Source organism: Miscanthus floridulus, chromosome 4, assembly GCF_019320115.1.
Source record: "Miscanthus floridulus cultivar M001 chromosome 4, ASM1932011v1, whole genome shotgun sequence".
Classification (NCBI taxonomy): Eukaryota; Viridiplantae; Streptophyta; class Magnoliopsida; order Poales; family Poaceae; genus Miscanthus; species Miscanthus floridulus.
Window position 1 is genome coordinate 117,797,605 of NC_089583.1, and position 66,789 is coordinate 117,864,393.

The following is a 66,789-nucleotide window of genomic DNA, read 5'->3' on the forward strand; positions in this document are numbered from 1 at the left end:
CACCTGGTCTCGTCACTTGTGTGCACGAGCTCACTCTGCCACCATCGACTGGAGCCTGCTCTAACATGCCCTACCGCTCGAGCTCATCTGCACGCTTTTCTCCACGACATGACCACAGTGGGTGCATCGTGCACTCTACCTCTCAATTCGCTTAGCTCAGAGCCTCACAGTTCAATTCCTAGCACTAGCAAGTGGACTAGGGAGTCGACTAGCTAGGCGACCCCTATCGAGGCTTTGTCGCGCCTCGGCATGGACAAAATTGGTGTTTTTGTGGCCATCGGTCATCATGCCTTTGAAATAGAGCATGACTTGGGGGTACGGCCCTACCCCTCGGCAAGGGTTCAACTAGTTGTTCCTATGAGCTCACCTTGGTCCCCTCATGCTGTTGCTCATCTTCGTTTGACTAGGAACGATGCGAGTGAGGACCTGACGTGTCGATGTCAACCTTGGAGCATCGCTGATATCACTACGCGCACATGGCTAGGCCACCTTGGGCACCCCTCCGCCTCAACCTCCACTGCAGCGTGAATTCCAGTGAGCTACTGGTGCTTATCCGCTATCTCTACCACCCTGATAGAATCTTAGGCCGTCGAAACAGTTGTGTCACCACCGTGGATAGCCGCTCGCTGATGTAGCCTAGTAGTCGTATTGATCTCCCCGTGGTAAAGGTGAAAATATCCGAGGGTTTGGTTGCAAAGTTACTGGCGGTAGGAATAGTGCGCATAGTAGTCGTATTGATCCATGAAAGCTCGGGTGCCTTTCTGCAAAACATCCACACGCACGTGTGCCCCCGGCCTTGGGCCGTACTAGGCCGCCGCGACACACACGCAGTCGTGCCGCGCTGGGCTATCGGGCTAGAAGGAGTTGCAGTTGGCCCTTTCCTTTTTCTAATGTATTTTCTAGTTTAGTTTCTAAGGTAAACTTGTAAATCCAATATAAAATTGTGTAGTTAACCAAAAATTGTGAAACCAATTTTGTTAAGTTTCTAAAATCATGATCTATCTGCTAGTATATTTTGTTCACATAGTTTTATAATATTTTCAGGAGTTATCTAATTAATTTAAGATGCTTAATATTGTAAGATATAAACTTGTAGGAATTGTTGCGATAAATTGGTGATAGTATCGGCTCTGAAACTTTCATAGTAAATTCCTAACATTAGTAGGTGCTCACTGTAATTTTTGTAGCTCTATTATAATTAGTTTGCTAAATGAGCCCTAGTTCGAAAATATATATTTAATCAATAAAATGCCGAAACACCTTGGGATTGTAGAACTAAAACACTTGTTGGGAAACAATGCCTTATTCGACAACATGGATGCGTAGCCTAGCACGTTAGAGCTATCTCGTTAGCTTACAAGGTGTCGGGTTCATAAACCTGGGGTCTCTAATGGGCCTGTTTCCTAGCAAAAGCTTGGCCCTGTAGACGACGTTGCAAAACGACACGCAACTCCTGGGATGGCCCAGATACCTAAACAACAGGCTGAAAGAGCGAGGGCCAAGGAGGAGATGACGCTCGCTTCTAACTCCAACCCGCCTCTCTGACCGGAAGGCCTGGCCATAGAGGAGACGACGCTTGCTTCCGACTCCGACCCGTCTCTCCGATTGGAAGGCCTGGCCAAGGAGGAGACGACGCTCGCTTCTGACTTCAACCTGCCTCTTCGACTAGAAGGCCTGGCCAAGGAGGAGATGACGCTCGCTTCTGACCCCGACCCGCCTCTCCGACCGAGAACACACTGAACCTCTGCTTACGGCTCTTCTCCGACCGGCGCGGTCGGAGGCAACTGGAACAACCGAATGGGGACACCCGCTCGGTGAGGACCCAAGAAATCAGGAGGAGCAGATAAGGTAAGGCGCACAAGTCAACCATAATACTGAGGGCCGTACCCTATACACCTATAGGACAATACTATCAGGCCATGTCAGAAGGGTACTTTGCAACCTTCTAGACATGTCAGAACACAAACAGTGTTGTGGGCGCCGACATTTGTCATACAGTATGGTAGGCGCCGACATTTGCCATACCATAAGAACATGATGGAGCCAACCACATACATCTGGGCATCAACAATATTGTGGGCACCGACAAACCATCTTGTACCCGATGGCGTGGACAACAAGACTAGGTAGCACACACACACTCTCTCTCTCTCACTTGTAAGGCTGTCCCCTTCATCTATAAAAGGGGATGCACCCTCTCCCAACAAAGGGGGATGACAGATCACAAGAAACAACAGACAAATCATTTTGGCTCACTCTCTGCTAGCCTTAGACATTCTAAAGCTACATAGAGCATATGTTCTAATACTTAGCGCACGTAGGAGGTACCGTCACTCTTGGCTCTTCAGTCCAGTGTCCGGCTGGGCCTTTGACACCCCCCATCTTAGTCCCCCTCATTTGTAACCCCACAGCAAACTTTGAGCACCTGGGCTCAGGAATAAAGTCACCGACTGACTCAAACTGGACGTAGGGCATGTTGCCTGAACCAGTATAAATCCTATGTCATTGAGTGCTAGGCCACCTCCAATCACAACATATGGCAAAACTACAAATATTTATGTGTTGGTCACTTTTCGCACCGACAGTTGGCGCCGTCCATGGGCAGGACACCGTACGTTCACGCTTTTGGTCATCGGATGGCCCACCTTTTCGCCATCTTTGGCATGGTGGGCTCAAGCGATATGACTCGCTTTGGCTCGCTAGAGTTTCCCATGCTTCCACCTGTTGGGATGTGGGTTCCTCCTATCTTCGAGCCATCCCAGGCCTTCCTCTTCAAAAGCCTAGACTTTATCGGTGACCGGCTCGGCATGCTTCACCTCCGCGAGGAGGCACTTGTTTCGGTGCCCATCGGAGGAGGAGCGCCCTCTGTCAGCTCCGAGCCACCCGGTGACCTCAATGATGAGACGCCTGCGCTTCGCTCTAAGCCCACGCTAGGCTCAAACCCCACTGTGAGTAACATATATATTGTTCTTTACTCGCAATTTAATATCTTTCGCCAACTCTCTGGAGGGACCCCATTGTCCCCACCACGATCGCCATGCGACCGGTTCCCCTACGGCCTCGCGCCCCCCACGGACACGTATGCATGGGGGCTCCGAAGGATGCTGATGCCACCCCCTCTCACATCCAAATTCGTGGGAATGGCGGGCTATGCTCCCACCTCTTTCCACGACCTCATGGATAACGAGGTTGAAAGCGACGGCTCTAGCATCGGCGATGTCATGGCACCTAGCCACCCTCTGTCCCTAGAGTGTGCTATGGCGGACACTCCAGGACAGCCGCCGGTGGTAGTAAAGTCTCTACAGACTCATACCCCTCTAGACCCTCATGCGGAGGCCCTCATACGTGCGTAGGAGCACAGTGAGGAGTTATGACAAAGGCGGCAGAGCTAGCCGCCACCTGTGCTAGCGCGCTCGGCGCAGCATGCTGCACCATGCGTGCGTAACCCAGCGAGCGGTGCCTGGGGTCGCGCTTGCCTGGTCCAGCGCAACATCATGGACGGGGGGAATGATCCCCCATAGTTCGCTTAGGCTGGCCAGAACATCGCTGTTGCGGCGATGCTTCTGCGTGGCCTTCCAGAGCCTGTCGACCCCTAGGAGCAGGTGGTCCACCGGAACCTCCGGGCACTGGTGGAAACCACCACCGTATAATAGGCGGAGAGCTTCATGTCATGACACCGACTCGCAGCCTCTCTCCCCACCAGGGGAATGGGGGTGGACCAGTCAAACCGCTCCATCCGCTCACCACTATAGTCGTTGGGCATGGAATAGGAGGACGCAGCTGCACCATGGCCTGACCCAGCACCTGCTCCACACCGACTGCCTATGCACGAACGGCTTGGGCTGAACCAAGATGCTCACAGCATCATCAACAATCGACATCAAGCCCGACGTGATGATAACGCCCATCGAGGGGCGGTGAGAGCAGGTGGCATGGGTCCTAGCCGGACCATTGAGGGGAGCGGGGGAAACACACCCCAGGCATGGTCGCCAACCAGATGGCCCGGGACCCTAGGCCTTTGGTCATCGCATCTAGAGAGTGTTGTTCCCACAGCGCTTCCGACCGCCTACCAACATCGCCAAATATACCAAGGAGATGAATCCCGGTATATGGCTCGAAGACTTCTAGCTCGCCTACCGAGCTGGAGGGTGTGGGGTATTAACCCCTATACCCTTATGGCTAGGCTTGGGCCGGCCCAGACCAGGGGGTCTGGCCCACTAGAAGACTACGCGTGGCCCGGCCAATCTGTTCCCGCGTAAGGAATCAAGGCAGATTTAGAGATCAAGCAAGATCCTAGTCGGTTAGAATAGGAATCCTTATCCGGCCACCTATGGCAATTGTAACTGGTTAGGATTAGTTTCCAGATCTGTAACCCTGCCCCCAGACTATATAAGGCAGGCAGGGGACCCCTCTCAAAAACATCTCTCATTGACATACAATAATACAATCAGACGCAGGACGTAGGTATTACGCCTTCACGGCGGCCAAACCTGGATAAAACCTCATGTCTGTCTTGCGTCACCATCTTGTTTATAGCTTGCGCATCTATCTGCTGATAATCTACTGCCTTGGGTATACCCCTAGGTAGACTGCCAACCATATTTCGTCGACAGTGGCGCGCCAGGTAGGGGGTATGCGTACTGCTCTCCAGACGAACAAGATGGTCATCATCCCCGGTTCCTTGGCTATGCCGAACGGCCTCACGTTCACCATCGGCCATAGATCACCTAGACCACTGGCTCCGACGACTACATCGCCATGACCATGGAGGAGGCATGGATTCAATCTACGTCGACCACTACTTCATCTGCATCAGCTACGGCTCTAACCACGGTGGATCTGGCTCTAGCCACGCCAACATCGTCTTCAGCCACGCCGACAACCCATCATCTGCTTCCTCGCTACAAAGGGAGGTAGATCGACAACACTGACCTGCTCGACTCCATCGATCGGGTCGGCACTAAACTTGCTGAAACCCTAGCTCTGGTAAGTTTGATTCAAAGTCAACCTAATGAGCAGGTAACCACTATCCATAACAGATCTACCCGACCAGCTTGGCCTAGTCGTCCTGCATGACTCGGTACGGATCTCGTGGTCACATCTACTCCTGAAGGGCTCTCCATTAGTCGTCGGCCAGCCCTCGCGATGGGTCTCTAGCTCTCTGAGTATGAAGCCTCGATGGAGAACTACCAGGCCTAGCCCTATGGCCTACACAACTTCATCAACATGGTCCAGATTGAGGAGTATCAAGAAGGATCGGTCCACACAGTTCAAGAGGGTGGCTCAAGCTCCCCGTCCGGCATCGCATCTAATGGCTCCATCCACACCGAGCTCTAGCATCATGACAATGAAGGCGTTGAATATGATCTGGATATCCCAGACCATGCCCTAGGGTTCCCATGATTCCCATCCTTCCCACCAAGGTGAGGAGACTTGATCAATGTTGTCAGTAATGACGAACCACCAGCAGTTGGTGAAACAGAACAAGAAAGGCTAGCACGCGAAGCACGCAATATTGATTGGTTTAATCGCTGATAAGTCGAAGCCGAGGTAGAAGAGGAGGCACAACACATAAGGGTCTAGCCACGCGACCTTAACAATGCCTTTGACAGGGTGGGGGACAAGCAGATCTTCAGGACTCCAAGTGCCAACATAGCTGTTGCTATGGCGACAATGCAACGACTACCCAATACCCCAAAAATCCAGGTAGTTCGTGATGATATACAAGCTTACCTGACGGCTGCTATGGCCCAGACCACAGAGATTGTAAATCAAGCCTGGGCTCCATCCATCTCAGTCGAATCAAGCCACAGCCGCCAGTACTCAAGTCGCTCACAGCCACCCAACCAACGTGGCTCGCGCAACAATGACCCGTCAGACAACCGTTAAGGCAAAAACGGTGGTCATGATGGTGGTCGGGATGACAACCACCACGACTACCAGGATGACAACCGCCGAGACAACCGTGACAATCGACATGATAACCATGGTCGCAAGGTTAACTAGGGTGGCAATTGGGGTTGCCGTGATGGCAATAACGATCTCTGCCATTCCCTCAGAGAACGTGATCTACGCGATCGCATTAACCAAAGAGCCAACGATCGTGCATCCCACGAAAGCTATCGCCGTATGGAATATGATACTACCCATGGCCCTCTGGGTTTGAAGCAGTTTACTCCACACCTTCACCAAGTCATATGGCCCAAGAACTTCAAGCTCGAAAAAGTTTAGAAGTACGACGGCAAGGAGAACCCTGAATTATGGGTCATGCTCTACGAAACTGCATGCAGATCAGCCATGGCTGACGAGCATGTCATGTCTAATTACTTCCCAGTCGCCATCGACCATGTAGGCCACCAATGGCTGGTCAGCTTGCCGACGAACTACTTTGATTCTTGGCAAGAGCTCAAGCAAGCATTCATCGACAACTTCATTGCTACTTGCGAGCAACCCGACAACAAGTATGATCTGCAGCGGATTTGAGATCGCAAAGATGAGCCACTGTGCAAGTACGTCCAACGCTTCTCGAAGATGCGCATCAAGGTCCCATCAATCTCTGACAATGAGGCAATCAAGGCTTTCATCACTGGTCTCCGCTTCCATGATGCCCTAAGGGACAAGCTCCTCCGCAAGAGACCTGAATCAGTCACAGCGCTCCTAGCCACTGCTAAAAAATATGCGGATGCCAATGATGCTAAAAAGATAATCATCGAAGAAGCAGCAAGGGTTCCATGCTCCGACCACCCCCATACCGCGACAACTACCATGGCAACCGTGGTCGAAACAACAATTTTGATCGCCGCAACCAGCGCAATGATTCCCGCGACCACCGTGACCAGCTTAATCAGCGGCGTAATCGCTGTGATGATTACAGGGGCAAGCGTGCTCGGGAAGATGACGGCAAGGTCAACACCATTAAAAAAGGTGGTGGACGTCGCAACTATGAAGAAGACTACATCAAAGCATTGAAAGGACCCTGCCAGCTCCATCCCAAGTCAAACCATACCATGGAGAATTGTCGTGTTCTCAAATCTATCTACACGCGCCAATAGGCTCTGGATACATCCGACAAGCCTAACGACGTAGGGGAGCAGCGTAACGAGGACAACAATGATGAAGACATAGATCCTCGTCACAAGTACGTCAAGCCAACCGATCACGTCCACACCATCATTGGGGCAAAGTGTCCATCGAGATCAAACGAGAACGCAAGCTGCTCGCCTGCGCTTGCTTGAATGTGGCCAACGCCGACAACCTCATCGCCGATCCATGGCTCCCTCCTTGGTCTCACCATGAGATCTCCTTTAGCAGAAAGGACCAATGGGCTGCAATACCTGAGCTAGGATGTTTTCCTCTGGTTCTCGATCCTTGTATCAACAAGGTTCAGTTCGACAGAGTGCTAATTGACGGCGGCAGTTCCATCGATATACTGTTCAAGAACAGTTTGCCAGCCTTGAAGATAACCCATGCTGATCTCAAGCCATATGAGGCACAATTCTGGGGTGTTCTCCCCGGACAGAGCTCCACACCTCTCGGGTAGATCACGCTACCTGTGCAATTTGGTACCCCAGACCACTTCCGCACCGACTACGTCAACTTCGTGGTCGCTGACTTTGAAGGCACCTACCATGCTATCCTTGGTAGACCAGCACTCACCAAGTTCATGGCCATACCTCATTACAGGTATTTGGTGCTCAAGATGCCTACTGAGAAGGGGGTTCTAACTCTCAGGGGCAACGTATACGCAGCTTACACCTTCGAGGATGACAGCTTCAAAATAGCAAAGGCTCATGACCTCTCTATTCGCATGGCCAAGACCACGCTCGATGCTAAGAAGACCCCAACCGACCACCTGGAGATCCTAGAGCTCGAGGCCCCACGCAAGAACATCAAGTCCAAAGAGCACAAAGCGATGTAGCTGGTCGACGGTGATCCTAGCAAAATGGCCCTTATCGGGGCCAACCTATATCCTAAATAGGAAGATGCACTCGTTAGGTTCTTGAGGAGCAACATGAGTGTGTTCGCATGGAAACCCGCTGACATGCCCGGTGTACCTTGGAACTTGATCGAGCACTCCTTAAATGTCGATGGCAAGGCCAAACCTATCAAGCAGAAGCTACGACGGTTCGCTCGTGACAAAAAGGAGGCTATTAGGGTAGAAGTTACACAGCTTTTGGCAGCCGGATTTATCAAAGAAGTATATCATCCGGAGTGGTTAGTCAACCTGGTTCTTGTACGCAAAAAGAATAATGAATGGAGAATGTGCATTGATTACACTGATCTCAACAAACACTGCCCTAAAGACCCCTTCGACTTACCTCGCATAGACGAGGTCATAGATTCAACTACCGGTTGCGAGTTGCTTTCCTTTCTCGATTGCTACTCTGGTTATCACCAGATCGCTCTCAAAAAGGATGACTAGATCAAGACATCCTTCATCACGCCCTTCGGCACCTACTGCTACACAACCATGTCGTTCGGGCTCAAGAACGCCGGGGCTACCTATCAACGCGCCATATAGGCCTGTCTCAAAGATGAGATAAAAGACAACCTCATCGAGGCTTATGTTGACGATGTAGTTGTTAAAACCAAGGAAGCATACACCCTTGTTGACAACCTTGAACGTACCTTTGCAGCTCTTAACACATTCCAATGGAAATTAAACCCAAAGAAGTGTATCTTTGGTGTTCCATCTAGTATATTGCTCGGCAATGTCGTCAGACACGATGGCATACGCCCTAACCCAGAGAAGGTAAAAGCTATCTTAGACATGAAGCCGCCCAAAAAGGTGAAGGATGTTCAGAAGCTTATCGGATGCATGGCTGCCCTCAGTCGTTTCATATCAAGATTAGGTGAAAAAGGACTACCATTTTTCAAGCTGCTCAAAGCATCTGAGAAGTTTGAGTGGTCGGAGGAAGTAGACGCTGCCTTTAAATAGCTAAAACAATTCCTTACATCACCTCCGGTCCTCACTGCTCCTAGAGAAGACAAAACCCTCCTGCTTTACATTGCGGCAACTAATCGAGTGGTCTCCACTGCCATGGTGGTCGAGCGCGATGAGCCCAACCATGCCTACAAGGTACAACGACCAATTTATTTCGTCAGTGAGGTGCTCAATGAATCCAAGACCAGGTACCCATAGATTTAGAAACTGATCTACGCCATACTGATTACATCCCGAAAGTTGAAACATTACTTCGATGGATATCATGTGGTGGTCATGACCGAGTACCCTCTGGGAGACATCATTCACAATAAGGATGCGAATGGGCGCATCGTCAAATGGGCAGTGGAGCTATGCCCTTTCTCCTTGGAATTTGCAAGCCGTACTACAATCAAGTCTCAGGCACTTGTCGATTTCATCGTCGAGTGGATAGATTTAAGCACACCTACCTCTTAGGGGCCCACCGAGTATTGGAAGATGTACTTCGACGGCTCTCTCAACATCGACGGCGCAGGAGCAGGAGTCCTTTTCATATCGCCATCCAAGGAGCGACTCCGATACGTCCTCAGGATTTATTTCTCGGCGTCTAATAACGCCGCCAAGTACGAAGCATGCCTACATGGTCTGTGCATTGCGGTCGAGCTCGGTGTCAAACATCTCTATGTCTATGAAGACTCGGCTCTGGTCATCAACCAACTCAACAAGGACTGGGATACGACCAGCAAAAAGATTGACGCATACTACAAATCAATCAGAAAGTTGGAAGGCAAGTTCTATGGCATCGAGTACACACATGTGGTCTGGGATAAAAATCAAGCAGCAGATGCACTATCAAAGTTAGGATCATCTCGAGCCAAAGTCCCACATGGTGTATTTGTTCAAGACCTGCTCATGCCTTTCATCAAAGAAGAAGATCCCGCGGTCGACAAGCCTCCAGACTAGCTATTGGTGGCTACGGTTCTGGCGTCAAACACCACCGAACCACCTCTGACCACTAAGGAGGCTGACTGGAGAGTACCTTTCATCAAGTACCTGACATATGGTAGCGGTTACACCGATCGGATAGAAAACAAACGCCTAACGCGTCACAGCAAGCAGTATCTGCTCGTCGATGGCAAATTGTGGCGCAAGAACGCAAAGGAGGAAATCTTGATGAAGTGTATAACCCAGGAGGATGGTGAACATCTCCTGGACCAAATCCACTCTAGCTCCTGCAGTAACCATGCGGCCTTGAGAACATTGGTTGGCAAGGCTTTCTGAGCAGGGTTCTATTGGCCGTCAGCCGTAGCCGATGCAGAGAAGTTAGTCCGCCATTGTGAAGGTTGTCAGTTCTTCGCCAAGAGAATCCACGTACCAGCACATGAGATTCAGACAATACCAGCCTCTTGGCCCTTCACATGCTGGGGACTGGATATGATCAGGCCTTTCAAACCGGCCCCTAGGAAATTTACATGCGTCTTTGTGCTGATCGACAAATTTTCCAAGTGGATAGAGTACATGCCCCTGGTCAAGGCATCTTCAGAAAAGGCTATTGCGTTCATCGACTAGGTCATCCACCGCTTCGGCATACCCAATAGCATCATCACTGATCTAGGTACTCAGTTCACCGGGAACACCTTTTGGGACTTCTGCGATGAAAGGAGCATAGTAGTAAAATACATCTCGGTGGCGCACCCTAGAGCTAATGGACAAGTCGAGCGGGCAAATGGTATGATCTTGGATGCACTTAAGAAGAGGATGTATAGAGAAAATGATAAAGCTCCCGGAAGATGGCTCAAAGAGTTACCAGCCGTGGTCTGGGGCCTCAAAACCCAGCCCAGTCGCAATACCGGCGTATCACCATACTTTATGGTTTATGGCGCTGAGGCAGTGCTCCCAGCAGATATAGCCTTCAGATCAGCACGGGTAGAGAACTTCGATGAAGACAAGGCCAATGAAGTACGGGAGCTAGAAGTGAATAGTGCAGAAGAGAAGCGGCTCGATTCTTATGTACGTACAGCCAAATACCTTGCTGTTTTGCGCAGGTACTACAACAAGAACGTCAAGGAGCGTTTCTTCGTGGTTGGGGACCTGGTCTTGAAGTGGAAGATGAATCAGGCTGGCGTCCACAAACTCGCAACCCCATGGGAAGGGCCCTTCATGATCAAGGAAGTTACATGACCAACATCTTACAGGTTAGCTCACCTGGACAGTATAGACGTACCCAATTCATGGCACATCGACAAGCTTAGGCGTTTCTATGCTTAACTTCTAAGATATGTACCCCTCTTGTACTTTCAATTTAATTCAATAAAGCTATTATGATTTCTTCGACCACTCTAATGTGTCACTTCGAAGTCTATTATTATTCTAACTCAACCTGTTAAAATCGACCACCATTCCTTCTCGGGTTTTCAGAGTAGGCCCTGTCTCCGGTTCCTCCCATCGCATGTATGGGATCCGCTCTCTATGCTATGGGTGATCGGCAGGTCCTTTCTGGTTTGACTTGTGTGTGTCTACATGTGCACAAGCTATGCACCTCACACTCCAACCGCAAGATAAACCAGGGCCATACAAACCTTTCAGGATGACGTGTCGACTAAACTGGTACAACTAAACAGAACGCTAACATGTTCTCACTTAGTTACACCAATATGATATCCGAGCTTAAATATGTTTTCTACAAAACAAACAAGCTTATGCTGATATATAGTTACGTTATTACAAGCTTGCCTGAAAAGGTCCAAGTTTACAATAACATAACTACATCTTCTTCCACAGCTATAGCCTATACTATTGGCTGGTCGGGGCACGCGGCACCTGCTGCTCGCTGGGCCTGACATCGTGCAAGGGTCTCGAGGACTCTGGCATTGATCGAGCTGAAGAAGATGGCCCCGCTGATGCCTGGCTGGTCGAGATCACAAGCTTTGCCGGTTGGCTTAAAAATGACGGCGCTTCCAGCTGACTTGTTGATGGCGTTCCCTGTATAGGTGGTGTCGCGCCTCCACACAGGTTAATGTCGCTAATTATTTTCACCGACAAGTCCAGCTGGGTCATCCATAGCTCCTCATCCTTGTCTGGATCTACCTCCTTCGGGTATCCAGCCTCCAGGCGCTTGAGGTCAATCAAGGGGTAGTGAGCACGTACCATGCTTAGCACATGTGTGCCTGTGTACTCACCCACCTCCTTCATAAACTCCTGGAACCATCCCCATGCCTTTCGGCATCTCTCGATCAATCCCAGCTACGGCGTCCTTGGCACGTCCTCTGCTAGCGACGGATCGATGAGGTTAAGGACCGGCAAAATGCCCGTTGCCACCTCCTGGCACTGGTTTTTCTAGGTGTCACGATCCTTGGTGATCTCTTGGCACTGCGCCTTCCAGCCATCACGGTCTTTTATCATGACCTCCAGATGCTTCTTCGCATTGATTTTTATAACTGCAAACCGTACATGCTGTTAAGACGCTATATTACGCCAAACTACGGTAGGCAACAAAAATGAGCAAAGGGGTTTGGAAAACTTACCTTTCAGCTCCTCTATCATCTTGGTCATGTGGTCTCGGAGCTATGACTGGTCTTGCACCAGTTTTCTGTTGTCCTCTTTCAGGCGATCACACTCCACAACCGCACGACTGTTCTCCTCTCAGAGATAGATCACTTTGGTTTCTAAGCTTGCACTATAGTTGTTACTACGAACAACTCAACAACACTTGTCAATAGTCGTTGTGATAAAGTGGCTACTTGTTCTTTCCTGCTCTTTATTACTGAGCTAGATGACTAGGTTCTGGTTCTGGGACTCTTGCACCGTCTTTTCATGGTTGGCGGCTTCAAGTCACTGGCGCAAGTGTTCCACCTCCGCCGTTAGCTCCTTGTTGCTTACAGCGATCCCCTCGATCTGGTCGAAGCATTTCTTACGGTATCTTGCGATCTTTATTAAGTCCTATGTGTAGATAGCAAAGTAAGACAGCTGTGACTAGATAGCGAGATCAGGGGGTGAAGCGAAGCTTACCTGCACTTCCGTCACCAGCCGTTTCGCCGCCCGTTCAACTTTCTTGGTTTCTTCGACCTCTGGGATTTCCTTATGGATAACCCATTGGTCGTTTCGCTAATGCGACACATACACATGTTGTCGCTTGTCCTGCGGACGGCCTAGGACCTCCTCCACTTTGTCCTCTTTGGGCTCTTCTTCGGGTCTCGGTGCTGGTCTGGTGTTAGCAGCTTCTGTGATCACCATGGCCTTCCCATGGGCTACAGCATCGACAAACGTGGTCTGTGCTCTCACCTCTGGCCACTACTCCTTGGTCTGTTCTATTACCCTTGGCGCTAAGGTGTTGCCCTCAGTAGGTTTAGTGCTCGGAGCACTCGTGCTCGGCTCGGCTCTTCCCTCGACCCCCTGCTCGGGGACTGTTGTCTGACTATTTGTTTGCTGAGGCCCCGACGGATCTTCTGCTATGGGTTCCTCGATGGTTGGCCACTGGGCAGTCTGCTCTGCACTTATTGGTGGCACCACGCCGCTTCTGGCTAGCTAGTCTGGACTTTCGGTGGATGCCGAGCTAGTACATCCGAGAAAAGTTTAGAAGGCAATCATATTCAATGCAAATTGCTAGCTTACATCAAGGTTACAAATACTTACATGTTGGAAGCGCAGAATGATGTGGCGAAGGCGCGTCTCTTCGACCGTACTTGCCCCATGTGCTGTGTGGGTGACTCCTGGTCTCCCTCTACATCCTACACTGTCGCTGGGCCTTGATGCTCGACCCCTCTACCACTTGTCCTTTGCGCTGTAGTGGCCGATGGCGTGCTCGGTCGAGTTGTCGCTCCCGTCGCCGGTCGTGTTCCTTGCCTAGGTACTCCTGAGGTTGACCCGGTTGCATCCTTCACCGCCGTCGGTAATGTGGGTCCCATAGGCGCGGAGGAGACACCTTGCTCCATCGACTCTAGTTGTTTCCTCCTCTTTCAAGGGACAAGTCGAAAGGTGTCTGCATCCTCTCCCTCCTCTGCGTCATCGTCCGACCAGGCAAAAATCATCTATCGACGCTTGCTGGCCGATTTCTCCTTCGGGCCCCCTCAGGCTCATTGATACTTAGCGCCCCCCTCAGTGAGCAGGGTGGTTATTGATCTCTTCTTTGGCTGTTTGGGGGAAGCCGACTGCTTACTAGTGGCTAGGGCCGCTGCCTCCTCTCCAGCTCCGAGCACCGCCCAGTCGACGTCCTCGTTTACGATCTCGACGCTGGTCTGGATGGTGGGACCAGCTCCTTGTGGCCACTCCACTCCAGGGGGTGGCGGCACAAACACTGTCGCTCTATCCCGACCATTAACTTGGGTAACAAAAATGGGTGAACACAGTAAGTTTCCACTTATCCTACCACAATATAAAACTACGGGTATAGGGCAAGACAAGTTACCTTTGGGGGAGGTCGGGCAAGCTTGAAAGCGTGCTCGATTTCGTTCAATCTGGCATAATTTGGATTAGCTAAGTTAAATAGCTCTCCAATTCTGGCTTTGACTTCGATTTTGTCAAGCGCCCCCTGCCTCGTCCTCGTCGAGTTCGCGTTACCTTGATATTCATAGCCAGGATGTACTCTCCTCTGGCAGGGCTGGATCCGTCGGCTGATGAAGTTCCTGACCACGCTCGGACCATCTAGTTTTTTCCATAGGATCATTCCAAATATTTCTAGAATCTGTTCCAGGTGCTCGGGCTTCTCTGACCAGCTTGTCCTCTTCTCTGGAATGTACCCCATGTCGCATAGTGTAATCGTGTTCGGCTCTTCATGGATATAGAACCATTTCTTGTACCAGTCGTCTAGCGACGTGTTCCATGGGCAGTGCAGGTACTAGGCTTTCATGCCGTCATGGAGGTTGAGGTACACACCCCTGGCTATCTTTGAACCACCGCTTCCTTTCTTCCACAGACAGAAAAGATGGCAGAAAAAATCGAAATGGGGCTGGAAGCCGCCATATGCTTCGCAAAGATGTATGAAAGTGGCGACAAGGAGGATCGAGTTGGGATGAAGATTGCAAATCCCAATCTCATAGTAAAGATAGAGCCCCTGAAGAAAAGGATGTACCAGAACCCCAAATCCTCGCTTAAAGAAGTCTTTGAACACCACGATCTCACCTGGTTATGGATCAGGGTACCCCTCGCCCTCCGGCGCATGCCATCCTGTGAGCTCCTTGTTGTGGAGTACCCCCATGGTGATGAGGTCTTCAATGGTCTGCTTGTTGCTTCTCAATTTCCACCATTCCTTTGCCATGACTCCTGCTTTCTTCTACGCATCACTTTTCACCAAGAATCTGGCCTTGCTGATGAACGAGGAAATGGCAGAGGATTGATTGGTGGTGATTTCGGAGGTATTAGGGTTGGTGAGAGGATTGGCAATGGGGTTCAGTAAAAAGTAACTTACCTATCCTATACTATATTTAACCCAAGAGTTATGCCGTTTTGTCTGCCCAAGATTCTTGGGAGACGTGCGCACGTGCCACAGACGGTTGTTTTCACAGCCTCGAGATCTATGCCAATATATGTGCCTCTTCGTTGCCAGTGTGGGAGGGCCCACGCTGATGCACCTACTGACAGGTGCCATGCAACTATTTGCTTGACAAGATAAAAAGGTAGTATGACGTGCTATACCCGTCTACTTCTTTGACTAGACATGTCAGATTGGACTTGACAAAGCAAGTAAATAAATAAATACAAGTGGCATATGGTTTTTCGCCACACTTCTCGTGCTTGGGGACTATCGTGACTATCCTTGTGCTCAGGGACTGTCCAGACCACCATTGTGCTCGGGGACTGACCAGACCACCATTGTGCTCAGGGACTGTCTAGACCACCATCGTGCTCGGGGACTGTCCAGACCATCATCATGCTCGGGGACTGTTCCGACCACTCTCATGCTTGGGGACTGCCTCGACCACTCTTCGAACATTGCTCGGAGACTGCTCTCCTCGGCTACATGTGATTTGTACTCACATATAGTTGAGAGGCATTTATTTAGACCTTGCTACAAGGCTAATACCACGCCTTCCAGCAAGCTTAGGGACTACATCGGTACGATGCACCTACCGGTGCATCTCGTATCGCTTGTATGACGATTGGATTCTCAACTTCAGTGGGAATTCTTTTTAGACCCTGGCACCACGTGCCTACATCACCTACTACCAGGATCGGCGACTAAGTGGGCACACTTCACCTTGCGGTAAATGTGCTTATTTTATCGACCCCTACGCCCTGACTATTGGCTATAACTATTACTGTACAAGGGTTACTTACATTTCTTTTCAGAAATACAAGTGGGCACACTTGATCAGGAAAGAAATCTTTTTCTTTTTTCTTTAGAGCACCATGCATTCTTCAGACAACCGGAATCTTTGGCTATAATCGTGGTCTACTGCTCTCTGTTCTGACCAGAATACTAGCACATTCGCTTGGTGAATGTTTCAACCAGTTGGAGATGACATGAAGACAGATCGCATTAGCCAAAGGAGATCGAACGGCGTGTCGCAGCATAATACATGGTGCTCGGGGACTAGCTATGGGGGTATTAACCCCTATACCCTTACGGCTAGGCTTGGGCCAGCCTGGACTAGGGGGTTTGGCCCACTAGAAGACTACGCGTGGCCCGACCAATCTGTTCGGATTCCCACGCAAGGAATCAAGGCAGATTTGGAGATCAAGCAAGATCCTGGTCGGTTAGAATAGGAATCCTTATCCGGCCACCTATGGCAATTGTAACTGGTTAGGATTAGTTTCTAGATCTGTAACCCTACCCCCCAGACTATATAAGGCGGGTAGGGGACCCCTCTCAAAAACATCTCTCATTGACATACAGCAATACAATCAGACACAGGACGTAGGTATTATGCCTTCACGATGGCCGAACCTAGATAAAACCTCGTGTCTATCTTGCGTCACCATCTTGTTTGTAGCTTGCGCATCTGTCTGTCGATAATCTACTACCTTGGGCATACCCCTAGGTAGACTGCCGACCATATTTCATCGACAGAGGGGTGGATGATGACCACTTCATCATTCAATACCTCTCCATCTGCATGGGGAAACATGTTCGAGCATGGCTCAAATTCCTCCCGCATGATAGCATCCGCGACTGGGCAGATCTCAAGAGGATCTTCATCGGAAATTTCCAGAGGACGTATGTCCGCCCTAGGAATTCCTGGGACCTTAAGAGCTGCTAGCAGGAGCCCAACGAGTCCCTATGGGATTACATACGTAGGTTCTCAAAACGATGCAACACCCTTCCTGATGTCATCGACGTGAACATCATCAGCACATTCCTCTCTGGGACAACCTGTGAGTCCCTAATCCACAAGTTTGGCTATATGAAGCCCCGGACTACCCACGACCTGCTCGACGTCGCCATGAACCACACCTCTAGTGAGGAGGTAGTCGGAGTAGCCTTTAGTGGAGGCTGGGACAAGGGCAAGACCAAGCATGAGGACCAGGACGAGAGCCCCTCCACACAAAGGGGAAAAAAGAACAAGAAGGATCGGCACCGACCGGCCAACTCCGCTTTGGTCGCCGTGGCCGATCGTGCGGGCAGGCAGCCCTAGCAGGGCCTGCCCGACCACTTCAACAAGCTCATGGAGAGCCCATGCACCAACCACGTCTACCCCATCAAACACCTCTATAAGGACTATGAACTCCTCAAGCACTTTCTGCGATAGGCCGGTGGGCCAAAAGAAGGGAAGGGCAAGGAGGTAGCGGCCAAGAAAGGAGGCATGGTGGGCAAGGATGGGGATGGCTTTCTCGATCTCGAGGAATGCCTCATGATCTTCGGAGGATCTGATGCCATCTACTCCAAGCGCCAGCACAAAGTGCTCTACAGAGAGGCATGAGTCACGGAAACGGCCATCCCCTCATTCCTTAGCTGGTCAGAATCTCTAATCACTTTTGATCAGAGGGACCATCCTTCGCACGTCGCCAGACCGAGTCGCTACCCGCTCATCTCGACCCCATTGTCCGCAAGAAGCACCTCACCAAGGTGTTGATGGATGGAGGCAACGACCTCAACATCCTCTACGTCGACAACCTCGACGCCATGAGCATCCCCCGGTCGAAGCTCCACCTAGTGAGCTCTCCCTTCCACAGCGTGATCCTAGGAACATAGGCATACCTGCTTAGGCAGATCAACCTACCCATCACATTTGGTGACTGAGCCAACTTTCGTTTGGAGGTCCTCACTTTCAAGGTGGTGGACTTCCTAGGGTCCTATGACGCCATCTTGGGGCGGCCATGCTACGCCAAGTTCATGGCGATCCCCAACCACACCTACCTCAAGTTGAAGATGCTAGGATCGAACGGCATCATCACTGTGGGTAGCACCTTTTCGCATGCCTACACATGTAACCCCGAGCATTACAAGCTCGCCACAGCCATCATCAACTCAGTCGAGCTCCCTTGGCTCGGAGAATCATCGACCACTGCAGTCCTGGACTACAACAAGCCAACCTCCTCGACTGCCTTCCACCCACTTGAGGAAACTAAGGCGGTGGGGATTGACACCACCGACCCAACCAAGACTATGCGGATCAGGATCTAGCTCCCAACCAAATAGGAATGCAAGCTCATTAACTTTCTATGCGCCAATCGTGATGTCTTTGCATGGAAACCTTTTGACATGCCAGGTGTACCATGAGAGGTTGCCAAGCATGCATTATGCCTTGTCCTGGGCTCAAAGCCCACCAAGCAATGCCTGCATCGCTTCAATGATGAGAGGCACAGGGCCATAGGTGAGGAGGTCGCCAAACTCTTGGCAACCGGATTCATCAAGGAGGTATACCACTCTGACTAGCTTGCCAACCCTATTCTAGTTAAAAAGAAGATGGGGAAATAGAGAATGTGTGTTGATTATACTAGCCTCAACAAGGCATGCCCGAAGGACCATTTTCCTTTGCCACGCATAGACCAGATAGTCGATTCCACCTCAGGATGCGAAATCCTCTCCTTTCTGGATGCCTACTCAGACTATCACCAGATCGTGATGAAAGAGTCCGACCAGCTCGCAACCTCATTCATCATCCCATATGGTTCGTACTGTTATGTAACCATGCCTTTCGGTCTAAAGAACGCTGGTGCCACCTATCAATGGTGCATGCAGTAATGTTTCGCTAATCAAATCGACTCACTCGACCAGCCTAACCAAGTCGAGCGGCCAAAACCAACAATTGATGTCTATGTTGAAATGTTGATGACATAGTAGTCAAAACGGCTCAAGCTTGTGACCTGATTGCGAACTTGGACGTTATGTTCGTGAACCTCCGAAGGTTCAACATCAAATTGAATCTCGAAAAGTGTGTTTTCAGGGTTCTAAAGGGGAAGCTGCTTGGATACATCATGTCCAAACACGGTATCGAGGACAACCCCAAAAAAATCACGGCTATCTCCAACATGGGCCCTATACACAATGTCAAGGGCATACAGAGGCTCACTGGCTGTTTGGCCACCCTGAGCCAGTTCATCTCCCGGCTAGGCGAGCGAGGGATGCCTCTCTACAAACTTCTCAAAAAGACGGATGCGTTCGTCTGGACTAAGGAAGCACAGCAGGCTTTGGAGAGCCTCAAAGCGTCATTGACATTGGCCCCAATCCTCGTCCCTCCCAAATAGGGAGAACCCCTCCTCCTCTATGTCGTGGCAAGCAACAACATGGTGAGCACTACCCTAGTCATCGAAAGGGAGGAGTCGAGACGCCACCTGAAGGTCCAACGGCCTGTATACTTCATCGAGGAGGTACTCACCAACGCCAAGGTTTGGTACCGCTAGGTGCAGAAACTTCTATACGCCATGCTGATGGGGACCCAGAAGCTCCTACACTACTTCACCGACCACGAAGTCCTGGTTGTCACTTCATACCTGCTGGGAGATATTGTCCACAACCGCGATGCCACGGGATGAATCTCCAAGTGGGCACTGGAACTAATGGGCCACGACATCAGGTATATCCCCCACATCGCTATTAAGTCTAAGGCTCTCGCGAATTTTGTCGCCGAATGGATGGAGGTCCAGCTACCGACCCTAGACATCACCCACGAGTACTGAATGATGTACTTCGACGAGTCCATAATGGCATCCGGCTCAGGGGCTGGAGTGGTTCTGATCTCCCCAAACGAGAGCAGGCTCTGCTACGCGATCCACCTCCACTTTTCGCCCTCAAACAACGCCATAGAATATGAGGCCCTTATCAACAGATTACACATCGCCCTCAAGCTTGGTGCTATGTGGCTCTACGTCCGCGGTGACTCGGAGTTGGTCATCGACCAAGTCATGAAGGAGTCCTTTTGCAAAAGCCCCCTCATGGCAGCATACTGCCAGGAGGTGCATAAGCTCGAGGACAAATTCTAGGGCATCGAACTACATCATGTCCCCCGAAAGGACAATGATGCCGTCGATTTTCTCGCAAAATTGGCTACCAGGCGGGTTCTGTCTTTGGACAGGGTCTTCATCAATGACCTTCATGAGCCATTCACTCACATCCTAGAAGGTCTGATCTAGACACACCCTGATGCCAACTTGGCACTCGGGAGCTCCGACCTCGGTGCCTCCATGATGACGTCGCCCCCTGACATCGCTGTGGTAGCACTCAATCAAGCCGACTTGCAAGCACTGCTACTTGCCTACCTCCTCGAGGAGTTTCTCCCACCCAAAAGGATAGAAGCACGATGGATCGCTCGATGCGCCAAGACATTCATCACATTCGGTACCAAACTTTACAAGCGAAGTCTGTCAGGAATACTCATGAAGTGCATCCCAACCAACCAAGGGAAGCAGCTCCTCCTCAAGGTCCATGCTAGGATCTACGAACATCACGTGGCCCCAAGATCGCTGGTCGAAAAAGCCTTTTGCCAAGGTTTTTACTAGCCCACCATGCTACAAGATGCAGAGGAGGTTGTCCGCAGGTGTGTGGGATGCCAGTTCTACGCTCGGCAAACTCATTTGTTGGCACAAGAGCTTCAAACCATCCCCATCACTTGGTCGTTTGCGGTCTAGGGCCTCGACATGGTAGGACCCCTCAAAAAGGGCCTAAGTGGCTTCACTCACCTACTCGTAGCAGTGGACAAATTCACCAAGTGGATAGAGGCGAAGCCCATCACCAACATTCATTCAGAAGAGGCGCTCAAGTTCTTTCTTGACATCATCTACCGGTTTGGTGTTCCTAACAGTATCATCACTGACCACGGAACTAACTTCACTGACAAGAAGCTCCTAGACTTTTGTGATGGATACAACATCAGGATCGACCGGGCCTTGGTCAGACATCCCGATACTAATGGTCAGGTCGAGCAGGCCAACGGCATGGTCCTCCAAGGACTCAAGCCACGCATCTTCGACCGACTCAATAACTACGTCGGGCGATGGGTTGCAGAGGTCCCAGCGATCCTCTGGAGCTTGAGAACAATCCCAAATCGATCCACAAGGCTCACACCCTTCTTCCTAGCCTATGGAGCTGAAGCAGTGCTGCCTCCAACCTCGACCATGGCACCCCAAGAGTGAAGGCCTTTGACCATGACCGAGCCATGGAGGCTCAGTAGGACATGGACGATTTGCTCGAGGAGGCTCATGAGATGGCCATCATTCGCTCCGCTCGCTACTAGCAAACTCTCCGCAAGTACCATGAAAGGAAAATCAGAGGAAGGATCCTCGAGGTTGAAGACCTCGTACTCCGAAGAACCCAATCAACCAAGGAGAAATACAAACTCTCTCCCCCATGGGAAGGTCCATATATGATGACCGAGGTGTTCCGACCGGGCACCTACCGACTGAAGGACGACAACGACAATGTTCTCTCCAACACTTGGAACATCGAACAGTTACGTCGTTTCTTCCCCTAAAAATTTGGTCTTACCGCTTTCTTTCATTCAACATTTGCTCCTACAAGCACCTCACCCCAAACACTCTCAGCCCGGGTCACTTGGGGGCTCCACGAGGGTGTGATACCACCTCTCTTTTCTTTACTATCATATAGTAAAAACTTTTTACCTGAACGAAAGGGTAGTCTGTTCCTTTAATTACCCTGCATAACTTTGTTTTAAACTCCCAACCGATCACACCCCACCACAACCTATGGTTACGAGCAGCTGAGCCTCATGGGCCATGCCTGGGTTCTTAAGGTTGTAGCCTATGGGTCAAACGGGCAGGTGCGAAAAAGAAAGGATAAAAAACAAAGCTATGCTAGGGTAAAAATAAAGAACGGATGGGACAAGCTTCCCCTTACGAAGTGATTCCATCACAAAACAAAACTAATGTATTCATCAATATGAACAATTGTTCACACGGGGGCTTCCACATGAACTTATCCTTTACATATGCTGATTACTTCTACTCTAAATTCTACTGTGGCCGCCCAACGGCATCGGTTGACGGCGCGACCGACGAAGATAACGGCTGGTCGCTCTCTGATGGGGCGATGTTTAGTTTGGTTGGAGGCGAGACAACGCTCGCTTCCGACCCAGCCTCCACTCCATCCATAGGCTAGATGACATCTTCTTGATGCATGCCTTCAGCCACACTCGCACGGCAAGCCTCCATCACCCACTGCATGGAGACTTGCTCGGCAACCATCTACGCACATGGCACCAAGCTCTCCCAAAGCACATGGATGGCGTTCGCGCTCTAGCTGTTGGCGTACCCTCTACAGATGGCGGCGAAGCCTAGATTCGGGTGGTGCGTCGCCACTGAGGTTAGCACCTCCGATGTCCCGTAGAACATCCCGTCGGATATGAGCGCCCGAACCTCATTCAGGACCTTCGCTAGCTGGATGGCCGGCGTGCTGGTGCTCGGCGCCGACCTGAACACCTCTGAAACAATGACCTGGGCGATGTTGTGGATTTGGTCGAGCTCCCCCTTGAGAGCACGTCGCTCTTCAAGGGACTTGGCTAGCACCTCCGCACTCCGATCGATCGCCGCCTTGGCTAGCTCCAGCTCTCGCTCCAGAGAACCGATTCTTCCGCCTAGTTATAGAAAAAGCACGACAAGTTCAGAAGCAAGGGAAAGGAAAAACCAAGACATCAACCAAAGGCATAATAGGTACATACCAAGGTAGGTGTTCTTAAGGATGGAGAGTCCTTCCTCTTGCCGGGTCACCTTCTCGAGCAGGCGAGCGTTTGACTCCTCTGTCCCAAGCACTTGCCCTCAGAGCACGAGCACTTCTCGATCGACCTCAGACCAGGCCTCCCGCTCTATCTCCAAGGTCTCCAAGGACTTCTGGAGCACCACCTCGGTCTTCGTCAGGTGGACCTTTACCACCGTGAGTCCCCGCTCAGCAGCGATCGCTCGTTCCACCGCGAGCAGCTCCACCGCCCACACTCCCATCGCCTTGGCCGCCCGGTCTTGGGACTCGTGGCGGGCGGACTCTAGCTAGCACTTGAGTTCGGTGACCCACCGTGACATCATGGCTTCCTGCTCCATCCGACCGTGTTTCTCCTAGAGGAAATGGGACTTGTGGATCGACATTGTCTCCAACTGCTGTAAAGCAAGAAGCAAGCATATTGAAACAACTAGTGGAAGACCAAGGAGTTAAGGACAAACGCTAAAAACACAAAAGGCTTACCTTAGTGATGTGCAGTAGGTCGACTGAGATAGCCTGATGGATGAGCTCAACCCGCTCCAAGGCTGCCTTGAGCTTTGCCTTGGTTTGGGTGAGGTCAGACTCCATCGACAGCCCCCTCTCCTCCAGGAAGTTCTAGAGTGCCACCTCCTCCCTATCGCGTAGGAGGAATCGAGCCTTCCTTGCATCACCGAGGCAGGGCCACACCAGCTCACGGGTCGCCCCCAACCCACTGCAAGGCCCAGCCGATGACCAGACCATCACCAACTCCTATGACAGCGGGATGGCTGATGGCTCCACCTAGGTGCCTGCATCGCTGGGGCAGGGGACCTCCACTACCTCGACCCCATGGCTCATCGGTGGATGTTCTACCTCTAGCCTGGCCATGTCACCTCCTAACACCTCCAGCTTTGACTAGGAGGGCGAACCGTGCGTCCCTCTATCGGGCGAGGTAGGGAGCCCGGTCTCCCTCCTCTCTTCCACCGTAGCTGGTGTGGGAGGGATCACAAGGTTCACCCCCAACCTAGCCTCCACCGTCGCCATGGGGATCACCACCATCACCGCCGCTGCCACCGTGCCCGTAACCGGTCGAGAGGGGGCAACCCCTAGAAGGGAAGGATGCACCGCCGCCAGCCTGCCTTCCCCGCCACTTATCACAACTTGTTGTAGGCTAGGTCTCCACTCCTCCAGCAAGGGAGGCAGGGCAATGCTCAATCCCATCACTACCTGGCCACTATAAAAAAAGTATAGGTCAGTCACGCTCAAAGAACTCAACTATGTGATCAAAAGAAACATAGGTGCATACCTAGACGAAAGGGGCATGGCCCTGAAGCCCCAACCCTCTAGCAATGAGCCTGTCAAACGAGGACCACTCATGGGTCATGAACCGTGCCCCCTCACATCGACCGAGGGGGGAGTCAACCCAGCCGGTTCCCAATCGGCTCGCGAGCCACCGCGACCACCGGCTCGTGGCGCATCCGTCGGGGCAGCTGACGGGGCATATCCCTGTTGTGGCTCGTGCGCATGCACTGACCCCAAAGATGTAGGGGTACGGGCACGCTCCTCTGACTGGCTGGCACACCCCACCACACTTGGAGCAGGGGGGCAAAGCCAGCGACACCTTCGAAGGGCACGGCGACCATGCCCGCTTCACCTCTCGCTCAGCGGTGGCGTCTGAGCTCGTGGCACGCTTCCTTGATGTAGGAACGTTGCCACGCCTCTCCGCAACCCGCCCACCGCTGGTGGACATGGCGACAGGCACACGACGCTCCACCGAGGTCACAACGACACCCCGATCTCTGTCATCTTTGGAGGTGCTCATGTCGCCACCCATCTGCGTGGGCTCCTCCGACTCAAGCTCCGCCACCACATCGCTCTAGTTTTTGCCGGCCCGTACCCACCGGGTGATCTCCTTCTCCTTCTCATGCCTCCTCTTAGCCTTCTCAACTCTCTTCTTATTCTTGGCATCTACCGCCTCTTTCTGGGTAGCTTGTCAAGCCATGCCCTCCACCCCCCTCAGAAGATACGGCCGAGATTTGTAACTGGCAAGTCCCTACAAAGTGGATGACTCGAAGTCAAAATACAGGAGAGCAAAAGGGAAAACATGGAATAAAAAGAGGGGAGCATACTAGAGTGGACAGCTTCACAGCATGGAGAGGTTCGGGCTTTCCTTCGAGGGACTCTTGGGCCCTCAGTTGTAGCACCCGGTCGAGCTGACTCTAGACCTCATCCTTCGCCAACTCCTCCGGCGACGCACGGTCGGGATCTATTGGGCCCAAGTAGTTCCACATCGGCCGCCTCCTCTCCGCCAGTGGGGAAACTCGATGGCAGAAGAAGGTGTGGAACACCCGCACCCTATCGAGGCCATGCTGCACCAACTTCTAGAGCTCCGCCTCGATGACCTCTAGCTTGTTCTACTGGCTAGAGGGACCCCACGACCGACTCTCTCACCTCTCCGACCTCCTTTCGGTGAACGGCGGGAATGGCACCTCTGCTGGGTTTCTGATATAGAACCACTCCCTAGGCCACCCCCAATTGGAGTCATAGGGGGAGTATGTGGGGAAGGAGCCCAGTGGCCTCGGCTTCTTTTGCAACATGAAGCCCCCAATCGGCGTGGTCCTAGGTGGTTTCCCCTCCGACAAGGCTCACCCAGTGAAGATCCATCAGAAGAAGTCCACGTGCAGCTCCATCCTGAGGAAGGCCTCACAGACGGTCACGAAGCCAGTGAGGTGCAGCACCCCAGTCGGATTGAGGTGCTGCAGGTCTAGGCCCCTCTCATTGAGGAGCCCATGCAAGAACCAGTGCATGGGATATCCTAGCCCGCACTCATGGAAGGCAAGGAAGGAGACAACCTCGTCGGACCAAGGTCGCGGAACAACCTCCCCAGTGCAGGAGCCCTCTAGTGTGCTGCCTCCTTTGGCGGGAGCAGCCCCTTCTCAACAAAGGCGGCCAGCACCGCCTCATCCATGTTGGATGGCCTCCAGTTCGACATTGTGCTCTAGATTCATGAACGAATCTATGAGTTCTCCTCTCCCTCGCTTTACCCTCTTTCTCCTAGCAACCACCGCGGCGCGTGAACGGGCTTGGCGAAAAGGAAGAAGGAGGAGAAACAACAGTTGGAGAATAGGCAAAGGAATGGGATGAAAACCCTCTCCCTTCCCCTATTTAAGGAGGAGACGCAGTAGTTGGAGAAAGGCAAAGGATTGGGGGAAAAACCTCTCCCTTCCCCTATTCAATGTGGATAGGCATATGGTGGGATGCGTCCTGACTGATGGGACGCACCCTGCCTAATGAAATGATGTCGAGTTAGATGGGACGTGGCCTAGGCATGGCCCACCACTACTGCACGCCAGGCGTAGGAAACAAGGCGCAACCACACGCAAATGGCCCTCCGCCTTCCCAGGCAGGGCTTGGAAGGGCTCACCGGTAGGATCTCCATCGAGGAGAGACCAACGGGCTACCTGAGTCGATTGGACAGCTCAGATGACTACTGAGAGACAGGTAAGGGGCAGTAGGATGCCCTAAGCGGGCTACGCTAACTCCACCATGAACGAGGAACATGGATCCCATTCGGACATATCCGATAAGAGCTCCTCAAACCCGTCACTCGAGTCATCAAGGTAACTTTACCAAACGTTCTCACTTTATTTTTTGATGTATGATCATTCATCCATCCATTATCATACATGCATTCACACATTCATTCATACAATCATTCATTCATCCCATACATCCAAAGCATCACATATGCAATTGATGCATCACAACGCTTTGTGTTGCGTCACGAAGCGGTAGTTGCCTCATTCAACATGAGCAACGATCGACCAGGGTTCGAAGGCCGGCCCGCAAAGGGCTCGAGGCTGCCTCACGTCAAACAGAGCTAGGGGAGAAAACATAGATGAGCCTCAGTGGCCCTCGCCCAGTATGCTCAGAAGCAGACAGGGTCATGTCAACCTTCTTGTTCGATCCTAACCTCGAGCCATGCCCACAGAATCCCCATTGAGGGGAGGCTAGCGGGCCACCTGAGTCGCTCACTAAAATGACCCAGGCATTTGCTAGGAGGCGGGTTAAGGAGCAGTGGAATGCCACATGAGGGCTATGCCAACCCCATTATGAACGATGGATCTAGATTCCGCTCGAACATGCCCGTTAGTGAGCTCACCGAGCATGTCACTCGAGCCATCGAGGCAAGCGATGTTAGCTCAGCCCCTCTGGTTGTGGAAATCATGGATGGGGTAATGCATGGACTAGACCAACCCCTATCGAACCCAATAGGGCTCAGGTCGCCTGACGCCGACTCAGGAAATCAACCGACCGCGCAGGTCGCGGGTGGGACAACACACGAACAAAACACCTCGAATGGTGGAAACATAGAAGTCTGTGACCCTAGGAAAGAGTGCTAAGATACTCAGCCTCCAACCAACTCACCAGTCGGATGTAGGCTTGGGGGCTACACCCACCGGGTGCGCTCGTGTGCACCCGTTGGCAAATCGAAACCCCCCTAGACAATTCTACCCAAATCGGCCGGGGGCTCGGGGGCTACACCCACCGGGTGCGCTCACGCGCACCCGCTGACAAAATGAAAAATCCCCCAGACGATTCTACTCGAATCTCCCGGGGGCTCGGGGGCTCCTATCGGGTTTATAAACCCAGGGTCCCTAATGGGCCTACTTCCTAGCAAAAGCTCAGCCCAGTAGATGACGTTGCCAAATGATGCGCAACTCCTGGGCCGGTCCAGATACCTAAACGATAGGCCGAAAGAGCAAGGGCCAAGGAGGAGACGATGCTCGCTTCTGACTCTAACCTGCCTCTCTGATCGGAAGGCCTGGCCACGGAGGAGACGACACTCGCTTCCCACTCTGACCTGCCTCTCCGACTAGAAGGCTTGGCCAAGGAGGAGACGATGCTCGCTTCTGACTCCGACCCGCCTCTCCGACTGGAAGGCCTGACCGAGGAGACTACGCCCGCTTCTGACTCTGACTCGCCTCTTCGACTAGAAGGCCTAGCCAAGGAGGAGATGATGCTCGCTTCCAACCCTAACTCGCCTCTCTGACCAGGAACACACCAAACCTCTGCTTATGGCTCTTCTCCGACCGATGCGGTCAGAGCCGACTAGGAACGACCGAACAGGGACGTTCGCTCGGTGAGGACCCGAGAAATCAAGTGAAGTAGATAAGGTAAGGTGCACAAGTCAATCGCAATACCGAGGGCCGTACCCTGCACACCTGTAGGATAGTACTGTCAGGCCATGTCAGAAGGGTACTTTGCAACCTTCCAGATAGGTTAGAACATGAACAGTGTTGTGGGCGCCGATATTTGTCCTATAGTATGGTAGGCGCCAACATTTGCCATACCAGAAGAACACGATGGGGCCAACCACACACATCTGGGCGTCAACAGTATTGTGGGCGCCAACAAACCGTCTTGTACTCGACGGCGTGGGCAACAAGACTAGGTAGCACACACACACTCTCTCTCTCACTCACTTGTAAGGCCATCCCCTTCATCTATAAAAGGGGATGCGCCCTCTCCCAACAAAGGGGGGTGATAGATCACAAGAAACAATAGACGGATCATTCTGGCTCACTCTCTGCTAGCCTTAGACATTCTAAAGCTACATAGAGCATATGTTCCAATACTTAGCACACGTAGAAGCTCCCATCACTCTTGGCTCTTCAGTCCAGAGTCCGATCGAGCCTCTAACACCCCCCATTTTATTCCCCCTCGTTTGTAACCCCACAACAAACTTCGAGCACCTGGGCTCAGGAATAAAGTCACCGACTGGCTCAAACTGGACGTAGGGCATGTTGCCTGAACCCGTATAAATCCTATGTCATTGAGTGCTAGGCCACATCCGGTCACAACGTATGGCAAAACTATAAATATTTATGTGTTGGTCACTTTTCGCACCGACACAAGGCATAATCGTATTTCTAAGAGTTTCAGTTGTCGTTGATTATTTACGTCTATGCATTGCATCCACGTATATCATAATAGGAACAATGATGGATCATGGAGTCGACTGAAGTATCAGAAAAGATGGTGCCTTGATGATCATGTCGCCCGATGGAATACTAATCCTTGGTTATATCTTGCCCAGGCAAGCCCCGGTGCATAACCCCTATTATTCTGCACTTTATTTTATGCTTGTGCATTAAGTTTTTAGGAGTTGAATGAAAACCCACTTGCATATATATATATATATCCTTATCCTATGAGTCCTACTAGTATGTTAGGATCGTGTTGATTGCTATGCTATAGGATTCGGTATAAATCGAGTGATTACCTGTCACTCACGAGAGATAGAAAAGATATTATTGTTGTTATTATATTACTATCACATGGAATATATATGGATGATAATTGGAGATCGGGTAGAATGGTACTTTGGATCTGGACTTGGTTAGGCATTCGAGCGAGGCTCGGATTGCATTTGTTCTGCCTGTGTCGATTGAGGACCGTCTATTGCTATGGATGGTAGTCAGGTCATAGACTTATTATCATGAGCACATACTTACTTATGGGAGCGGGAAGGCTCGTTACGCTCTTGTTGTGGGTTCCTGCTCTTTCCGGACCAACTGATTGAAGGTGGGGAAAGGTGGAGGTCTAAGCACCATACTAAGACCAGGTCTCAAGTGTGGGGGCTTGGAGTCCAAGTTTGGACGGGGACCTAGACCCCGCGATAGGAGTGGAATGGGTTGGTCTTGTTTGTGCCTGGGGTATAAACAGGGCGTGTGTTTCGGGGTACCCAGCTGAGATACATTGGTTCATGAATCGTCATTTCTATGAGATGGTACGACTTGGCTATGGTCTAGCATCGTAGTAAGAACTGGAACTTGAAAGGTGATAAAATGGTTCTGATTGCTTACCACCTGCTTGAAAGTAGCATATGTGCTTACATAGAATGGTTAGTTAATGAACTAATGATAACTACTAATAAAATTAAATATAAGGATGCACGTTTAGTAATGCTTCTTGCAGATGCAAATACCCACAAGCCAGATAACCTTGCATATCCTTGGAGTCTTTTATTTTTCTCCTATCGGGTAAGACTTGCTGAGTACAATCAAGTACTTAGGGTTTTATTCCCCCTGTTGCAGGTGATCAGAGGATACTTAGAGCTGACTCTTGTGTGTGGAAACCTTCTGGTAGGCTCAGAGAGGATTCTTTTCATGCTATGACCATAGTGTTTATTTATAACCTTTACTAAAGGTTTTTATAAGAAAAGATGTAAAATCTGCTAGCATCTCTTGTATAAAAATGTCCACTATGTTAATGCTCCACCATGTCATTAAATTAATCTTTAGTTCCTCTATAACTCTGATAATATTATTATATTCCGCTGTTATAATCAATTGAGGTAATATTCTGTTACTGTAATAAAGTGATGTAAGAAATGACTTAAGAATGTTGTAAGCTGTATTCTCTTATTTATGATCCTGATGGAAAAATGTGGATTTTTGAGTTCTCCTTTGGGGTGTGCTCGACAGAACTACGTAGTTTAGTGTCATCTCTTGAGTACTTAGTGTCTAATGAAAGACAAGTACTCCTAGGACGCATTAGATTAGGCGGTTCTACCATGGCCTCCTTGACGGTCTTGCAGCCCCAGCATCGCCCACATCTCCTTAGGGACAGAACGTAGAAGCGCCCCCATTGCCTACCGATCTTGGGATCTCTTGACGTTAGTGCATGGATTGATGACGTGCCATATCTCCATCGCCTCCAGGTTGCACTACATCAGCATCGCCCACTCAGTGTAGTTCGACCGATCCAACATCGGCCACATCAATGAGCTCTCCCGAACGCCGAGCATGGTGCTCGCCGATGCGCCGTCGCCCATCTTCTTCTCTGGCTCCCTGCGTGGGATCACGAACTTCTTCTTTGGAGGTTCTCGGGGTGGGCTAACGGACCCACCGTAGAACATCAACCGGCTCCTATACTAGATTGTTAGGGCCGGTAGATCACCAATGCTATGAATTCACCAACGCCCCGGCGTTGCCCGTAGCGCGATCACCATGAACGCGATGGCGAGAACACAATGAGCACATGTGTGAGAGAGAGAGAGAGAGAGAGAGAGAGAGCAGTTTCCACTGCGAATGGCGTAGCTTTCCTTGATGCATTTGCTTGTATTAAAACTAGGCTTGATCCAAGACTCCCGCTACAACGTGCAGCTGCACGGTGCGCCATCTTTTGCGGTCGCCCGTGCGACATGCACGGTGTGCACGCCGTGGTGGAGCCAGCCCTCCCTAGACACGGTCAAAGTGCAGCGTGTGCAGTCTCCACGCTGCCCCTGATTCTACGCGATAATTACAAACATGTTTGTCTAAACAACAAACTAACTAATTCATCTACCATGCTGATACATGTCTGTCACGATTACAAGGAATCAAACTCAACATAGTTCTCATCCATGAACGCTTTGATCCGCTTCACCACCTTGCCGGCGTCGGCGAACTCGGGGAAGATGTAGAATGCGTGGATGGATTTGATGAACTCCACGACCTGCACATACTTCCCTTCCCGCCATAGCATTTCGGTGTACCGCCGCTGCCAGTCCTACAGCGGGTCGAGCCCGCCGATCACCACTAGCGCCGATGGGAATGCCTCCCCGAGCTCGGGCTACGCGACCGTCATGTGCGTGGCCGGGTGGTCCCGGGTGGCGCCCTCGGGGAGGAACGCCCTCCACGACCAGTCGGAGCGTCACATGTTCACCACCGGCGCCACGCCCTCCAGCCTTAGCTCAGCCGCCGAGCGCTCCTCCCTGCCGAAGTAGGGTTGTAGTAGGATGATGCCTACAATGCGGACGGCTGCCGGGTTGCCAGAGGCTATGCCCGTGACCGTCTAGTGGCACGCCACATGGTGCACGATGTTGCCGCCGGTGCTGTCCATGGTGAGGAAGCAGCGGGAGAGGTCGACCGGTACGGCGAGCTCGCCGTCGGGGAGGCTGCTGTTCACGAGGAACCAGAGCACGTCCGTCCTGTCATCGTAGGCCGTGGAGTACCGGTGCTTGGGGGCGAGGCGGTAGTTCACATACACGACCACGGTGCCCAGCTCACGGCAGAACCGGCGGTACATGGCGTCGTAGGGCTCCGACGCCACGAAGAGCAGCGCGAAGCCACCACTGTGGAAGTAGACCACCACGGGAACGGGGATGGCGGCGGATGGCTCGGCCTTGGATGGCGAGAACACGCGCACCCATCGATGCTATGCCAGCAGAGTACAGGGAGCCATAGGGGTGAAGAACTCTACTAAGGAGACATGGGAGGCCATTGCAGCGATACGCGTCGGCTCCGACCGCACAAATAAGGCGACGGCCCAGCTGTTGAAGTAGGAGTACACCAACCTCAAGTTCAAGGATGGTGAGTCGGTGAAGGACTTCTCCCTCCGCCTGTAGTCGCTCATCAGCAAGCTGAGGAGCCACGGCGTCACCATCGATGAAGAAGAGGCGGTCTCTAAGTATCTCCACTCTGTGCCGGTGAAGTACATCCAGATCGCTCTCTCTATAGAGATGATGTTGAACTTGTCCACCCTCACCATTGAGGATGTGATAGGCTGTCTGCGGGTAGTGGATGAGCGCATGGAGCAGGCCACAGCAACGACGGACAGCGGCAAGCTGCTGCTGTAAGAGGAGGAGTGGGCTGCTCGGATGAAGGAGAAAAAGTATACGGCGATGTCCGCGGACACGATGCCGAGCCTGTCCGGGCACGCGCTGGCGCAGGCCTGGCGGTCGGCGAGCGAGAACACGAAGCGGTTCACCATGCCGTGGGCGATGTCGGTGGCAGTGACGAGGCCGAAGATCTAGAGCCGCACCGTCCACGGCAGTCGGGGGGGCATGGCGCCACTGCCGTCTCCTACGCCTTGGTGCGGGCTTCTTCCGCCATCTCGCTTGCTCTCTGCTCGCACTGGCTAGCTCCTCGCGTCGCGTTGCAGACGACACGGCCCACGAGAAGGCCGTCGCCGTTTCCTGGTCCCTCTTTGTATATAAAGACAAAGGGAAGGCGGCGGGCGGCGACGACGATGGTGGCGGCTCCGGCCATCAGAATCGTGTACGACGTGATGGTTCTGGTTGCGTCCACCGTGCAAGTAGCCAACGGGTCACTTTGCTCACTTGGATGCTACTCGCTAGTGGACACGGAAACGGATGCTATCCCCATCATATCGGATTTTGTGAACTTGGCCGGCTGAGGAGGACACTAGCAGGAACGCTCCCCAATTCACTGCTTCCTTTCTCCGATTCCCCTCCCCTGCTAGTTGATCATTAACAGATTCGGATGTGGTATTGGATATTTTGGGTAACAAAGATTGAAGAGCCAAAATACCAAATATGTACTGTTTCTACTCTATATATTTCTGCCCTTAAATTATTTGATACTTTACTACTCCATTCATTTCATATCGTAAGTTGTTTGTCGGTGTTTTTTCTAGTTAGATAATTTTTGCTATGGACTATTTATGCTATGTCTAAATAAAAACTACTCCCTCCGTTCTAAATTATAGTCGCTTTAATTTTTTTGGTACATCTATTTTGCTATGTATCTAGATATAATAATAATATGTCTAGATGCATATCAAAATGGATGAACCAAAAAAGTCAAAGCGACATATAATTTGGAACGGGGGGAGTAGAAATTATGTAAAGAAAAATGACTTATAATTTGTAGCGGATGAGTACTACTAAACATCCTAGACGAAACGAAGGTGGTTGCCCCTGATGGGTGTCTCCTTCCATAGAAAAGGGATGCTGGATTCTGGCTTAGGAACCAAACATCCCTGAGATTTCCTAATCCTAGCTTATATCATTAGAAAGGATGAAGCAGTTGATTCAAACGTTTTGTCCTCCGTAACGCCTTGAGATTAAGCAGAATGTGTCAGATAATTGGTGAGTTAACTGTGAACATGATGTTGACATGTTTTTTCATGAAAACACACCGATAATATTTTTTTTCAATACATACTTCATGTTATAACAAATGTTCAGCACCGAAGTAAGCCCAAAAAACAACTGATGATCCGTAGGACAAAGCAATAGAGTAATACATAGGATAATAATTGGCTATATATATATACATCATTTGTACTCACTAGCTTTATATGGACTTATTTATTACTAGGTTTCACATAAGTAAACAGAATGCTTGTAGTTTCTTACACATAACAATGATTTCACTAGCAGCACCACTTAAACAACAACATGAATGCACATATTAAAATACCTCATATCTGGGAAACACAGTAACAGCTCTAGACCTTTGCAACTTAAGTTTGCACATGCATTGCGTACCCACAAATTGAGTTGCATATATCTTTGATGATTGTCATGTTCAGCAGACGTCCAGTAGCTGTTTAGCCCTCTCCACAAGCGAGGATAAAGGTTCACCTGCCTCCATTAGCCCAATATCACCCATGAAGATGGTGTAGTTCTCTGCCTCTGAGATGGTCTCCTCAACCGTCGATAATACCTCTATCATGTGAAGATTATGGAAGCAATATACATTACTAGAGTCATACTCCATCAACTTTATGGCTTGTTCAAGTATCACTCTCCTGATCCCAGGGCAATCAGCATTGGGCTCCATGTTCGCATTCAATGCGTCGACAAGCCGCTTCACAAATGTTACCTTAATGTGACCATACTCAAAATCTCGGGCGAACTCCTCGGGGATGGCTTCATATATATGTGAACTAAGGCCAATGAAGATTTCTAGTTCTTCACCCTCTGCACGGAGTATTCTTTCCAGCACCTATATCATCAAAAGAGCAACATGAAAGATCATAATATGATATATTGCAGTTATACTGCACCTAATTATAGTCAAGTGCTAAATATATAATTGTATGGTAAATGATTATGATATCTGAGATCTGCTCCCTCGTTTTAAATTATAGTTTTTTTTGCAGTTTTGTCTCTCTTGTCAAACTTCTCTACTTTGATCAATTTTTAGAAAAGATATATTAACAACTACAAATTTAAGTAAATGCACTATTAAGAATATTTCCTAAAGCGTTTAACGAAACTAATAATTTGATAACCTAGGCATTGATATATTTTTCCTATAAACTTTACCAAATTAAAACATTTTGATTTATGATAAAAACTAAAATGAAATATAATTTACAACAGTGAGTATTAGTTTTTTTTTAGAAAATGAAAACATGTTTTAGCCTTTGCATAGTTTGCACATTTCACACATAGTAGCTTGCAGTAGTAGTGCTCAGTTGCTCACCACCCGCGAGATGTAAGATAGTTGCTTCAAGTCGGTCTCTTTGAGCTCACATCGAGCATGCATGCACACATTCCACAACAAACTTGCTGCAACACATCTATACCTTTCAAAATGGATCATGGTTGTGAGTTCCGCAATGAATGAATAGCCTGTTTGCCTTAGCATAGTCAGGCAGTTGTCGACATTGCCTATTGCCAACATTGCTAATGCTTGTCCTGCGACCTTCCTTAGGGCTTCTCTGGAGTGAGGAAAACTTGCACCTGCACTACTGGAGGGCTGGTCTGGAGTGAGAAACGCATGCATCAATCTGGTAATGATCCTTTGAACACGCCCAATTGCTAGTCTCATGCTTGTATCGATAGCAAGGTTTCTAATAATTCCTGCCGCCACCTTCCTCGTCTCATAATTACTTGTGATGTCTCCCAGGACCTCTGAGAGATTTCTCAAGAGAAAGGGATGTTTTGATATCTTGTGTCGCAGTGTTATGCCGATCTCCCCATCGATGCTTGTGAGCCTGTAGAATACCTTCAATGATGAGTGAACTAGGACCTTCTTTTCAGCGTCAGTATAGTTGGTGTCAGTTCTGCAAAAGCTTGTGAATCTTGTGATCTTTCGAATGAGGTCGGCCGCTTTGCTGATCTCCACATAGTTGCTTTGATCATAAGTAGCTAGGCTTTGAATAATGGACATACCAATTACTGGGAGAAGATCCTGCTCTGTCAATGGTCCTTCCTGTGGAACTGACCAGAATTCAGAAACTTGTCGCCACCGTCTGACTATCCAGAAGTTATGCTCGTTACTATTACAAATTTGCTGGGTTGAGTGCTCTTGTGTTTCGAGCAGTTTACCAGTGTCCAGAACTTCATCTCCCCTTTCTGTTATGTTACAAGTGGCATTTACAAATAGATCATTCTGCTGCTCTTCTTCTTCATCTGTGTTCAGAAGTGGGTTTACTCTTTTATGTTGGTTACCGCAATCCAAAAGTAGAGACACATTCTGAACTATCCCAGGGCAGTTGACGGCTAGGAGGCTTTTGGCAAGCTGATCAATGACCTTCGCTGAAAATAGTCTAATGGTTTCATCCCCTCTGTCTCGCCCTGTCCGGTGCAGCATTCTCATTACTCTGGTCATCGTCTCTGTCGATGCTTTGAGCTTTAGAAGGAGCCGTGTCCTGCTTGGATCCCTCTGTAGAAGGGTGTGTGCAGTCCGGATCCCATGGAGCTGCCTCTTGGTTGAGTCTGAGTTTAGATAATTAATGGCAAAGTTGCAAAGGCTGATATTTGGAGCAAGCACATTACTTTCCATGCATTTCTCCAAGGCATATGAGTAGTACAAATTGACAGAGTCTACTCCCCACTGACCTTTGAATCCCCCACGGTTGATGAGAAATCTTCGAGGGATGAATGAGAAGATCTCGACCACGCATGCCACAAGATACAGTGCTCCTTGGCCAAGTACCATCCCATAGAAGATGTTTAAAGATGGTGCAAGGTTTATCGTATCAGGATCGCATGCACCACCACTTGGTGCCGGTGATGGTGCGGGGCTTGATGTAGCACCATCTTCCTTATTACAATAGTTTTTGTAGTCTTTTGATATGTGTTGAAAACGTATAAGTGGGAGCACCAGTCGGAGCACCGCTGCAGGTACCTGAAAGTTGCCAAATGAAACTAACACTAGGGTTGATGCTTCGACTGCGATCATTACAAGTGCCACGTACCAATCATCACTGTAGAAAGAGAATGCCGCCATCACAATTGCACCAATCATGCACAAGTTTAGAACAACACGACGCCAGAACTCTTGTTTCCTGCCCAGAATAATGTTCACTAGCTTGATGATATCTGCGAACCTCATCCTGCTAACTGTCACTAGCACCACCACCACAAGCAGCACCCCGTACGCTATACATATGGCCACCGGGTAATGTTTGAAATAGAAATAATGATCTTGATATTGATTCTTTAAAGAGGACCCCAGCAGTATGATGATTGCAACCACGGGGCTCCATAATGATATCGCACGCCGCAACCACAGTGGAAAGCGTGCTAGTAGGCTTGGAGCTCCTGGACACACAAATTGGCCAATGGCAACTAATATCCCCAGAAGCGGGAGGAACAATACTGGTGCGAGCAAAGGGATGCACGACACCACACCGTTAAGATATACTATAAGAACCAACCAATTCCAGCCAAGAGATCTGAAAGCACCTCTAGTGCCAAAGAACAATTTATAATCTGTTCTGTTGTTGCGACTGAACATCCTGAAAGTTGCGCATGATAGATAGATAGATAGATAGATAGATGTTATAAAAAGGCAAATCGAACATAACATGCATGATCCAGAAATCAAATGCGAGGACACACATATGTCTAGATGTTTATCCAACAGTTAACAGTTACTGTATTAGATGCAGATAACCTTACTGAACTACTCGGAAAAAAAAAGATAACCTTACTGAACAAGGTAATACTTTTTACTGCTCATGTTTTCAATACTCATTACCAAACTGAGGTACCAGACCCCAAGATAAGCTACTCAACCAGTAAAGCAAACCTCATTAAAAATACGTAGTATTGATTTCCTATGATGCATGCTTATTTCCTCTTTGGTTTAAATTTATCTGTAGTAGTAGGCTTCTTCGTACTAGAACATTGTCGCAGCAGACAGCTAGCAGTAGACATAATAAAAGGATCCATGGCACACTACGGGATACACGAGCGTAAAGCAAAAAAAAAAACACTCGGCAAATGTTTTAACGGCAAAGAGCTGTTTGCCGAGTGTCAAACGTCGGGCACTCGGCAAAGACTATGCCAAGTCCAAAAAAAAACACTCGGCAAACATTTTTCGGGGGAAAAAAACAAGTCGCCGGCGGCACCACCACGCCGCCACCGCCACCACCACTACCACCACCACAGCCGCTGGTCACCACCACCACCACCACCAAAGCCGCCGCCGCCACCACCACGCCCCGCCGCCACCACCACCACCACCACAGCCGCCGGCCACCACCACCACCACCACCACCACCACGCTGCCCGCCGGCGCGCTCCTCCCTGTCGGATCCGCCATCGGAGGGCACCTCCCCACCGGATTCGCCGCCTCCACGCTGCTGCTCCCCGCCGGATCCGCGCCCCAGCAGCCGGATCCGACGCATGCCTACCTCGGAGATGAAGAGAGTGAGGGAGATGAAGAGAGGAAAAGAGAGGGAGATGGGGAGAGCTGACCTACCTCGGATCCATGCCGGCCGCCGCAACCCCATCGTCGCCGGATCCAAGCCCTAGCAGCCGGATCCGACGCATGCCACCGTCGCGAGGCCCACCCGCCGCGGATCCGCCGCCGTGGAGCTCCCCTTGGCCCTCCTCGCCGGATCCAATGCCAGCCGCCGTCGCGAGGACCACCCGTCGTGGATCCGTCGGCCTGGAGCTCGCCTTGGCCCTCCACGCCGGCGGGGGAAGAAGGGAGGGGAGGGGCGCCCGCCGAGGAAGAAGAAGAGGGAGGGGAGGGATGCCCGCCGGGGAAGAAGAAGGGGGAGGGGGAGGGGCGGGCCGCCGGCAGGGGAAGAAGGGAGGGGAGGGCCGGGGCGCCGACGAGGGAAGAAGGGAGGGGAGAGGCGCCCGCGGGAAAATTAAGAAGGGGGGAGGGGCGGGGGACTTAATTAGGATTTTTGTCCTTTGCCGAGTGTCCAAGATTTGGGCACTCGGCAATTTTTTTTAATTTTTTTTATTCTCCTTCTTTTCCAGAAAAAAAGATTTTATTTGTTTGCCGAGTGCAAAAAATAAAAACACTCGGCAAACCCCTCTTTGCCGAGTGTTTTTTTAACACTCGGCAAACCCCCTCTTTACCGAGTGTTTTTTTTTCCGAGTGTTTTTAGCGCAGCACTCGGCAAACGAGTGCCCGAGAGAATACACTCGGCAAACATAAAACACTCGGCAAATTTGACGTTTGCAGTAGTGGCACTGTGTTCCTATTTCATCTCGGCTAATTTTAACCCATCTATGTACTATAAAAAACTATATGTATTATTTACCTGAAAGCTTCGAGGAAAAATATGGTGGTGGCGAACCAAAAATCATTGCCGTGACGAAGCTTGGTTGAGAAGCCACCTAGCAGGACGACGGTTGCCCAGGTGAAGGCCAGGGTGCCGAGGGCGTTGCCCAGCCTTTCGATCAGCGCGACGCAGCGTACGAAGCAATTCAGCCTCCTTTCCGGGGTGGCTACCTCGCCCTGCCCACCTTGCCCGGCGCCACCACCATCAGCGGGCATGTGGACGCTGCGCTCTACGCCGCTGCTCTGCGGCTGCGCCGTGCCGCCATGGCCCATGGCCTGGCACCAAGCGCGGCTGGATCGGCTGTGCTTGGTACTCGTGGTCAAGGAAGAGAGCGGAGAGGGTGTCTGGTGAGCGGCATGAAGGGCAGAGCAGAGGAAGCTGAGGAGAAAGCCGCCTCAGGCCGGCGGAAAAGGAGTATGGCCATATGCCCATATGATATGCCATGTGGGGGGTTAGGGGTAACAACCGCGGGAGAATGATTTTCAAATGTGACACCATTGCTCACATGGATGGATTGCTTTAACGACAAAAGATAAGTACAAGCTTAGCCAGTGCCTAAGACGGTCTCCAACAAAAACAACTCAAACACAATACCCATTCAATAATATAGGTCACCTCAGTGTAAGGGTCATGGACCCAAATCTCGCATTCTCCAACATGATACCCATTCAATCATTCATTCAAGTGAAGCAGCCAGCACTCTCCACTGTGACTCCGTGAGCTGCCTGCTTGCCCCGCTGCACTGCACACTCCCTGCACAGCCGCACCAGCTCAGCAATCATGGCTCGCCTAGGCTTGCTCCTCGCTGCCGCCGCAGCGGCGTTCCTGGCCGTCGCGGCCACGTCGCCGGTGGTCAGCGCCTTCATCCGCAGGTCACGCGACGCAGTACCCATCGGTGTGCGAGCAGAGCCTGGCGTCGTACGGGGGCTCCCCGCCGCCGCGGAGCCCGCGGGAGTTGGCGCGCGCCGCGTCCGCGTATGTGGGCCGCCTGTGCGGTGGATCCGGCGCCGGCGCGAAGGGCGCGAAGAAGGGGTCTGGGTCGCGGCCGGCGGCGGCGGCGGGCCCCGTGCGCGACTGCCTGGAGAACCTGGCGGACAGCGTGGGCCACCTCCGAGATGCAGCGCAAGAGATCCAGGCCAACCTCGGCGGCGGGGCAACCTCCACCGACGGTGCGGACGCAAGCTCCCCGCGCGGAGCTTCCACGTGCAGGCGCGCCTCACCGTCGTCGTTCGCTAGAGTGTTTTTGCGTCGGGGAGACAAACGATCCTTTTTTGCCTACCTACCCATCTGGTACGCAAAATGGGGGCTTGGTTTGCATCCTCTGTTGGCATCGTGTTTTCAATACGCAAAACACTCTGACCACACAACCACCACTCACGCAAAGAAAAGAATATTTTACTAACAAGCAGCTCCAGGCTCCAGCGGTCCAGCCTCATCGCGTTGCAACATTGCTCACGAGCGTGAGGGATCAATCTTTTAGTTTTACTAATTGATTCATTCATGCACTTTTTGTGGGTGCCTTCTTTTCTTCTGTTTTGTCATGGCGCATTATTTCCTCCGCCAGCAAAATCGGTCCTCGTAATTTTCATGAGCCCATCGATCGACGTTAGTCTGAACCTTTCTGCACACCGGCCGGCCAGGGAAGATTTGCAAATTTGAGAAATAATGCAAGTATGAGCACTTAAAGTGCAAGGCCTGATGCGTGCCCTCTTGAATCATCGAAATGCATCCATTTCCCAAATCTCAGTCCATAACAGTAATGGCTTTTACATGACGTGAAATCATCATGGGGAACCATAGTGGTACAAACAACGCCGCCACAATGGAGATCGCAAAGACGCAAACTACATACGGAGCAATAGGAAGCATAGAAAAATGGACTAACACGGGTTCTTTTTTTAACACGATGAAGAGACATGCGCAGTCAAGAAAAATAATGGTAGCAACCTAACTAAGATTGCTTTCGGATAGTAGCAAGGAACCAGATCTCCTATGTAACACCCTAGGTGTTAGCCTAGCATAACTTGACTTGCATAGCATGAGCATAATCATCAAGGATGCATATATAAGCATTTCACTTAAAGCATTCAATTGAAACATATGCAACATTTCTTATTATTTCATGTTTCCATATGTATATGCATATGATTATGAGTGTATACATGTGAATGGTTGATATGAGTCAAAAAAACATGTTAGCAACATTTAGGTTAGCAAATGGAACTGTGTTCATGAATGTCACCCTTCATGGTCAAGCACTTAAGTAATATCACGTGTTGACCTGGATAGCCTTATGAGTGACTAATACATGAAATGATTGTGTGACCTTGCAATTAGCTTAAACATGTTTAGAGTATCATTATGAACAACTTTGATATTCATGGGTAGGGGCAAATAGGTCATTAAGCCCCAGTTTGAAGGTATACCACCCTTTAAATGTGATATGTTTGACCAAGTTTGAACTATGTGCTAGAGACCTTGCATGGAGGTGGTCACTAAAGCAAAGTTGTAGTATTTGGTATAGGGAACAACTTTTATTTTTGGGTCATTGACTGGTTTAGCTCCTAACATGTTTGAATTTGGCTCACAAAAATCAGCAAAACAACAATTTCAACACTAACAATTTTTTCTAAGTCTTTTGGAATTGACAGACTGACAAGCCAATCTTGGGGATGATCTAACTCAATTTTGGTTGCGAATTAGAGCATGATCCCTTAAGAACAAATGGAGCTGGTACGCAGGGCTACAAATTTGTTGTTGACTGTTTTCGATTTGGCTGCACGGTTTGAGAGATCGGGCTTCATGAAAACACGTTGTCAGGCCACCGTCGCGCGACTGAATGAACTGCAACGCCGTTTCAGTGGCCGACACCGGCGTCAGGGCTCGCGCGCCGCGTGGTGGCTGGCAACAGCCGCGCGTCACCGGCGCCCTGCCCAGCGCGGCCAAGGCGGGCCAGCGCGCGCCTTAACACCGCCAGCACCTGCCCACACTGCCCCGCGCTCGCCATTTGCTTTGCCTTGGCCTCCTTCTTCACCCGCCGCAGCAGCCGCAGCACCGAGAGCCTGCCGCCGACGCCATCGCCGGCGCCAGCTCGCCCTCGCTGCTCCTCCATCACCGCAGCCACCCCGCCGTGCTCGCACCATCCCACCACACCTACTTTGCTTGTCGTAACTACATGGTAAGCCTCCTTGCCACGCACGGTCGTCGCCGTTGCTCCGCCGCCACCCTCTGTCGCCGTGGTCCGACCAAATCCAACCACCGCAGGCCATGGTAGAGCGTGCAATAGGTTCACCGTAGTCCGTTGATGCTCGTTCGAGCCTTAGTTGGAGCCATCGTGGTCACTGCCGGCGTAGCACCACCGTCCCGCTCCTCCGAGCCGCCATGGCCGCCGCCGTCGTCGCTAGCACCGACGAGAGGTCCAACCAAGTAGTGCAATCGATGCGTTAGGTCGTAAGGGTCGTCGCGTGTTGATGTCATCGCCGGCAAACTCGCCGTCGACGAGCCGTGGCCGCACCATGTCGCGCAGCGCCGCTGCTCTTCTTCTGGGTCACTGACGTGTGGGGTCCCCTGTCAGGCGGGACCCAGCTGTCAGCGGCAATGAGGGAGTAGGATAGTTCATTTGAATTCTAGATTTCATGTGTTTTGTAATATTTAGATCTCTAGTTGTATAGCTTCAAAAATTGTGAAATAAATTTGGTAGTGTTCATTAGGAAGTTTAGTATTTAAGAAAAATATGATCTTGACACTTACAGTAGAAATTTTGGAAGATTTAAATTGAAACTTGAAATGTGATTTTGAATGCATGCAAACTTGTTTATTTTATATCTAGAGTTCCTGTGCACCAAAAATTATGAAATTTTTGTGGTAATCTATTATTGACATGTATGAGCTCTGGTAAAAAATTTGAGGATCAGTGCATGTGTAGATTTATAGTTATAGATTTTTCTTTTATAAATAGGTAAGCCTTGTATGAATTTTTATAAATTAGTTATGAATTCAATATTCATGAAATTTGTTGGAGGTTATCCTAGTACCATAAGGATGCTAAGAAAAATATAAAATCTATTGCTTTTCACTTTTCACTAAGGTTTTCCATTTTTGCTATTATAAGCCTTTCTGTCTTGTCATTTTTATATAGTGTTCTACTTGGTGAAATGGCATGAAACTTTTATAGTAGTCTTTTGGTAGCATTAGAAAGGCACTATAAATTGTTGAGAATTTATGATGCATATTTAGTATATGTTTATTATTTAACCTAAGTATCTAAATAAAATAATAAAGGCATTTAAATAAATATTTTGGGCTTCACCATTATGTTTTCCTGAGTGTATTAGGTATGCTTGCACTGTTGGTAGACTTTGTGTTGTAAAAATTTGAATACTTATATGAAGTAGGGGCATTGTTGCTTTATAATTCGAGTTGAGCGGGTTTTCGGACAGATTTGGTAGTTTGGTATGTTGCATGGTAAAAATGGTGTTTTCTGTAAAAATGGTTAATAACAAAGTTGTAGAAAACTTCTTCATGTATCTTGTGTCAAAAATTTCAGAGCAATAGGCTAAAGAGTTTGGGAGTTATGGCTGTTCAAAGTTAGTATTTCCAAATTGCTTAATCTCTGAAATTTCTGGACAGCATGGAGTTACTTGTCTGTTTTGGTTAAGATAAATTGTGAATTTGCTTTTGATGATTAAATAAGAGTTGTAGGCAATTTTATAAGCTTTTCAGAAAGTTCAGGATCACTATATTTGGATAAGTAGAACTGCAGTTATGAGTAAAATAAGTAGCTGCTGTTTTGTAGTGTGGTACATGAACTGCTAAAATGTTTTATTGAATTATTAAGAAGAGATATGCACCTACTCAGTAAAAACACGATACACATGTTATTACTTCAGCACCATGATGTTAAGAATACATACAAGAATGTTTTCGTCACATATCATCATATTATACTTGTCATGCATACATTTGCAATACCTTATGCCATATTCATGCATCTAGGATCGGAGGAAGGAATAATGTTGCTGGAATTCGACGAAGTAGAGGAAGGGGACCAGCAGGAGAATCCTCAAGTCGCAGCTCCCGAAGGCGAGGAGCAGAACCCTGAAGAGCTTCTGGAGTGCCCTGATCACTGTCTCACATCCTTTCTGAAAGGCAAGCCCTGGAGCATTCTAAGTCTCCCAATATTTTACAAATGATTACTCAAGTTTTTATGATTGATGCATTAGGTTATAAGAGTTAATTGGAACCACTCGATGCATATGAATTCCTTGTACAAGAAATACTACCTTTAACCCGGTATAGGTCTAAGATCGAGTATATGCTTAGCCATGCTTAGACCGATAGAAGTCGGGTGATTTTCTGTCACCTGCGAGATATAGGTGGATACCGGAGCACGGTTGGCTATATTTGCTATCGTGGAACAGAACCATGGGGTAAAAGAAAATCAAGGCCGGGTGGAGTCTATGCGTAGGTTGACTCATGTGATTCCGTCTATACCGATTAAGGACCGTACCGTTGTTGGCGCTTCTGACAAGATTGAACGCATGCCTATCATTTAGCTGGCTGGATAACTCGTTCTGACCGCGAAGCCGAGTAGCTCAATTCAGACCGGGCCTTATTCTATTGTGCGCTCCTTGCGGGGAGCCAAACGTGAGCCCAAGGGCAGGGTAGTCCTGAACGTCCTGGCAACTAGTTGTCCCCGATTGTGCAACGCGGTACAAACCCATGAAATGTGTACCTGAGTTGTACCAAAGGTGACCTAAGGTTGCCTTCGCGCGGCATGCCTGGGTTTATGTTAGGAATAAATTCCCAGCTGGTTGAAATCGATTCGAATCGCCGTCTCTCCCAGATAGTGAGAAACTTGGCTAGTCCCAACATCGTAGTAACTGTGTATAGAACATGATGGTTCGAATAAATATGGAATTACAATACCTGCTATGGTTACTGTTGTATGCTTTTAAATTGATATACCACATGTTTGGTACAGGATAGTTGCTAATCTAGAGATGGATAGTTATAATTAACTTGATAAAGGAATCATGATTGTATAACTGAGTAAATCGCTTTTATGCAAAATGTTGTCAAGCTATCTCCACTTATACAGCCTTGCATAATCCTTGGAGTCATTTATTTCTGGTTTATGATGGGTAAGTCTAGCTGAGTACCTTCTCGTACTCAGGGTTTTATTTCCCATTGTTGCAGATGACACTGTGTATCATGATTATTGCAAGAGTTGCTTCTATCCCACCGTGGATGAGGAGTGAGCCTTGGGCAGGCTTCTTTATTAATCCCTCTAATTATTTTTGTGGACTGTGATCTTATTTTGGCCCTGTATTAAACTATGTTGGAAACTTTACTTTCAAACTTAATTTGCTTCTGCTTTGATTATCAACTCGGTTTGTAATAACTTGGTTTCATACTCTGATGATGAAAATGATCTGTGAACTTTATGTAATATGTGACATGTATGTTGAATCATGTACGATCTTGGTTGTTGTAAATCGTTTATCAAGACCCGTCGTGGTACTCGACGGACTACCGGGTTTATATGTATTCAAGTATAACAGTGCGACCGCTTGCGGGCTGCCATTATACTTGTACTCTTATAAATTGGTCGGTTCTGTGACATCCTACAACTAAAAAGAACAGAGCCTGGACACTTTTTGGTGCGACATTCTAACATGGGTCCATCGTCCTGCCTGCTGCGTTCTCGTACCCCAACAACGTTGCCACTCCGTGCGATCCCGCTATCGTGGCCTCCGGGGTCTGCCTCGCACTCCGCAATCATCGTCTCCGGCAATCATGCGTGGCTCACCAAATCAACGCACTGGGAGAAGGGATGATCCCGCAACCGCAACCGCAACCGCAACCGGCTAGGCCGCCCCACAACGCCAACTACCACCGGACGCCAACCCCCGATCCTCCCCACCCAGCGCCATGCCGCCTGGCCTAACGAGCAGAAGAAGACATCCAGAAGAACGACTGCATTGCCCGCCGCACCCTGAGCAGGGTGGCGCTCTTGGATCCCGCCGCCGCGCCGCTCGTGGGATCGGCGGTGGAGGAGAGCAGGATTCATCATGCCACTGGCAGATGGGCCTACCAGCGACCCGCCTCGCCTGCTTGGCTCCCATTGGACTAGTGCAGGCCATCCTCCTGTAGTCTCACTTCCGCCATCGCATCTCATCCTGCACCCTCCTACCGTCGAGCGCCAACCACAACCTCCGGCACAACAGCCGAAGTGCCGGACCAACACGCCCAAGAATCCTTACACTAGAGCAGTGCCACAGCAGGTACAAGAAGATTTGCTACTACAAATCTACAATCTAATAATCTTCCTTGTTACACAATTATTTATTTGCAATTTCTGTTGTATTATTATAGGATTAATCAAGCCTGTAGGCTATAGCAGGATGAGTAAATCATCCGGGAGTTCTGATTTATTTCAACTTGAACCCATGTCTACCTTTAAAAATTAAGACATATGTGGATTGAATTTATATTGAGGGCAGGGTATATCTGTGTCCGCTATCTTGAGCCCCTTTGTACTGCATTGCCACTTGCCGGTAAGCAACAACTTCAATTTGGTTCGCCTTCATTTACTATAGCAGTAGTGTTCTATTTATGTTTGAATACGCACAAGGTAGTCACCAGATAAGTGACAGTTTGGTTTGTACTTCAATTGCCTCACGAAGTGCTATGTGCTAAAGCTTTCTTATTTACATCTTATAAAAGCATGTAAATGGGTTTTGTCTGCCAAGATAGTGGTGCAAATATGATCTCCTGTGACCAATTTGGCTGAAGAGGTTGGAGTGTTACTAGATGGGATTAACTAACTATTTTGGACAGCCAGAGAAATGATAGATGTCTGCCTCCAAGCGATCCACACTTGGGATGAGTTCATCGCTGCTCCGAATGACAAGCTTGACCTTGGCACCATAGTGAGATGAAGAGGAAGTCGACAAAGATGTGAAAGCCTGAACAAAAAGGGAACGGAAACTTGGAGATGCCAAAACAGTATGCACTCAATTTGACTACCCATAACTTCTAGAAAGAACCCTGTGCTTACTTTGATTCTAGAAGGCCTGCAAAGATGTGGCCGTTTTGCAGGCACAACTAATGATCTTTAGGGGCCTTTTGATGAGTGAATAAGATGGGAGTTCATATGATTCAGATCCAAGGTTGACACCGCATTGGTTTTTTTTCCTTTTGTGAAACCAGTGTATAGGTTGTTCATCACGAGATCAGACATACTTGTTTATTTTAGGTTGTTATTATTTTGCTGATTTTTGAGTTGACATCCATTGTTTTAAGGCATCTATCATGCACATGTATTTCATAGCTAGGAAACCCTTGCTCATCAATTAGTTCTACTCCCTATACTATTTATATTTTTTCTGAATCCACAGGTTCATCAGTTAGGTCCAGTTCAGTGAAATTTTAGTACAGTACCTATAATGACAATGTTCCTTTACAATCCTATTATGTTATCCAGTTTTTGAGTGATTGTTTAATAACCCGACTATTCATATAAACAATCTTTTCATTAAGACCAATACTCGGAGAAGTTTATGCTGTCAACTTGTCATTCGGTAACTTTTATATGGCCTGATATTAACGTGCATCCCCTTCAGCTTGGCTTTTTTTCAATGTCTATAACAATGGGTACAGTCACAAATGACTCATTAGTTTGGCGGCAGGAGCAAACATGATCCGTTGAAGACAATATATACCTGTAGTAGCGCATGGGATAATACTTGCAAAAACGATGTTGCAAACATCATGTTCGAAATATCACTTGTAATGGAAATGTTGCAAACATCACACACAAAATAGCACTCTGTAATGGCGATGTTGCAAACATCACACGCAAAATATTGTTTTTTTTTGTAACAATATAACACATCCATATTTATATTGTGGTGGTGTGATTTACATATATACTTGAATCTGTATACATATAGAGATGCGGCGGAACTAATTCGTGGATTTATTAACGCACAAAAGAAATGAATATCGAAGATTTCTTCCTACCGATATAAAACATTATCTTAGTCGCATCACGAAAAGGTCTATACGGTAGAGTTTGTGAGCCTGAAACGCCGCGCTCTCCGTGACTGTGTTAATTTACGAACTTTGTTTTTTTATTAAATGCCACTTTAATGTCGGTATTTATTTCCACAGTATTGTTATCTTATCGTGTGATCCGTATGTTTTTAGTACAAAAATTTAGCTATCCCGTAGCAACGCACGGGCACGCTACCCATAAAGTCTTAAGAAGATGATGAACAGTAACTAAAGGTAAAAGGTACGGAGGTGGATATAGCGCCACCCGTATCAAACACATCAGACTAAAGTGGTTCATATAAACTTTAGTATAACTAATTTTAGTCTACCTAAACTTTAGTTTTAGTGATCGGAACAAGTTTTTATTGTATGAGTTAGCGGTTTGGTGCTTGTCTTATGGACCAAAGCTTCTCTCAAACTATTGGCCATGCTCTCACTGGGATGGCACATGTGCAGTCGTCTGCTCAACCTTTGACACGCCCAATAAGCCCGATTATTGCTGCAGTGTACTGTATGACGGACATGGACGGAGGAGACCTTGACCCGCTTGGCCACAGACTCAAGTCGTCGGCCACCTTTGTACAGATTTTTTTTTAATCAAACCTTTGTACAGACTTTAACTTTGCCTGTCTGCGTCTCTCTTCTTTAACATAGTAAGCAGAGCTTTCCTGACGGTTCGTTAAAAAAAAATATCGTCGCGCACCGGGTGATATACTCGTATCCATGGGATGCAGTGACTAGGCTTTAAGGTGTCACAGCGAGTATCACATGATGTGTTCGAATCCTAATAAAAAATAAATTATAGAATTTATTAGTAATATGTAATTAACGAGAAGAATTTATTAAACCTAATTAATCCGTTATTAGCATATATTTATTGTATCACAACATTGTCAAATTATGGATAAATTAGGTTTAAAAAATCGTCTCGTAAAATAGTCTTAATCTGTACATTTAGTTTTATAATTAGTCTATATTTAATACTCTATATATGTGTCAAATATTCGATGGAACACCGACTAAAATTTAGGAGCTGAATGCAAACACCCATGTGTCCTCACAAATGGACGTTCGCCGCCCCGTCGTTAAGATAAGAAAGCACTGGAGTAGTTACTCATCAGCTAGCTAGAGTGACTGCCAACATTTCACTAGCAATGAGTTCAACTGTACGCCTCGTTTTCTCTATGGTAGCCGAGGTCTACAGTGTCATGGAGAAAGACAAGGAGCGCCATGCCAAACTCTACGGTGGCCTCCGATCCATCAAGCGGGAGATGGAGATGGTGATTGCCTTGATGAAGGACAAGGACACGGAGTGCCGAGGAGCGGTGCAGGAGATCAGGTTTCAGCAGCTGCAGGAGTTCGCCTACGATGTCGAAGATTTCGTGGAAGGTCTCCGGGATCCAGCAGCCTATGGCAAACTCCTCGTGGCCATGAGGATGGACCCCCGTACCGAACAGCTCAGAAGCATTGACCAGTTCAAGGAGACAATCTCGTCTCTGGCAAATGATTTGAAGCATCATCACTATGGTCACATCATTATCATAATCTTCACAATTGCTTCACTACTTAGAATAGTGCTACGTATCTTATGACCACTTTGATAAACTAGGTTAGCACTTAGGGTTTCATCAATTCATCAAAACCAAACTAGAACTTTCAACATGTGAACTAAATATCCAAACATGTAAACTAAAGTTTAGTTCCCAATCCAACTACCCATTAGTCCAAGTGAACTAATATGAACTAAAAGGTGACTATGAGTATATGTGTTGGGGATTTTCTTGGTTTTAGTTCACTTTTAGTCCATGTATCAAACACATTAGACTAAAAGTGGTTCATCTAAATTTTAGTACAACTAAATTTTAGTCTACCTAAACTTAAGTTTTAGGTGATCGTTAAATCAGATAGATCGTTAAATCTATTTTTATAATAAATTTATTTAAAGATATAAATATTGCACGCTGTCTATAAATTTAGCCAAAAACAATAGTTATTTAAGGACGGAGAAAGTATTTCCTCCACGTCACTGCTATTGTTGACGTGATGCATGATTCGACAAGCTATTGTACCTGCTCTAACTGTACATCTACTCACTCCATTGGTAAAAGAATACGATTCTAACACAGTGTTATGTTTTAGTATCTTAAATTTAAGCAATTATAGATAAGAAAATATTAATATTTATGATATCAAATAAATATCATTAGATTAGTTATAAAATATATTTTTATAATACATTAATTTAAACTCATAAATATGAATAATACTTATAAAAAATTTGATAAGACGTGAATCACTTTAACTAACATCTAACACGTACTCTAGTTGCATTTTATTGACAAACGTAGTACCATGTAGTACTCTCGCCTGCTACGCTGCACCGGCGACTACACATGTGGAGTATAGGAGCACTCTCTATGTCCGGAAAAGAACGCAATTATAGGAAAGCGTGCTGATCAGACTAGTTTAAGTTTGACTAAGTTTATAAAAAATAATATTAGCATTTATATCTCTAAATAAATTTATTATGAAAATATATTCTATAACTAATCTAATAATATTTATTTTGTTTCATAAGTGTTAGTACTTTTTATATAATTCTAGTCAAAATTTGAATTGCTTGACTCCTCGGGATGTGAAAATTGCATTCTTTTGTGGACGGAGGGAGTACCATGTACTTCGTACTCTCGTCTGCTCCGCTGCCGGCTAGTGGGGACCGACGACTTCACTTGAGACCCTATTGTTCAGTAGTATTTTTCAGCGAACGAACGATGTTTTTCTTTCACAGCAAATAAGCATTCGTTTCGCTGAAATTTGGCTTATGTTGATACGTTTCGCTGAAATTTAGCTTATGCTGATGCTTATGCTGATCTGTTGTGAGAGGAAAACTCTATTCGTTCGCTGAAAAGTACTGCTGAAGTAATGTTGCAGAACAGGTGTAGACAATTACCCGATTAAAGAATAACCAACTGCTTGGAAAATTTAATTAGAGACAAGAAACCTACATATCCAAACATGTGAACTAAAGTTTAGTTCCCAACCCAACTATCCATTACTCCTTCTGTCCCTAAATGTTTGTCGCACACGATTTGCGTGTCGATAACTTTGACTCGATTTATAGAAAATGCGTGTAACATTTCTATCTCCAAATAAATTTATTAAAAAACTATATTTAAATATCTATCCAATAATACTAATTATGTATCATAAATATTATATTTTTTTAATATATATTTAGTCAAAAAAAATTCTCGGGAAGCGAAAACGACAGACATTTAGAGACGAAGGAAGTAGTTCGAGTGAACTATTATTATGAACTAAAAGGTGACCATTTGCGTATGTGTCGGGAATCTTTTCACTATCAAACACATCAGACTAAAGTGGTTCATATAAACTTTAGTATAACTAATTTTAGTCTATCTAAACTTTAGTTTTAGTGACCGGAACAAGTTTTTATTGTATGCGTTAGCTGTTCGGTGCTTGTCTTATGCACCAAAGCATCTCTCAAACTATTGGCCTTCCTCTCACTGGGATGGCACATGTGCAGTCGTCTGCTTAACCTTTGACACGCCCTATAAGCCCTCCCCTTACCTACCCCGGACGAGTGATACTCCAATAATGGAGCCGACCAAGACGTTCGATTAGCTAATAAGCCAGGGCTCTATTGATTGATTATTACGAGCGAAAAATAATATTCATTAGCTCGACTTATAAGTCGAGTGAACGAGACGATTGCTGCAGTGTACTATATGACGGACATGGACGGAGGAGACCTTGACCCGCTTGGCCACAGAGTCAAGTCGTCCGCCACCTTTGTACAGATTTTTTTTAATCAATCCTTTGTACAGACTTTCACCATGTTCGTTTGTTGGTTTTAGCCAGCCCAAACCAGCCAATCAACAGTATTTTCTTCTCACAACAAACCAGCACTAGCCAGCTCAAACCAGCCCAGAAACCAACCAGCGAACAGGCCGTTTAACTTTGCCTGTCTGCGCCTCTCTTCTTTGATATAGGCCTGGTTTAGATTGCAAATTTTTGCAATTTGGATACTGTAGCACGTTTCGTTTGTATTTGACAAACTTTGTCCGATCATGGACTAACTAGGCTCAAAAGATTCGTCTCATGATTTACAACCAAACTGTACAATTAGTTATTTTTTTACCTACATTTAATGCTCCATGCATACGTCCAAAAATTGATATGATGGAGAGAGAGTGAAAAAACTTAGAATTTTGAGGCAATCTAAACAAGGCCATAGTAAGCAGAGCTTTCAAGACGGTTCGTTTAAAAAAAAATATATCATTCAATAAATAGTATTTTTTTTCATCCTAAATTAATGTACTTTTAATCATAACTTATAAGTCAAACCAGCTAAACGAACGCAAGGAAGATACCCGGCCCACGCGGGGACCAGCGCGCAGCAGGCATACGCCCTGACAAGCCTGTGCGGCTGTGCCCCGAGAAGCCTGTTGCCGCCGTTGCCTGCATGTGGTCAAGGCAGCACGCAGACCAAGAAAACAAAATACTACTCCGTATTTTCTTTGAATTGCTATAGATTTTAAACGATGTATCTGTTTTTAATTCTATCTACATCGACATGTTCTACGTAATGAGACGAACAAAATTAGACCTCACTTACCTATATTTCAAAAAAATTATTTTAAAAATAATTTATGTGTAAATATAGATAGGAGATTTATGAAAGAAGTTACTATCGTATAATACTAAAGTTGTTATATAAAATATACTGAAGTTGTTATCATGGGAATATAATAAAATTGCTATAATAGCATAAAGATACTAACCCCTAATGAGAATAGCGTCTCAAAACAAGATAAGCTACAATCTGGAGGGGTAAATTATTAAAACAAGCATTACATCCAGCGTCCGGTCACTGCGTGACCAGAGTCCGGTCCACTCTATGGGACCTCTCTTTTCTGTATAGGGTGCCGGTGGAGTTTCAAACCCTTCTCACCTCCGTTCCATCGCTAAGTTGATTCACATCAACTCCAACTTCATCTCCTTTATAAATGTGCCAACACCACCAAGTGTACACCACCATGTGTATGTGTGTTAGCATTTTCACAATCACTTTCCAAAGGATTAGCCACTCAACTTGCCACGCCACTCAATCCTAGCGATGATGCAAAGTTAGATCACTCGAGTGGCACTAGATGACCGATATGCAAACAAGTTTGCCCCTCTTGCTAGTACAACCATCTATCCTAAACCCGGTCATAAACTTCTCTACACACCTATAACCGGTGAAATGAAATGCCCTAGGTTATATATTTGCCTTGCGCATTCCATTCCATCTCCTCTAATGTCGATGCAACACATGCACCAACACAATCAACAATGAGATGATCCACTTCATATCATCACATGATCATATTGGTTCATCGATCTTGACTTCAGTTGCTTTTCACCGTTGCCTTCGTCCATCGGCGCCAAGTCTTGCTTAAGCTTCACCGCCACGCGGTCCATCGCTCCAAAGCCTCCAACTTGCCCTTCACGCTTGCAACCGGTCCATCAAGCTAAGTCTTGTCTTGATCTTCTCCACCTTGATCACATGACTCAATGTCATGTCTTATGTGCAATGAGCTCCTTCATCATCACATGTGTGAGCTTTGCAACATCTCCAAGCCATTTTCACCTTCATGGCATATGTTGCTCACACATATGTACATGTGGACTAATCACATGTGTATCTCATATAAACACAATTAGTCCACCTAGGTTGTCACTCAATTACCAAAACCACACAAGGACCTTTCACCTTGGCCTTGGCGTCTGGCCTGGTTTGCTTGGCTTAGTTGGGCCTTGGTCGTTCAAGCCTTTGCTAGCTGATATATTGTGGGCTGCGTGGCCCGCTAACTAATTGATGTCGTGAGACACCCCACGGTTATAACCCCGACAAAGTTCCTCTCAACCACGTTGAACGACGGCCATGGTAGAGGACGCAGCTGTAACACCTGTGTTTTTGCATCATGTTAAAACCCACTAAAATTTTGAACTTTTTAGAATTTACAACAAATTAAAACTTGATTAGCATAATTAGGCGAAACCCTTTTTGAAAATGCTTTTTGAAAACCTTGCATTAAAACTCACCATATGCATTCTCCATGTGACTGCGATTGTTTGAGTGTTTGATTGATTGAGTGCTTGATCGATTGAATGCTTCCTTGATTGAATGCGTGTTTGTTTATCTCCTGGAATTTATTTGGGGCACCAAAATAACTTCCCTTAATTTTCAATTGCATTCTTGAATTATCTAAAACATTTTCTTTATTTTATCGAGGTAGATAATCCATCATAGATATAAGCAGCATTTTGTTCTTTAGGAGTTATAATAGCCATCGCATTAATGAATTATAGGTTTAATAATTTCTTCTAATTTTCCCTTCTAAATTTACACTTAGTTAATTTATAGTTATATTAGGAAAACCTATAAATTATTTTTAATTTCTATTGTAGTTATATTAGAATAGATGTAATATTGAGTTATACTAGAATATATAATATTTAGGAAATGCATTATGAATACTAGTGTTACATTATTTAGCAATACGTCATCTATCTAGGAAATAATGCATATATACATATACATGGTTAATTTCTCCCTCATTTATATGCTAGTAAATTTCTTTGCTTAGAAATATATGGGGAATACATCATAAGTATAATACCAAGAATATCGTTACATTATCTATTTATTAATTATAAAAGGAATTAATATATACATAAATATAGATTGCTACATTTTCTGCGAAAAGAAAATCGTTTTTCATTTACAACCAACGTATCCTCCTGTGGACTCCTTCTGGGCCCAAGCTGCCGCTGCTGCTCGTGGGAGCAACCAGTCCAGCCCGGCAGCCAAGCGCCCTCGGCTTGGCCCATGTCACAGCCTCGCCGTCTCCACGCCGCGCCGCGCCGTACCACACCACAATGTCGCATCCGTGCCTAGTGCCACCGAGCCGCGTCGCCTTCGCGTGCACGCAAGGCCGCGCCCGTGCACCGCGTTGACACACCGTGTGGCCGCCACGTCGTCACCACGTGAAGAGCCAGCGCATCAGCCCTCTTCCCTTCTCTTCTCTCGCTGACACATGGGGCCCGGGCATCAGTTCCTTCTTCTCCAGAAGGTCAGTGCCAACACTGTACCCATGTCACCGCCGCTGCTGACCCACTGTGGCCGACCACCGTTGACGCCAGCTCACACGCGGGGATAAGCACGACAGCGGATCACCAGCCGTCGCCGAAGATATTTCTCCAGCCATCGCCTTACCCACGCCTATAAAAGGGCATCGGGGTCGCCATTGGGGAGGCACGGCTAGAGCTGCGCTCGCACGAAGGAGGAGTTGAAGCAGTCGAGGTCATCGCCGTCGCGTAGCCCTTCTCCCTCCGGTCCACCCTCTGCCCTCTTCCCTCCTCCTCTTCTCCCTGCTCCCCTGCTTGTCCCTCCCTTCTCTCCAATCCGCGCCGAGGCAATAGCGCCGCCGAGTGCTCTCCCTTTCCCCTCTCCCCTTGCTGCCTCTCTCTCATGGGAGACGGCCGCAGGCCGCCGGGGCCGTCGCCGGTGCTCCCCAGGTCAGTCAGGTTTCTTTGAGCCATTTTCACCTTAGGAGCTTGATCTTCGATGTTGGATAGAGGTATCAAGGCTTCAGCAAGATTTAGGGGCAGATCATCCTTAATGGCTAAGGAGATTCTTGGCATTGGTTCTGCATCCTGGACCAAATCGACTATGTCCCTCTCGAACATTGGCAGCATGTCTTTTAGCCGATTTTTGGTCTCATCTGATAAGTGAAGCCTAGAATATGACCGCAACCGGGTTTTGCTTCATTGACACCTACCAGGTTGTGGCCCGCAAAGCCTTGCGGTACCTTTGCTAGATCTATGAAGAGCCCATTGCTTGTACTCCCATGAGGTTCTTTCCACCTTTGGAAAAGAATCGACGGGCAGGGAGGGCTCGCATGGAGGCTTTGCAAGGGCGGGATGCGTAAGAAGATAGTCAAACCATAGTGCACTTAACCACGTACCTACTTGCTCTAGATGATCAGTATGATCAGCAAGCCTCGAAGCTGAGGAAGTGCCTCCGGCGAGCCGAGGAAGCCGAGATCTTCTCCAGGATGCTCCAGGTGCAGCTTGCCAAAGCGTATGCCAGTACGGCAGCCGTAGAGAGTCGTGAGACTACCATGTTGGATACTCTAAAGGAGGCTAAAGATCAGCATGCCCATCAGTTGGGAGAGGCCTACCTTGTCACCAGGGCCAAGCGGAGGACGCTGGCTACTAAATGGCTGGTCCCTTGATCGTGGAGGGAATCCATGTCCACCCGTCGGAAAGAAGGAGAATCGGTGTTGCAGTACCACCAGCACCTCCATCCTCGGAAGTGTCAGAAGTAGAGCCCTTGTTTCCTCTCACTCAGCCACTGCCAAGAGAGGAGGCAGACCCATAGCCAGGGTGGTAGAAGAATCCGCCGAGCCAGGAATAGAGATGCGTGGTCCGACAAAGTAGGTTAGTTGCCTTGTGATGATGTACCCGTAGTTAGTAGTGTCTTTCGTCGCTGTCCTTCAGTATTGTAATCTTTCTGTTGTATTTTGTCTGTAGTTGTTGAGATCGTCCGATCGTAGGGAAGATGAATGATGTGTCGAGAATGGGAGAGTGAGTGCCTGTATGTTGTGCCAGCATGAGGACGTTCGGAATGTGCATTTTATTTATATTGTTGTGATCATTGCATCCATCGACCCTTAAGTCTCGTTAGATGTGCTTACAGTTTTCAAAGACGATGTTAAGTGGGTTACAAGAGAAGTTACCATTCAGATGCCAGCAGACCAGCCGTGATTAGATGACATAGGACACTGTATCGGCTAATTGTGGATGTCCCAGCAGAACACTTGAATCATTTTAAATCAAATCTATTGTTGGATTTAAATTCTTTGTCCCTTGTTGCGAAAAGAACCCTTGCTATTTGAATCTTTCCTTGCTATTTGAACTTCTCAGTCTTCTATTTCTGGATCTGTTGGAAATACTGAGATTATGGCCTGAGGGATGGATCTAGTAAATATAGTGAGCTAGCTTACTTAAATGCCTATATGTGTTAAATGAAAAATCCTAACGCGAAGAGTAGGATAAGTAGTTCTAAACAATGGCACGTGTATCTTATATGACTCACTTCTGTGGTTAAGAAAAATTAAATCAGTGTTGTAAGTTAGTTTATTTTAGGTGAAAATATGCTAACAAGATCCTAATAAGAAAAATAGGAGGAAACAAAATACATTGTTAAATAGAACGATATATATATATATATAGCTTTTGAATCTAATTTAAATTTGAGCTTTGGTGAAATTTTTCTCGTGCCTAGATGTTGCTAATTGTCTAAATTAGTAAACCGATAAAAATATATATAGGTATATATACACTCACATGTTTTATTTTAATAAGCATGCTGCTATATTAATTAAAGTAGTGTACAAACTTATTTCTTTCTGAGTAAATCTCTACAGATAAATATATATACATAAACGTACAATGGGTATATGCATATGTGTACATAGATTAGTGAAAGGAATGATGGCATATTTATAATTACATAATTACATATATATGTAGTAAAAAAAGAAAGTTGCACAGTCACACGCGCACTGCACCACAGGTTGTTGCTGGCCGCTGGTGCCTGTGATGCTCTGATCTGGACTTTGAGAGAGAGAGAGACGCTGTTGCCTTGCACATCGAGCAATCAAAGCTGCTGCTGCCTGCCTACCCCCTCAGCCGGTCATGAAGGAGAAAGGGGAGAGTGTGCAGGACGTCCAATTTATTTCCTTGTTGTGCATAGAGGGAGAGCTATCGCTGCCCTGCATGCTGAGCAATCAACGCTTGTCTCGCTGCACCACTGCCCGTGCTGCCGCCGTCCGCGTTCCGCCAGGATCGAGCTGTCCCATCCGGCGCTCCACGATGCTCTCTCTCTGAGCCCCACCCCTACGGACATCCCCGCTTCATTAACGCAACCTCGACTGTAGGAGGCCGAGCCTTGAAGAGCTGCTGCCTCGTCTGCCCGTGCCGATCGAAGAAATCACATTGCTTCGCTATCTTAACACTTGCTGTACGCGGCCTCTAACTTCGCTCTAGCGCTTCAGCGACTAGACATAGAAGCTAGCTAGCAGCCCGACCCACATCAAGGCGTAAACAAGCTCCTCCGGCCGAGGGTTGGACGTCTTGCTCGACGCCGGTCATGCACACCGCCATGATGGTAGAGTTGGGGGTAAGGCCGAGTTCAATTGCTCATGTCCCTGAGTTCATCTTGACTTTCTCTGCCCAGTACTCACCCTATTTGGCCAGGGCGCTCGTCGGAGACGTGGTGATGCGCCGATGTTCATCCTAGAGCACCGCCGCCCCGACGGCTCGCACGTGGCTAGCCCCGCCCAGTCTTCTTCTACCTCAACCAACACCGTAGCGGTGTCTTTGGTGAGCTCCTGATGCTGTATCATTTTTCCTTTTGCTCTGGTATCGCTCGTGCTCGTCGAAACGACTTTGTCATCATCGGAACAACACTGTTTCCACCGGCTGTCGTGGCCAGACCGCGGTAGGGCCCCACTAGTCACCTAGCCACCTCCTAGGGTCCCGCTTTGCTTAGGTTTATGTATTAGACCCCTTCTGGCCGCCGGGTAACCCTGTCGTTGGCTGGCGTAATCGCCGTAAGTCGTCGGTGCGCTGCGCCGTCGTGCATGCGCTCAGGGGCATGCCCGTTGCAAAGATGAGTCTTTGCAGGGTGCTGAGCGCAAATCCCTTCTCTATTGGAATAGTGGCGCGTTGCGCCACGTAGTTCTTCTAGTATCCGAGGGCCTTTTTGCAAGGTTGCCAGCGTCGCGGGCTCCCCACCTTAGGCCGCTTGCTGGGCCGAGTGGGCCGCGGTGCCCTTTTTGTTTCCAGGGAATTAGAAAAGGTTTTCTAAAATAAATTCTGAGCTGATTTTTGTTATTTAGATATAAAATCATTTAGGGATCCAAAAATAGTGAAACCAATTGTGTTAGGTTCCTAAAATCATGATCTATTTGTTAATATATTTTGTTCATCTAGTTGGTTCTGTTTTTAGGGTTGCTCTGGTTATTTTAAAGTGCTTAGTATCATTAAGATATCATTCTGTAGGAATTATTGTGATCAAATGATGCAAGTGATAGACTTGAAAATTTTATAGTAGTTTCATTATATTATTATGAGCTCTCTATAATTTTTGTAACTTAGGATAGTTAGTTTACTAAGGTAGCTAATGAGCCCTAGTTCGAATATATATTAAATCAACGAAATAGAGGAACACCTTGGGGTTGTAGAACTACAACATTTGTTGGGAAATAAAGCTTTATTCGACAACAAGGATATGTGGCCTAGTATGTTAGTCACTAGAGCTAGCTCGTTAGCGTGAGAGGCGTAAACGTAGTTTAAGAGTTGTGGTTGCCTTTGATTAATTACGTCTCTGTGTTGCATTCACGTATGTCACAATAGGAACAATGATGGATCGTGGAATCGATCGGAGTAGCAGAAAAGATGGTGCCTTGGTGATTGTGTTGTCACGATGGAATACTAACTTTTGATTATATTTTTACCTAGGCAAGCCCAGTGCATAACCCCTATTATTCTGCACTTTAATTTATGCTTGTGCATTAAGTTTAAGGAGTTGAATGAAACCCACTTGCATATATATATCCTTATCCTATGAGTTTTACTAGTATGACAGGATCATGTAGATTGCTATGCTACAGGACTTCGGTAGAAGTCGAGTGATTGCCTGTCACTCGCGAGACATAGAAAAGATATTATTATTGCTATTATATTATTATCACCTAGAAAATATATATGAATGATAATTGGAGACCGGGCAGAATGGTACTTTGGATCTGGACTTGGTTGGCATTTGAGCGAGGCTCAGGTTTCACTTGTTCCGCCTATGTCGGTTAAGGACCGGCCATTGCATTGGGTTCTAGTCAGGTCATCGACTTATTATCCTGAGCACATACTTGTTTATGGGGCCAGGAAAGACTCATTGCTCTCTTGTCATGGGTTCCGGCTCTTTTCGGATCGACTGATTGGCGGTGGGGATGATGGAGGTCTAAGCACTACACTGAGTCCGGGACTCAGGTGTGGGGGCTTAGAGTCCAAGTTTGGATGGGGACCTGAACCACTTGACATGAGAGTGGTGGGTTGGTCCTGCTTGTGCCTGGGGTACAAGCAGGGCGTGTGTTTTGGGGTACCTAGCTAGGCACATTGATTCGCGAATCACCAGGTAATCCGGTATGACTTGTCTATGATCTAGCACCGTAGTAAGAACTGGAATATGAAAGATGATAAAATGGTCTGATTGCTTACCACCTGCTTGAAAGTAGCACATGTGCTTATATAGAATGGTTAGTTAATGAACTAATGGTGACTACTAATGAAATTAAATATAAGGATGCACTTTTAGTAATGCTTCTTGCAGATACAATAACCCACGAGCCAGATAGTCTTGCATATCCTTGGAGTCTTTTCTTTCCTCCTGACAGGTAAGCCTTGCGGAGTACAATTGAGTACTTAGGGTTTGTTCTACCCTGTTGCGGGTGATAGGAACATGTGGAGCTGGCACTTGTGTGTGGAAACCTCTTGGTGGGCTCAGCGAGGATTTCCTTAACGTTGCAGACATAGAGTTTATTTGACATTTTCACCCAAAATGTTTTACAATGGAAAACTTATAACCTGCTATGAAGTATATAATGGATCATCATGTTAATGTTTAACTTGTTATTAAATGATTTTATTTCCGCCGAGACTCTGATAACATGATTATATTCCGCTGTTATAAACAATAAATATTATACTCTAATGTTGCATGAAAAGTGATGTAAGAAATAGTTAAAATATTGTAAGCTTTATTCTCTCATTTGTGATCCTGATGGAAAAATATGGATTTTCGGGTTCTCCCATGGGGTGTGCTCGATGAAACTGCCTGATGTAGCTCATCTTTGGGGTGCTTAGTGTCTAGTGGAAGATAAGCGCCTCCGTAAGTGTGTTATTTCGGGTGGTTCTACCACACTATCCTAAACCCGGTCATAAACTTCTCTACATACCTATGACCGGTGAAATGAAATGCTTTATAGGTTATACCTTTGCCTTGCGCATTCCATTCTATCTCCTTCAACGTCGATGCAACACATGCACCAACACAACCAATAATGATATGATCCACTTCATATCATCGTGTGACCTTATTAGTTCATTGAATTTGATGTCACTTGCTCTTCATCGTTGCATCGGTCCATCGGCGCCAAGTCTTTGCTCAAGCATCCCGCCACGCGGTCCAGCGCTTCAAAGCCTCCGACTTGCCCTTCACTCTTGCAACCGGTCCATCAAGCCAAGCCCCATCTTGATCTCTTCCACCTTAGTCACATGACTCTATGTCATGTCTCATATGCAACGAGCTCCTTCATTACATATTCACCCATGGACTAATCTCCTGTGTATTCTCACATAACCATATATTAGTCCACCTAGGTTGTCACTCAATTACCAAAACCAAACAAGGACCTTTCAGCGTGCGACGGAAGGAGGAGTCAGAGAAGGCGGTGTAGTGGAGCCGCATCGGGGGCCACGGGGTCGGCGACACCGCGCGTGGGTTGAGTCCATGTGCCTCGTTCCCCTTGGAGAGAAACAGCGTGGTGAGGGATTCTCGAACGTACTTGTACTCCCTCTCCAAAAGCTATTGCAACACATCCACCACATCCTCCGTGGCAATGGGACGGGGCAACAACGGAGATGGCTTCTCGAGCTCCTGGATCTGGTGCTGGTACTCCGCTGGGGAAGTCTCCACGGGCACATTCTCTTGGACGGAAACGGAAGCAGTGTCCAAAGCGGTGGGCGCGGGTGAGATGCAGGCGGGTGCGTCAGGGTCAGTGGAGGTGTACTTGGTCACCGCAACATCGTCGGTGGAGGCGAGGCAGAGTCAGAGGTGACCGGCTCATAGACGCACTCCTCCATGACACAAGCAGGCTCCTCGAACAATCCGCCCCAGTTGTCGGCCATGATGTAAGTGACGATGGCGAGTGTCGATGAAATATGGTCGGCAGTCTACCTAGGGTTATGCCCAAGGTAGAAGATTGTTGGCAGACAGATGCGCAAGCCACAAACAAGATGGTGACGCAAGACAGACACGAGGTTTTATCCAGGTTCGGCTGCCAAGAAGGCGTAATACCTACGTCCTGCGTCTGATTGTATTGCTGTATGTCAATGAGAGATGTTTTTTAGAGGGGTCCCTTGCTCGCCTTATATAGTCCGGGGGGCAGGGTTATAGATCCAGAAACTAATCCTAGCCAGTTACAATTGCCATAGGTGGCCGGATAAGGATTCCTATTCTAATCGACTAGGATCTTGCTTGATATCCAAATCTGCCTTGACTCCTTACGTGGGACTCCGAATAGGTTGCACAGGCCACACGTCGTCTTCTGGTGGACCGGACCCCCTAATCTGGGCCGGCCCAAGCCTAGCCGTAAGGGTATAGGGGTTAATACCCCCACAGCTAGTCCCCGAGCATCATGTATTATGCTGCGACACGCCGTTCGATCTCCTTCAACTAATGCGATCCGTCTTCATGTCATCTCCAACTGATTGAAACATTGACCAATCGAATGCGCCAGTATTCTTGTTAGAATAGAGAGCAGTAGACCACGATTATAGCCAAAGATTCTGGTTGTCCGAAGAATGCATGGTGCTCTTAAAGAAAAAAGAAAAAGATTTCTTTCCTTATCAAGTGTGCCCACTTGTATTTCTGATAAGAAATGTAAGTGACCCTTGGACAGTAGTAATCCTGGTAATCAGTCAAAGCGTAGGGGTCAATAAAATAAACACATTCACCGCAAGGTAAAGTGTGCCCACTTAGTCCTTGAGCCTGGTAGTAGGTGACATAGGCACGTGGTGCCAGGGTCTAAAAAGAATTTCCACTGAAGTTAAGAATCCAATCGTCGTACAAGCAATACGAGATGCACCGGTAGGTGCATCGTACCGATGTAGTCCCCGAGCTTGCTGGAAGGCAAAGTATAAGCCCTGTAGCAAGGTCCAAATAAAAATGCCTCTCGACTGTATGTGAGTACACATCACATGTAGCCGAGGAGAGCAGTCGCCGAGCAGTGGTCGAAACAGTCCCCGAGCATGGTAGTGGTCGGAGCAGTCTCCGAGCACGGTAGTGGTCTGGACAGTCCCCAAGCACAGTAGTGGTCTGGACAGTCTCCGAGCACAGTAGTGGTCTAGGCAGTCCCTGAGCACGATAGTGGTCTGGGCAGTCCCCGAGCATGACTATGGTCTAGGCAGTCCCCAAGCACAAGACATGCGGCGAAGAAACAAATGCCACTTGTACTATTATTTGGTGTATTTATTTATCTTCTTACTCTGTCAAGTCCAATCTGACACGTCTGGTCAAAAAAGTAGACGGGTATAGCACGTCATACTGCCTTCTTGTCCTTTCAAGCAAACAGTCACTTGGCCCCTGTATGGAGGTGCGTCAGTGTGGGCCCTCTCACACTGGCGACGAAGAGGCGCATACACTAATAACGAAGAGGCGCATATAGTGGCATAGATCTCGAGGTTGTGAAAACAACCGTCTGCGGCGCGTGCGCACGTCTCCCTAGAATCTTGGGCAGACGAAATGGCGGAACTCTTGGTTATTTATAATATAGAACTGGCAAGTTACTTTTTACCGAACCCCATTACCATTCGCCGCCGCAGCCTTCTTCTTCCTCTTGCCAACCCTAACACCTCGAAAATCACCTCCAATCCCCCTCCACTGTATCCACCTTCATCAGTAAGGGTGGATTCATGGCGAAGAGTGACGCCCAGAAGAAAACTGGAGTCATGGCGAAGGAGTGGTGGAAGTCAAGAAGCAATGAGTAGACCATCAAAGACCTCGTCATCATAGGAGTACTCCACAACAAGGAACTCGCAGGATGGCGTGCGCCGGAGGGCGAGGGGTAACCCGATCCACAACTAGGTGAGATTGTGGTTTTCGAAGATTTCTTTAAGCGGGGTTTTGGGGTTCCAGTGCACCCTTTCCTTCAGGGGCTCTGTCTGTATTACAAGATTGGGATTTGCAATCTGCATCCCAACTCGATTCTTTTTGTCTCCACCTTCATTCATCTTTGCGAAGCATATAGTGGCTTCCAGCCCCATTTTGACTTCTTTCACCATCTTTTCTGTCTGCGGAAGAAAGGAAGCAGCGGCTCGAAGATAGCCGGAGGTGTGTACCTCAATCTGCATGATGGGATGAAGGCTCAGTACCTGCACTGCCCTTGGAACATGTCGCTTAATGACTGGTACAAGAAATGGTTCTACATCCACAAAGAGCCGAACATGATCACACTATGCGACATGGGGTTCATTCCAGAGAAGAAAACTAGCTGGTCAGAGAAGCCCGATGAAGGGTCGAGATGACGACTAGAGGGGGGGTGAATAGTCTTTTCTAAAACTTAATCGCGTCGGCTAACCGATACAAATACGGAATTTAAACTATCGGTCTAGCCAAGACTATACCCCACTATATATGTTCACTAGCACCTTGCAAAGATAACAATTATGCAACAAAGGTGCCGGGCAAGCTAGAGCTCTCCTAAACAATTCTAGGAGCAAGGTTACACAAACCTATGCCACTAGTACTTTAAGCAACAAGGGAGCTCCTACACATGCTAGTAAGCAAAAGCACAAAGCTAACTAAGCTCACTAGCAATACTCAATAACAAGGTAACCAATGCCTAATTAGAGAGTGCAAATACTTAGCTATACAAACTAAGCAATGTGACTAACAAGGTTACTAAAACCAAATTAGCCACGCAAGGGAGCTACTTCTATGCTACACAAGCAAGAAGGTAATTAGCAAGCTACGCAAGCTATCTAATTACAAGAGCAACTACACAAGCTTCATATGTATAAAAGTAATTGCAAGCTTGTGTAATGGGGATGCAAACCAATGGGAAGAACAAGGTTGACACGATGATTTTTCTCCCGAGGTTCACGTGTTTGCCAACACGCTAGTCCCCGTTGTGTCGACCGCTCACTTGGTGGTTCGGCGGCTAATTAGCATCACCCGCTAAGCCCGCACGTCGGGCGCCGCAAGAACCTACCCCTTGAGTGAGGGTAGCTCAATGACACGCTTTACTAGAGTTGCTCTTCGCGGCTCCCGCGGGGCGAGCACAATGCCCCTCACAAGCACTTCTCCGGAGCGCCGCACAAGCTTCTTGCGGGCTTCGACGGAGACCACCACCAAGCTGTCTAGGAGGTGGCAACCTCCAAGAGTAACAAGCACCACCGGCTTGCAACTCGATCACCTAGTGCCACTCGATGCAACCTCACGATGCAATCGCACTAGAATCGCTCACTCACACAATCGAATGATCACTATCAAGTATATGTGTGATGGAGGGCTCCCAAGCACTCACAAGCATGGACACTAAGTCCCTTGAGGTGCTCAGCCTTAGCCATGGCCGAATGCCACTTCTATTTATAGCCCCAAGGGCTAAACTAGCCATTACCCCTTCACTGGGCAACGGTCGGGCCGACTAGACGCTCTGGTCGTGTTGACCGGACGCTGGACCTCAGCGTCCGGTCGCCCGCAGACGACCACGTGTCCCGATTCCAATGGTCACTTGACTTGACCGGACACAGCAGCTTCAACTGACCGGACGCTGAACCCCCAGCGTCCGGTCGTTTCCAGTAAGCTCCCGAGCATGACCGGACGCGTCCGGTCGAACGCGATCGGACACAGCCAGCGTCCGGTCACTCTCCTGCTACTGCTACACTCCATGTCAGTGCGACCGGACGCAGCCTGCCAGCGTCCGGTGCATTCAGATCCAGCGTCCGGTCAGTTGACCGATGCCAGCATCTTCTCCATTCTCTTCACCCTTGCTCAAGTGTGCTAACCACAAGAATTTGCATCCGGCGCAATAGAAAATAGGCATTCCATTTTCCCGAAAGCACCGAATCATGTGTATGTGTGTTAGCACCCCTCTCACCCCGTCCTTTGTAAATGTGCCAACACCACCAAGCACCACGTCCTTTGTAAATGTGCCAACACCACCAAGTGTACACCATCATGTGTATGTGTGTTAGCATTTTCACAATCATTTCCCAAAGGATGTTAGCCACTCAACTTGCCACGCCACTCGATCCTAGCGACAATGCAAAGTTAGATCACTCGAGTGGCACTAGATGACCGATATGCAAACAAGTTTGCCCCTCTTGATAGTACGGCCATCTATCCTAAACCCGGTCATAAACTTCTCTACACACCTATGACCGGTGAAACGAAATGCCCTAGGTTATACCTTTGCCTTGCGCATTCCATTCCATCTCCTCCAATGTTGATGCAATACATGCACCAACACAATCAACAATGATATGATCCACTTCATATCATCACATGATCATATTGGTTCATCGATCTTGACTCTACTTGCTCTTCACCGTTGCC

The 66,789-nt window shown here is 48.1% G+C and overlaps 1 protein-coding gene and 2 pseudogenes across 1 annotated transcript; 1 reads left to right on the plus strand and 2 right to left on the minus strand.

Annotated features, from left to right (window-relative positions):
• Window positions 1-31,117: 31,117 nt before the first annotated feature.
• On the minus strand, window positions 31,118-32,741 carry LOC136549187 (probable carboxylesterase 18; annotated as a pseudogene).
• A 1,416-nt stretch (window positions 32,742-34,157) lies between these two features.
• Window positions 34,158-39,567, minus strand: LOC136549188 (uncharacterized). The gene is made up of 3 exons (XM_066540456.1): window positions 39,237-39,567; window positions 35,207-37,469; window positions 34,158-34,723 (listed from the first exon to the last, which is right to left on the minus strand). The coding sequence occupies exons 1-3, from the start codon at window positions 39,527-39,529 to the stop codon at window positions 34,304-34,306; spliced, it is 2,976 nt and encodes a 991-aa protein (XP_066396553.1). The 5' UTR covers window positions 39,530-39,567; the 3' UTR covers window positions 34,158-34,303.
• A 470-nt stretch (window positions 39,568-40,037) lies between these two features.
• LOC136549189 (21 kDa protein-like) lies at window positions 40,038-41,524 on the plus strand (annotated as a pseudogene).
• The last annotated feature ends 25,265 nt before the right edge of the window (window positions 41,525-66,789 follow it).

Excerpts from the sequence above, each read along its gene's own strand:
- LOC136549188 (XM_066540456.1), bottom strand. The coding sequence starts at position 39,529 with ATGGGCCATGGCGGCACGGCGCAGCCGCAGAGCAGCGGCGTAGAGCGC. Across the intron at positions 37,470-39,236 it reads TTTTTCCTCGAAGCTTTCAG|GATGTTCAGTCGCAACAACA; the intron begins GTAAATAATACA and ends CGCAACTTTCAG. Across the intron at positions 34,724-35,206 it reads TATCTTACATCTCGCGGGTG|GTGCTGGAAAGAATACTCCG; the intron begins GTGAGCAACTGA and ends TTGATGATATAG.